The following is a 72,089-nucleotide window of genomic DNA, read 5'->3' as shown; positions in this document are numbered from 1 at the left end:
GATGCAGTCTGCAGCACATCAGCATTTATTGTCCTGTTCCGCAGGTGGCATCCTGCGTTTATGGAATATAACTGAGGTTGCTCCTGCCCTAAGTGTATTTAAGAATAATCAAGAATTGGGAATCCCTGCCTCTGTGGATCTAGTGAGCAGTGACCCGAGTCATATGGTAACATCATTCAGCAAAGGATATACTAGCATCTTTAATATGGAAACACAACAACACATTCTCACTTTTGGAGTCCAACCTAGATACGACAACCAACTCTTCCTGCCAAATAAATAGAGTCATCAGTCATCCCACTCTTCCAATCAGCATCGCTGCTCATGAAGACAGGCACATCAAATTCTATGATAACAACACAGGCAAATTGATCTACTCAATGGTAGCGCACCTAGAAGCTGTTACAACTTTAGCAGTTGATCCTAATGGCCTGTACTTGATGTCTGGCAGTCATGACTGTTGAATATGTTTATGGAATCTAGAAAGTAAGACATGTATCCAAGAGTTCACAGCTCATCAGAAAGTGTTTGAAGAATCAATTCATGATGTAGCTTTCCACCCATCCAAATATTATATAGCCAGTGCTGGAGCTGGTGCGCTGGCTAAAGTCTTTGTATGACACAATGCATCATCTTCGCCTTCTAGCTCTTTATAAATAATCAACTGCACAAAAGAAGACCAGGGCAAGAGTCAAGTCATCCTGCACTTTTGTTCTGGTGAAGGAGCACAGAGAACATTTGTTAAAGTATAGTTTTGCAATTTGTATATTGTTTTCTAAAATTAAGGTTTGTTCAGGTTGCTGCAAGCTGAGCTGAATCTGTGAGCCTGAAAATTGTTTCAAAATTTCCCCAATAGGCACTTTTATTTCAGAGGTTGTTCTAATTCCCAAGGCAGGCCCAAGCGAACACAAGATTTGGTTGGCCCTATAGAGTAAATAAGGCACTCTAGAAGGGATAGTTTAAAAGCTCAATTGCTGAAATGAGTACAGGAAGACCAGAAACTTATACCTGATTCTATCCTGAGAAATCTCATTAAGCACAGAAATCTTCACCATATCTGCTGTACTAACCCCTTTATACATAATGACCAGGCAGTGTTAAATGAATTTTTAATTTAGCACCCCTTTCAGCTTTCATGTAAAGCAACTGGCAAAGCATTTTACCTATTATAGAGAAGGGGAAAATGCAGTAATACGTTAAACATATTATTCAGAAATGATAAGCAAATATTTGGTTTGCAGGCATTTTTATATATTGTATTATTACATTTTTGAAAATAGATTTGGTGCCATTCTAAAGTTTAACTGTCAGATACTCACCATTATAAAGAATATTTGATATGCATTTGCAAAAGGATTTAACTTATTTTGGATTGAGATTGTGTTTATTTTTAAGGACAAGCAGGGCATATCTCTACAATTACATTGATTTTAAAATTCAATTCATTTTAATTATATGATGATTATAGCACCAGAATGATTATTTCATGTGGATGAAATCTTCCTTTCGATGATTGAGAAGAGAGAAATTATTTGCAGTACTCATTTATCAATATCTATGTAACCATGCTTCAGATAATCTCTGTTCTTTCTCACATTCAAATTATCTGGCACCTACTAAAAATAGTTCATAATTATTATTTTTTAACAATCCAAAGAGTAAGGCTAACCTCAGCCAGCTAGTTTTACAGAAGCAAATGTTTGAACCCCAGAAGTAATGAATACCTCCAAGAAGAACCTCCTGGCAATCTGGATGAAAGAGTTCTCTCTCTTTCCATTTCCCATTATTTAACTGGAATACAAAATATACTTTGATGGACAGTAATTATTTATGGGGAAAAAAGTATATCTTAATTGACTAGATGACCCTGAGCCCACATTATCTGTGACCTATCTGGTCACCTCTTGGGCTTACTGTGACCCTACTGTCTGGATCGAGCCCCCTGTCATGCAGACCTGATCTTAACTGTCCTTCTCATCACCTTTTTTTTATTGCCTGAAATGAGAGAGGCCAATATGCAAAACAGAAATAAATTATCAGTGACTGACTTTTCATCAAAATTTTTATATAACGGGCTCTGAGATTTAAAATATATCAATAAATATTTCAACCCATTAAAAATGACAACAGTTTTTAGCCATCACCAATCATGTGAAGAAGGGCTGGAATACAGATAAAAATGGTTATATCTATTTTCTGGGCATACAGGAAGGGTAAAGACTATTCTGGGGCCAGCATAAAGGCTAAGAGTTAGAATAGGCAGAGTTCAACCTGATATGATGAACAAGTTTCTTAGGCTGGCTTTTGCAATATATGTTGCAATATATGTTGACACAGTAAGGATTTCCTAGACATGGAGATGTCCTAGCATGGATTATAAAACTCCTTGGTAGAGACAAATCAACACTAGATTGGAGAGGTTGTCAAACCAGATGTCTTCTTAAGCCCTTCCAACCCAGGAGTTCAAATTCTCTGGCTGTTGGCAGATAAACAGTGTTCCCTGAACTTTTCACAGCACAGCAGAGAACAGTTCCTTCTGTTATGAACCTGAATAATAAGAAGGTACATCTGATGCTAGAAAGTTGGGTTCCAACAAAATGGAGTAGAAGAAACCACACTTAGGAGACTATGTGCTACTATTCCAACTTTGAACCAAAGAATTTCAAGATCTTATTTTCAAACACCTCACTTAAAAATAAGGAGTTTCTATGAGCAGGTGGAGAGGGAAGGGGGTCCAGTTGAGGGTATCAGTGTTCCAATGTCAGGAGAATCAAGGCAGGCCTGGAACATCTCTCAGTGTTCATGAGCTATTACTCTCTTCTCCTTCTTTCTCCTCAGTAACTCAGTCCCAGCTTTAAGAAACATTACAAGTCAGACATCTATCCATGAAAAATTCAGATTTTCAGGAAAGAGGATATAATTGGCTAAGCTTGGTCAGGGAATCACCAATGGTAGGGAGATAATGGTCCCCAAATGCGTTGGCATCCTCATCCCTGGAACCTGTGCATTTGTCACCTTACATGCAAAATGAATTTTTTTCCCTTAAAATGTTATCCTGAAATATCCAGGTGATCCCAGTCAAAACGTAGTGATCTCAAAATTGGAGTGTGATAGAGCCTGAGTTTAGAAAGGCAGATGTGACTTACACGGCCATGCTTGTATTATTCAATTCTATTGTTGCTGTGACAAATCACCACACATTTTCTCAGTAGATTATCAAGAAAGGGAGGTATGGTATCTAGCATTGCCTACTGTAATCAAACTCTTAGATTTAATTTATGAAGTAGATACCAACACCATACAATGTTACAGATGGAATTACTGAGGCTTATAGAGTTTGCATAAATTTTCCAGGATAACACAACTAAAAGGGGAGACAAGATTCCCAGAGGCCTAACTCCAAAATCTTTGCCACTCTCACTAATCATAAGTATCAACATCATCACAGGTAATATCATTGTCACTCTTACTATTCTTAGGTACTGATCTAATTGCTTTACATTTATCAAGTCATTTACTCTTCAGTATAGGAGTTAAATATCACTATTATTCTTTTTCACAAAAATGTTTTTCAATAGTATCTTGTCATCATTTAATTCAGCTTTGGGTCTTCTAGCAGTTTTTCCAGAATATTTCAACTTTCCTTCCATGTATGGTGCTAAAGACACAATTTGTTTTCAGTCACAAGTTGATTCAGTCACTGGAAATTTTATACCCTACCTCTTACCTTCCAGAAATTTATGACTTGCTACAGTATTCTCTGTGTGTGTACTGTTTCTGGGCACACATTCCATCCTGGGAGCTTGCCTGCCCTCTTCTTGGGGAATCTCTACTCTTCCTCCAGTGGGCAGAAACTTCCCAGATTCTGTGACTTTCTCTTTCTGAATTTATTGTTCCATTGGGGCTCACTGTCTCAGCTAGATTACTGTGAAACAAGGAACTGGGGGATACATTTTTTGTAGTCTGTTTATTTTCTATCTTCATTCCTGAAGTGATAATTTTTAACACTGAAGAGCTTTATATTGTTGTAATTCAGTTTTTTTAGAGCAACCTCTTCTGTCATGACAACAACTATCTATTTTTCTCTTTGAGAATTAAAAATAACAGCTTTTGTGTTATTTCAGTTTAGGGAATTTTGTTTTTTCCTTTTAGTGATTGTTTCCTCTGATTTCTATTTCTTTATGTTTGTTTGTTCTCTAACATTCTAAGCTTTTATTAGAAAGGTTGAATCACCTTAGTTGTCTCCTGAATTATATTTTATGCTCCTATTAAGGAATAGGAGGCAAACAAACTATCCGAAATCAATGAACACATCATTCATCACACAGTCATCTGCTGGGCTTGATTGCTGGGAATCTACATGCCAAAATTATTAGACCTGTTCTTTTGGGCTGGTCATATTTTTTAGAGGATATTCCAATATTTAATATTTAGGTTACATACTCAGCTTCAAACATTCAGGGGTACAGTGGAGTGCCTCTCTGTGGCTACAGAAAATTCTGCAACTTCCACAACTTCTGCAAGAACAGCTTCTGACTACTGTAAATAGTGGTATAACCCAATATGATTCTGGCACTAAGTACCAGATAGGCCAGACTCCACAGGTTAAAGGAAATCCTCTCCAAGTTGCCTTTCAGGTACAGTCACAATCCTGGGCTAAGGGTTCCATGCTTCTGACCAACAGCCTACAAGTTCAGGGGTTCTTAACATACCTTCAGGTTTCAAAATTAGCTATAGTGACTCTTTGCTCACTGAAAGTACTCTACTTACAAGTATAGTTTTATTATAGTAAAAGGGCATAAAAAAGAAGAAGCCAAAAGAAGATGTACAAAATGAAAGGACTATAAGTATACTAAATGCACCCATCTGTGTCCTACACACACGGAGTCAGAACACAACACCGACCTGGCACAGAGATGTACCTTATCATCCAAGAAGGTCTTGTGGGCTCCGAGTGTTGCAGGTTATATGGGGTCCGATTAAACATGCCTAAGTGATATGCCTGTGGCATGCAATCTGCAGCCCTCTGTCCTCTCAGAGCTGCAGGAGATGGGCTGCTATGATCTGATTCAAAGCCCTAAACTCTTAATCTCATGGTTAGTCTTTCTGGTGTGGTCAGTCGCAAAACAAAAGCTGAATGTTTGGCAGGCCCATCCTGTGACTATCTCATCTTCTGCTTGGCCCCTATGAAGAATAAATGACCCCCGCCCCTTCACTGGATGTTCCAAAGTTTTAGAGGTCACTTTCCAAGGAACTGGGGACAAAGAGCAGCCAAGGTTTCCATGATATTAGAGAACTGCTTGAAGATCCAAATGTAAGTCATCTGGGAGTAAAAGGCAAAATTGAGATCTATCCAGGTAGATCCAGAGAGTCTTTACTTTTCATCTCTAAAGTTGTTTTCCAAATCTAGAAGATAGTATAATAATCTCTTGTTTAATAGATTTAAATATTTTCTTTAAGATCAAGTGGGAAGTTTTGATATCATGCATCATATATCTGCCTTGTGTAAGCACAAGCTCTTAAATAATCCAGCAAGAAAATAATTGTATTGATGACTCTGTAAATAATATGCAATATTGACCAAGTGTTTTTGAAAATCTTATAGTGTTTTATAGAAAGCTGATATTTCTTCATCTCATTTTAGTAATTATTTGGTCACAGGGTATATCCTTGTATTGTTGAAAAATTGAGACAAAAATTACAGCACTTTTAATTAAATTCACAATTACCTATTATTACTGGTAACTTAAATCTTTATTTTATTTTATTCCCATTTGTAATGTAATAAAGTAGTAAAATAATATAAAGTTAAAGCTCATTTACACAATGAAACAAAGCAGGTGTAGTTTAAAAGTTAATCTATGTTCTGCAGCTCCCTTCAGTCCAGGTGATTGAGGTAAGTAACCTTTTTTATACATTTCTCTACTTTTTTCCTTTTTTTTAATGAGCATATGTATGAATAAATGGAGATCCTATTTCATTTGTTTTGTCCATACAAAAGTTGGGTCATATATTACTCATTACTCTGTATCTTGCTTTTCGTTATCAGTGACACTTCATAAACATATGTTTTTATAGAAATAAACCACTCCCTTCAATATCTACTTCACATTGCAAAATAAGAAGATTCGATTTCTCATTCTATCAGTGCAACTGTCAATCATCAAAATGTTTTACAGCTTTTTTTTTTGCCTTCCCAAAAAAGAAGGGAGCAAAATGGCTCATCTTTCTATCTTACACAGGAATACATTTATGTATATGGAATAGATTACCCAGTGAAATATTGCTGGGGAAAAGTAATTGCAGATTTTAAATTTTTAATAAATAATAATATATACATGTTAAAAGTAAGAATTTCTTAGATAATGAGTTAAATTTTTCCATGATTTTGCACAGATTTCTATGGTCTTTGGTGTCTTCCTAAGAACGGGGCAGAGAGAAGATTGAAAGTCTGAACATTTCAGTTCTGTCTAATCTGACTGATACAGTGAGTTCTTCCTGAAATAAAACTCTTATTTAACAGCTACATCTGCCCTGCCAGGTTGATCACCTGCAGCACCATCTCCTCCCAGGTTGTCTATGAGACTAGACCTTTCTATGGTTACCCTGTCCCTTAGATTCTATGATACTTGAGGGATGAGAAGTTTGTTACATCAAAGGGACGGAAATCTATTTCATCAGGAGACATATTCAGTGTCCAACAGTTATCCAAAGCCTAGGTCATGGCTGGGAATTCATGAATCTTACCACATCATGCTTAACTAAGACAAGACCTCCGGAGTCACTGTCCATCCTTCCTCTGACTCAGAGGTGGAAGTCTGATTCTTCATAATTGCCCATGTCTCTTTCTCTTAGGGTAGTAAATTTTAATATATATGGATGTTGCTATCTAGAAACTTATGATAATTCATATTTCTTCCAAGAAGGAAAGCTAGTAGGTGATTAGTGATATCTCATTGATTTTCCTTTTCTATTTCACTGACAACTCCCAATGAGGCTTAGAAACTTTTCACGTCTTGATGGTCATTTTTAGTTCCTCTGTCATGAATTTCCATTATTGGTTTGAATAGTATCACATATATATAAAGCAAAGATATAAAATAGTAATAGTTTTCAAAGCACTCTTCAACAAGTTGTTAGAGGACATATCCCAGAGTTTTCATGGGCTACTATACGATCTCCTCATATTTTTCCTTCTAGCTACTTCAGAATATAGGAGACCAGAAGGCTTAAATATTTTTTTATCATCACAATCAACATTTTTCCTTCTTTTTTGTGAAAAAAAGAGCCATATACACAAAAAAGAATTCCAAAGCACAGCACCACAATTAGTTGCAGAGCATATTTCAGAGTTTGACAGGGGTTTCAATTCCACAATTTTAGGTTTTTACTTCTAGCTACTTTAGGATACTGGAGATTAAAAGTGATATCAATTAATGATTCAGCATTAATATTCATTTGTTAAATCCAATATTCTCTCTATAAATCCACCCTCAACTTTGATCTTTCCAGCCCTCTCTTTAGGGGCTTTAGGGCTATGACCATTCTAATTTTTCATTTTTCATATTGAAAGGGTCTGCCACTAATATGGGGTAGGGAGATGAAACAGTCTGATGTTCTGGAGAGGTTGGACTAGATTTCACCAAGGAATCATCTGGAGGTTGTGTGTTTCTGGAAAGTTACTCTAGTGCATGGAACCCTTGTGGAATCTTATATACTGCCCTACAGGTTCTTTAAGATTGGAATGATACTGGTTGGGGGTTGGCAGAGTATAATAGGTAGCAAGGTGTAACTGAAGCTTGAGTAAGGGGAACCTCCAGAGTAGCCTCTTGACTCTATTTGAACTCTCTCTGCCACTGATAATTTATTAGTTACACTTCTTTTCTCCCTTTTGGTCATGATGGAATTATGATTCCACTCTGCCAAATCTTGATTCAGTCCTGGGAGTCATCTCCCACATCTCTAGGGAAGCTTTCACCCCTGGATGTCTGAGGTATGTCTATAGATTGTCTAAGCTTCTCCACTATCTACATAAGCTTCACAAGAGTAATCCTCCTGATCAAGGGCATGGCCTATTGGTTTGGCTGTCACAAAAGTTTGACACAGTTTTAGGGGATTCCCTGATGGTAAGGTTTAATAGTTCCATATTCTTTTTCCCATCCTTTAAGGGACCTTGCCAACAGTTTTTGATTTTCTAGTTAATGTACTCTAGGATGTTTCCAGAAATTACAATAATCTATATAGCATTAAATACCTCTTTTTTATTCTGTGTTCCCTGTATTTCAATTGTTCAAATGAGTTATAGAGATGGCCTGAGTTAGATTATGCACTGCAGAAAATTTCAGCTACAGACCAAAAAATCTTTCTTCCATTGCTCTCAAAAAATATGTGTATTTCTAATATAAGACACGGTCTTCCTTAGCCCTGTGTTCTGAACTGCTTTAACCTCAACCTGTTCTGCTTTGTTCTTACCTGTAAATATCACGTTATGTATATAAAGCAGCCTCTCAAATCCAGAAAAAATAATCACCACTCTGGACTTAATGCATCTGCTCTGAAAGCATACAATATAGGCCCCTGTTTACTTTTAAATATTTTTCTAAACGTGACCATATTATTGTTGGTTTGTTTCTGGCTTATTTTGTCTCATCATATGTCCCACATGTTCATTCACAACATTACATGTCTTGGGACTTTGTCCTTTTTGTAGCAGCACAACTTTCATTCATAAGTATGTAACATTGTTTGTCAATCTACTTCTGAGTCAGTGCATCCTTCAGCCACCTGCCTTCATCAGGCATCATGTATAATACCCAAAGTCCACAGTCCATCAACACTCTGAATTTTAGATAATTTCATTGTTCCCAAGAGAAAAAATACCAATAAACACACTCTTGCTAAATAGGAAATCTAAACCTCCTCTTAACTCTTGTCCCTACCCCATTATTTACGTGTGCTGTTGCTGTGGTAGTGCTGATAGTTTCCTGTTGAACATAGCTCATAGCATGGAATAGCACTTTTACCCCTGTATCCTGAACTTAAATACTCTTTGTGCACAAATCATATCTTCAATGTAATTCTTGCAAGAACTAATTCATATTTCTAGTGCTCATCAGTGTGACATGTAGATTCATACAACCCCCTTGATTCTTGTTCACCTTCAATATGTTAATATTATTTACAGACCCACTAGATAACCACCTTCACTCCTATCTATTCCCCTACATTGGAGTTCAACCTCTTTAGCTATTGGTTCACCCATCGTTAACTTTTATGTATCTCTAAGTCCCCTATATTCTGTGTTATAGGCCTCTGATTATACCACTATACTGGTGGTATAATCATAAAAGCGTAATCATACAGTAGCTGTCCTTTTGTTTCTGGCTTATTTCACTCAGCATTTTGTCCTCAAGACTCATCCATCTTGTCATGTGCTTCACAACATCATTTTTTCTTTCTGCTGCATGAAATTCCATCATATGTATATAGCACATTTTGTTGATCTACTCATCTGTTGATGGGCTTTTGGTTTGTTTCCATCTTTTTGAGATTGTGAATCATGCTGCTATGAACATCAGTGTGTAAATGTCTGCTTGTGTTATTGCTTTCAACTTTCCTGAGTATATACCAAGTAGTGCTATTGCTTGGCCATAGGATGACTTGATAATTAGTTCCCTAAGGAATGGCAAACAGTTTTCCATGGTGGCTGCACCATTACACATTACAACCAGCAGTGTCTAAGTGTTGCAGTTTTTCCCTTTCGATTTGTTAAAGTGCTGCAATATGTTAATTGATTTTTTTGCATTGAACCACCCTTGCATTCCTGGTATAAACCCCACCTGGGTGTGGTATATAATTCTTTTCATGAGTTCTTGTATTCAATTTGCTAATATTTTGTTGAGAATTTTTGCATCTATATTCATTAAGGAGTGTATTAGTCAGGGTTCTCTAGAGAAACAGAATCAACAAGGAACAATTGCAAATGTAAAATTCATAAAAGTGTCTCACGTGACTGCCAGAATGCAGAGTCCAAAATCCACAAGGCAGGCTGTGAAGCCAATGACTCTGAGGAAGTGTCTGGATGAACTCCACAGGAGAGGCTCATCAGCCGAAACAGGAATGGGGCCTGTCTCCTCTGAATCCTCCTTAAAATACTTCCTGTGATTAGATTTAGCATCACTAATTGTTAAAGACACTCTCCTTTGGCTGATTACAAATGGAATCAGCTGCGGATGCAGCTGATGTGGTCATGACCTAATCCTATGAAATGTCCTCATTGCAACAGACAGGCCAGCACTTGCCCACTCAGATAAGCAGGTACCACAACTTGGCCAAGTTGACACATGTCCCTAACCATGACAAGGAAATTGGTCTGAAGTTTTCTTTTCTTATAACACTTATTGGTTTTGGTATTAAAATGATATTAGCTTCATAAAATGAGTTAGGTAGAGTTCCTTTTTCCTCAAATTTTGGAAAAATTTGAGCAGGATTTAGTGTTAATTATTTTTGGAATGATTGATAAAGTTCCCCGGTGAAACCATCTGGCCCTGGGCTTTTCTTTGTAGGAAGATTTTTGAAGACCAGTTCAATCTCTACTTGTGACTGGTTTGTTGAACTCTTCTGTTTCTTCCTGAGTCAGTGTATCTTGTTTTGTGTTTCCAAGAATTTGTGCATTTCATGTAAGTTCTCTCGTTTGTTGGTATATAGTTGTTCATAGTATCCTCTTATGATTTCTTTCATTCTTTCTGGGTCTGAGCGAATGCACCCCTTCTCATTTTTTATTCATTTATTTGCATGTTCTCTCATTTTTCTTTGTCAGTCTTGTTAATGGCCCATCAATTTTACTGATTTTCTCAAATAACCCAATTTTTATTTTATTGATTCTTTCTATTGTTCTTTTGTTCTCCCATTCATTTACCTCTGCTTTAATCTTTGTTATTTCTCTTCTTCTATTTGCTTTGGAGTTACTTTGTTGTTCTTTCTCAAGTTCCTACAGGTGTGCTTTTAAATGCTTGCTCTTTGCTTTTTCTTGTTTTTTTTTAATATAGGCATTTAGGGAAATAAAATTTCCCTCTCAGCACACATCCCATGAATTTTGATAAGTTGTATTCTCATTTTTGTTCATCTCCAGAGAGCTACTGATTTTTCTAGCAATATCTTCTTTGACCTACTAGTTGTTTAAGAGTGTGCTATTTAATCTCCCTATATTTGTGAATGTTCTCATTTTTTGGTGGTTATTACAATCCAGGTTCATCTTATTTTGATCAGAGAAAGTGCTTTGAATAATTTCAATGTTTTTAAATTTATAAAGACCTGTTTTGTGCCTCAGCATATGACCTATCCTGGAGAATGTTCCATGAGCACTAGAGAAGAAGGTATATTCTGATGCTTTGGTGTGTAATGACCTACATATGTCTTTTAGGTCTGATTCATTTATGCAGTTATTTAACTTCTCTATCTCCTTGTTGATTTTCTGTCTGGTTGTTCTACCTATAGAAGGAAGTGGTGTACTGAAGTCTCCTACTATTACTGTTGAAACATCTATTGTTCCCTTCAGTTCTGCTAATGTCTGTCTTGTGTACTTTGGAGCTCCTTGACTGTGAGCATAAATCTTTATGATGGCTATGTGTTCTTGATGAATTGAGCCTTTAATTAGTATATAGTGTCCTTCTTTGTCTCTTATGATGCCTTTACAATTAAAGTTTATTTTGTCAGATATTAGTATAGCTACTCCTGCTTTCTTTTGGTTACAACTTGTATGGAAAATCTTTTTCCATCTTTTCACTTTCAATCTATTAATATCCGTGTATCTAAGATGAGTCTTTTGTAAATAGCATATATCTGTTTATGTTTCTTAATCCATTCTGCCAATCTGTATCTTTTAATTGGTAATTTTAGTCCATTAACATTCAAAGTTATTCCTGAAAAGGCATTTCTTCAATCCACCATCTTATTTCTTTTTGAACTTTGTTTGTGTAAACTATAAATTCTTTTCCTTCTTTCTCTTTTTATCCTTTAAATTGCCCTTATTGGCCCTCCTCCATAACTCCCTCTCCTGTCATTTTTTTCAGCTGGCAGAACTCCTTTTAGTGTTTCTTGTAGGGCCAGTCTCTTTTTGACAAATTCTTTCAGAACTTATTTGTCTGTGAGAATTTATAATCTCTCCCTCAGTTTTGAAGGACTGCTTGGCTGGGTACAGAATTCTTACCTGGAAGTTTTTCTCTTTCAGGGTCTTGCATATATCATTCCATGATCTTCTCATCTCCATGGTGCTAGTTGAGTAGTCAGAGCTCAGTCTTTTTTGGTCTCCCTTGTATGTAGTAGATTGTTTTTCTCTTGCAACTTTCAGGCTTTTCTGCTTCTCTTCAACATTTGACAAACTAATTAGTATGTGCCTTGGGGAAGGCCTATTTGGATTTATTCTGTTTGGAGTTCATTGGGTTTCTTTGGCTTGTATATTTATATCCTTTATGAGGGTTGGGAAGTTTCCCCCCATTATGTCCTCAACTGCTCTTCCTAGCACTTTTCTCCTCTATTCTCCTTCTGAACACCAGTGATTCTTATATTTGTGCACTTTGTTTTGTTTATCGTTTCTCTGAGATCCAATTCAAATTTTTCAATCTTTTTTTTTACCATTTGCTGTTTTGAGTCTTCGAAGTCTGTTATCCTGCCCTCTGTATTGCTTATTCTTTCTTCTGTCTCTTCAAATCTGGTGCTGTGTGCCTCTAATGTGTTTTTATTTCGTCCACAGAGTCATAAATCTTTATGATATCTGCTATTTTTCTATTTATTGTTATAAATTCCTCCTTATGCTCTTCTTCTAGCTTAATCTCCTTTATGCGATTTGCCATCTCACTTGTTTTATTAAGTAGATTTGTCTGGATATCTTTGATTAATTGCTCCAAAATCTGTGTCTCCTCTGGTGCTATAATTTGGTCATTAATCAGGGCAATATCTGTCTGCTTTGTGATGTGCTTAGTGATCTTCTGTTGTTTTCATCACACGTAAATATCCTGATTGACTTACATTGGGAGTTGATTTCTTTCAGTAATCTAAGGCCTTGTGTTTTGTGGGATGGTTGTGTTGCATAGAGCAGAATACTGGGTGGGCGCTCAGTGCAGTGATTTGTTTCAGAGCAAGTATAGGCCCAGGTTGAGGATGTTACACTGATGCTCGTGAACATGGGTGCCCATGGCCAGGGAGGATATAGTATGTGGGTACACTGGTCTGGGAGGTGTAACCCTGGTGTGCACTGGTCTAATGTGTGGGGCACTTTTTGTGCATATGTAGAGCTGTGGCAGCATGTCGGCATTTACCTTCATGGATTGGGGTAGATGTTATCCAGCAGCAAAGATTGACAATACTTCAGCACTTTTTCAGAGCTAGAAAATGTGGCTGAGGGCTGTACACACATGCAGTTCTAGGACTGCTATAAATGGAAATTCCCAGGAATGAATGAAATGATTAGATGCCTGAGCACATGCACGGCTCTAGGTGTGTTGTAAACTGAGGTGGCCAGAGCTTAAGGACAAGACTGGTGGTGTTGGACATGTACAGGACTAGGAGAGTCATAAACTGATAGGCAGAGCAGAGGGTGGGACAGAGTGCGGCTGTGCGACACTCCAGGGTAGCCAGGGAAGGGAGGTCAGTGCCTGCAGCCTTTAAACACTGGCAGCAGCCTGCAGAAAACAGGGAGGGGGAACTAGTGCTCAGAAAGGGTACAGGAGAGGTGAGTTGAGCTGCATTTGGGGTGGGTGTGTGGGGCAGTTACATGCACGATGGCTGGTGGGGCAGTGGTGCCTGAGCATGGGGAGTGGGAGCAGGTGATGTGGTTCAAGTGCATGGGGTGTGGGATGAGTCGCTGGTCACTGGGCTGTGCTGGTGAGGGCAGCATGCCCAAGGGACTTGGCCTGGCTCAAAACCTTGTCCCCAGCTCCCTTCCATGCATTCCCGTGGGCTCCATGCCTCTGCGCCAGGCTCTAGCTTTCTGCCTCTCAGTTCCTCGGCTTTGCTTATTGGCCATTTTAAAAAATGTTTGTTCATTGTATTCATATTAAGAAAACTTTCTTTTTTAATAATATGTCTGCCCAATATTTCAAAAAATACTTTCAACATATTGTTAAACTCTATATCTCTTTAAGACATTCAATTTAAATATCTCAAGGGAAGTAAAGAAGTAAAGCAACAGATTTTCACACGTTATGAACATTTTGACCCTTGTCACTTCACCCTGGTCTCTTGCTCCCATAATTCTTTTTTCAACATTTATGACATTTGTCCAGCTCTGCCCTTTAGCTTTGGAAATTAATGATTACCTACATAGCCAATAATTGGGTGCTGGAATATCTTTTTAAATAAAAATATATGCTCTGAGATTGACCTCTCATCAATAGTCAGCAACAGATTAGGTTTCATGTATAAAACTTCAGGGAACTCAATTCTCTGAAGAGAATCCCAAGATAAGGAGCTGTGGTAACTTTGGTTTAAGTCCCAGAAGACTGAACTTGGAACAAGTTCAGCCATACCTGGAGTTTGAACTGCAGCGACTGTGAGACAATAAATAGCTAATGTTCTAAGCTGCTAATTTTGTAGTAATTTGTATGCAGCGATAGAAAACTAATCCTATGTATACTTCATTTTCATAGTTTCTCCTGGTATGCCAGCTTGGAATGATCAAGAATCTCCTCTGACATCTCAGACCCGAAGTCCCATGGTTGCTTGATGGATATCTGTTCAATGACCACGTCTTGTTAAAAATCCATATTTCGAATACCTGATCAAATTGTTTTCTTTTTGAAAAATTTTCTTTTGATGTTGTGCCTATATCAATAGTGTTTTCTTCCTCAATTCTTCAATGACCTGCAGAACTATGGACATCTTCAACTCTTCTCATGTGACAGGCACCAATGTTGATGATTCTTACTTGATGGCTTTTTGCTTTTTATTTTGGTCTTAGGTCTGGACATCTCTTTAACTGATGTCTCATGGGAATTTTTTCCTTGTTGGACTCTACCCAGCCAGTTTATAAACCTTCACTTTTATATTAATTTTCTGAGTAGGCACATATGCTACATCCTCTATGGTCTTGTGTGGAGGAAAGAACACTATCCTGAACTGAAATTCTCCCAAGGCTGGCAACTCTCCTTTTCAATCATATCTCCTGTTTTTCAACGAACTTTACTCATGGTTCCACAGATAAGAGTGTGAACACTTCTTCCTTACGATTTTAGCAATTGCCATCTCCATCACTGAAATGCCCCTACTTTTTCTGCTTTATTTATATTCTAGATTTTTCTCAAAGTCTTATCACAGTTTTTCTCCCGCTTAGAGTCACTTGGACCAAACTATTCCTACAGTCCTCAGAATCTTCTATACTTACCACTATAGTCCTTGGTTGATTGTTATCCCAATAGATTGCAATCTCCGTGAAACCAGTTATCTTGTCATACATCTTTTTATTCCACAGGAATGAGAAATGTACTTTGTATATACATACATTACTTAAATATTTATCAATTATCATTATGTTATTAGGCAGTGAGGAAGAATGGCTGAAAATAATCTTATTTCAAACATAGTTTGCATGACATAGCATGGGTGACCATATTTTCTAGACTATTGTGGCAATCTCCGCATCATTTTAGACTATTAAATGGGAAAATACAATCATTAAGGGAAAAATAATGCTTGCAATATAATTTCATCTAGAATACAAAATGAAATTTCCAGGCATATTTTTCTCGTTAAAGTCACCATTAATATTTTGTTGCCAAACTCAGCAAATTTTGTTTTTGTTCTCAACATACTTCTGTGAAGTGTTTGTCCCTGATGAGTATACTTTCATTTTGAAAATATTTGTCCTTGAGTGTCATCACTTTTTCTTCTCCTGTTACTTTTTAGATCATTTGCATTTCCTTTTCTCTCTTTTTTTATTTTAATTTTTTTAAATATCAAAAAAACTCCAAACTCAAACATTCTTAACTTTTGATCATTCTCTTCTACATGTATAATCAGTAATTCACAATATCATCACATAGTTGCATATTCATCATCAAGATAATTTCTTGGGACATTTGCTTCTATTCAGAAAAAGAAAACAGAAAAATATTCATACATACCATATCGTTTATCCCTCCCTTTCGTTGATCACTAGCATTTCAATCAATTTATTTTATCATTTGTTCCCCGTATTATTTATTTTTATTCCATATGTTTTACTCATCTGTTGATAAGGTAGATAAAATGAGCATCAGACACAAGGTGTTCACAATCACACAGTCATATTGTAAAAGGTATATCATTATACAATCATCTTCAAGAAACATGGATACTGGAGGACAGTTGTACATTTTCAAGCAGTTCCCTCCAGCCTCTTCATTACATCTTGGCTAACAATGCCATATCTATTTAATGCATAAGAATAACCTCCAGGATAACCTCTCAACTCTATTTGGAATCTCCCAGCCATTGACACTTTATTTTGTCCCATTTCTCTCTTCCCCCTTTTGGTTGAGAAGGTTTTCTCAATCCTTGATTCTGAGTCTCAGCTCATTCTAGGATTTCTGTCCCATGTTGCCAGGAAGGTCCACACCCCTGGGAATCATGTCCCTTGTAGACAGGGGAAAGGTGGTGAGTTTGCTGGTTGTGTTGGCTGGAGAGAGAGGCCACATCTGAGCAACAAAAGATGTTCTCTTGTGGGGTGACCCTTACCCCTAATTTTAGGTAGCCTTGACCTATCCTTTGTAGGGTTAATTTTCATATGAACATACCCCAAGATTGGGGGCTCAGCCTATAGCTTTGGTTGTCTGCACTGCTTGTGAGAATATCAAGAATTCTACTTGGGGAAGTTGAATTTCCCCATCCTTTTTGATGAGATGTCCTGCAACTATTCTGATCTATCTTCTGAATTCTTCTTCCAAGCTAAAATACTCTCACCTTGGACAATTTATGAATGCCCAGGTTTTCAATGACACCTGGTAGTGTTCAAAGTTCACTATTGCAAAGAACATAGTCTTCCAAACTGATTTGCCCAAAAGTGATTTACTGAAGGATGTATGTTGTGCTGGTTTGAAATGATGTATGTACCCTAGAAAACCATATTTTAATCTTAATCCCATTTTCTTAAGGCAGCCATTTCTCCTAATCTCTATTCAGTATTGTATGTTTGAAGCTGTAATTAAATCATCTTCCTGGGGATGTGATTTAATCAATGGTGGTTGTTAAAATGGATTAGATGGAGGCATGTCTCCACCCATTTGGGTGGGTCTTGATTAGTTTCTGGAGTCCAGTAAAAGAGGAGACATTTTGGAGAATGAGAGATTCAGAGAGAGCAGAGAATGCTGCAGCATGTTGAAGGACAGAGTCCACCAACCAGCACTTTGGAGATGAAGAAGAAAAATGCATCCCCAGGAACTTCATGAAACCAGAAGCCAGGAGAGAAAGCTAGCAGTTGACACCGTTTTTCCATGTGCCCTTCCAGTTGAGAAAGAAGTCCTGAATAAGTTCACCATGTGCCTTTTCACTTGAGAGAGAAACCTTGAACTTCATCTGCCTCCTTGAACCAAGGTATCTTTCCAAGGATGCCTTTGGTTGGATGTTTCTATAGACTTGGTTTAATTGGGACATTGTTTCAGCCTTAGAACTGTAAATGAGCAACTTTTTAAATTTCCCTTTTAAAAACCATTCCATTTCTGGTATGTTGCATTCCAGCAGCTAGCAAACTAGAACATACTTGTAGCTCACAGAATCTCTGAGAGAGTTGATATAACACTCTAAAATGAACTTTGAAGAATAGAAGTCAGCACCTGGTATGCCGAATGACCTGTGCCTCAAATTGATTACTGGACAGCTCTTGATAGTATCTGTCTCAGCAGAATGGAGGCTCTATCCCCCACCTATTCCTGACAAAAATGGTTCTGCATCATGTTCTCACATGGGTGTATTTGATGAGAGGATTTAAATGACCCTTAGGTCTTGGGAACTTTTGTTTTGCATTTCACTTTTAGGAAAACAGGATTTACACTATACAGAATTATCAGTTTCAGAATGATTCAAAATCTATATATTTCATCAAAAAGTATTGCTTGGCTCTATACTCTGTATAGAAAGCTCATTTAAACAAAAAAAAGTGATTTCAAATTTGTCATTTTCTATGTTTAGATTAACATATTCATTCTCATTTAGCTTCCAAATTGGTAAATGAATCTATCATCTTGCCCCAGTGGTTTGGACAAACTTAGAAGAATAAGACTCATTTCCTCCAACTCCTCCTTGCCCATGTCACTCATGTGATCTTTATGCTAAATCAAATTTATGCATATCCAAGAATGCCTCATAGATCTACTGGTCTTCTTGCTCATCAACATTGCTCTAATTTGGACAGAATTCTCTCCTGCCTTACTGAGCTAATGCCTCATCACTCTCTGTGTTTGTTCCCTCACCTCTAGAGCACAACACCCAGTGCTGAAAGAATGTGTATGAAAGTTAACAATCTGATGATACTACTAATTTGCTCAAAAAAAAAAGTTAACAGTCCTCCCATTGCCCAGAGGATAAAATCTAAATCATGTGCATGGAATTCAGGAATCATTGTACCTAGGCCCAGAAATTTCTCATCATATGTTTTATGGGGCACCAGGACTAAATGCTGGCAATTTTCTAAACACAGTCTGTGCCTTCTTGAGGGGCCTAGGATATCCTCCCCCAATTTACTTCTGTCAGACTTATCTTCAATTTATAAAAATAGGCATACATCTCTGATTATAGGTAGCAATCAACATAATCACAGAATTCCAGGAAAAATTTACATTTTCCCCTTCGGTTATTAAATTTGGCTGTAGTTGTTAATTTTTCTTCTGCCTCTTCATTGCCATATTTTCTAAGAATATAGAAGATGAAGACTGTTATTATTAGAGATGTAGATTTATAGGAAAATCATGCATAAAATACAGTGTTTCAACATATCTTCTTATTGTTAACACATTGCCTCAATGAGATATACTTGTAAATTCATGAAAGAACATTTTAATAATTATACTATTAACTATAATCCATCTTTTATAGTGGGATTTTTTTTTATGTTGTTCAGCCCTATGTTTTCATTCTGTTTGATTTTAGAATCATAAATAGAACAAAAAATTCACTTAATATTCATATATACCATCTAGTACTGTTCATTACATTCACACAATTGTACTTTGCATATCCAAAGTCTAGCAGCAGTGTCCCAACTGCAAGCCACTTGCCCTGCCTCAGGTTGCCGCTTCCTACAGAGGGTAAAGCCTTGAGTCCTGTGCATGCAGCTCTACTTTGCCAAAATATGTGTAGGAAAATTTCCATCTATTCATTATCAAAACTTACAATCAAGTCAAGTAGAAGCTGTGTACAGTGACCATTACTCCACTTTCTGTAACCACACCTTGTCCCTTGGGAAGCTATATTCTAGATGGTGACTCTATGAGTTCACTTATTCTAATCATTTCATTGTCATGAAATCATGCAATATTTGTCCTTTTCTGTCTGGCTTATGACATTACGAATGATGTCTTCAAGATTCACCTATTTTGTTGTTTACATCAAAACTTCATTCCTTATTCAGGCTGGATAATATTTAATTGTACTTACATACAATGTTTTATTTATCCTTTCATTGCTTGATGCAGAGTTGGGCTGCCTCAGCCTTTTGGCAATTGTAAATAATGCAGCTATGAATATTGGAAGTGCAAATATCTATTGGAGTACTTAGAAGTCTTTGGGGAATATACTTAGAAGTGGGATTGCCTGGTCATATGGTAATTCTGTATATAACTTTCTGAATAACTTACAAACTGTCTTCCATAGCAGCTGCATCATTTCACATTCTCACCAACAGTAAATAATTCTTGGTATTTCTCCACATCCTCTCCAATCAGGTCTTTTTTGATGGATTCTGGATCACTGACTTCTTCCTTTGGATGGGCCATCAATTCAGGTTTCTTTGTCTTGTACTCAGTTGTTGCACAATGTACATTTACAACTTTACAGTGTCAACTCTGAAATTAAGTTCCTGGGCTATCCCTTAAGTTTGTATCCAACTAGGTATAACTGAGATATTCAAAAGAAAAAAATACAAGGTAAGAAGATTCTTTTACTCTCTGAAAATTGCCCCTGTTTTGGCTGGTGTTCCCCTCAAAGCTTAGCCCCCCTAACAAGCAGATCAGCCCAAGGTAAATGGGATGTGCAGGTTCCTCTCAAGGTCTTATCTGAACTTGCTTGGAGTGGGAGCTGTTGGGGCTGACTCTTATCCTGGACCAGTGCTTGATAGATACCCAGGAATTCCTCATGGTTAGCTCATAAGAGTACGGGTGACATTCTCTTTACATTTTAAAAAAAGTTCCTACCCTCCTGAATTCTGTTTGCAGTGACTTAATGCAGTCAGTCCTTTGACCCATGCCTTTTTCAACTTAACTGTCGCTCACACTGTGGCAGCACTTGGCACGCAGCTTCACTGCCCTCAAATCAAACTCTAGGAAGGCTATCAGAGTCAGGATTGATGGCTCAGTCTCCCAGATACCGGCAGTGTGCACACAAGGGCCATTTGGCTCCCTGTGCACAATGTCAGAGACCCACAAGGCAACCACATGTTGCACAGACCTGTGTGGTAGAGGAGGTGAGAAGGGGGCCAAAAATTGTCCCAGGAATTTCTATAGCTTTTGCAGCTCAATTTTCTTAACTGACCATGTGCCCTGTCAATGCAGACCTTTTACTTTTTTTCTGCAGTTTTAGAAAGGTTACTGTCTTTAGAATTCCTCTGTAGCTTTTGCTAAAGTGGGGTCTGAATAATGGCCCCTCTCAGAACCAGTCCCCAGTAATCTGAAGTAGCTAATGAAAGTACAGACACAACATCCCCAGTGTTTAGATGACTAGATCTTTAAGTCCCAACTTGGCAACAAGAAGATGAGCCAGGAGCCAGATGTCCTGTCAGCACTGCTGTTGGCCAAAGGGCTGGGGGAGGGAGTTGGAGGCTAAAACAGGCTGAGAATGGTTGAGTGACTTACTGATGGTCTCTCAGTATGTAGTATATCATTTTTTCTAAGTCTGAAGTCCACTCAACAACATCATATAGATAGGAGATAAGGCAACAAATAGTACATTTGGAAACAAATACATAACTATAAATAAGGTTTCGTGACATTGTAAAGGCAAAGTTCAAAATGCACATCATCACTGAAAGTGGGTAAACAATATCAAAAAATGACCACAGGTTCTATATATTAAAATCAGCCAACTAACTCCAAGGTTATAGAATGATGTAAGACGTGGTAGTCTATAGATTGAAATTGTAAAAATATGTATCTGTGTATGATTTGTATTATGTGCATCAGATGTTTTGTCATTTCTTGGTAACTCATATTTCATGATAAATTTACAGAGGTTTCAGTATTATCCCTGTACTTCAAGCCATCCCCAATCCTTAGCTACTTTTATTCAGAAAGACTACTTAATCAATGAATCCCTTAATGAGTAAAGCATATTATTATTTTGAGTCTGGTGTTAATAGCTTAGTTCTTCCTTTAATATCTGAACCTCATTTTATCACGTGTTGAAGAAAAACTGTTCTTATTTGAAGTGAAAATTCTATATTCACTACAAGTATAAAAATTAAAACCAATTCCCTTCAATCATGAAAATGGGTGGCATTTCCCCTGAGTTATTTAGAATTTCCTGCATTTATAAGATCTGGATCTTCTCTGCTTGTAAACCTAAGTGTACACTGTGTCATCTGTAGTTTTCCCCTAAAACTTTGAACATTTTATCAGAAGAAGATACAGGTAATGACAGCACAGAAGTTCATGACTGCAAGCAAAATGGCCCATCCTGTGTGAGTTGGGGACACAAATAATGAAGGATCCCTTTACCACGCTTCAATAACCAAGGGAAGCAAAGGCACAAAAAGGGTATGAAGTCATAGGAAATACCTTTGTTCAAAGGAAAAGACATAACGTATGGAATGACAAAGAATGAAAATTTACTGGCCTCAAATATTCAGCTGATGTTCACCTTTTCATCTTTCTCACACTTGGCATTTAACATTTGCTTGTGAATATATTTTGCAGGGCGTTTTAGGACAGTGAAACCATTCTGTTTGACTGTATGGTAGATACATGAAATTATGCATTAGTAAAGGCCTATCATTCTTTGACAAACACAGAGTGAAGCTACAGTAACCCATGAACTTTGATTAATGATAATGGTATAACAATAAGGTATCAATATTGAGTCATAGTTTATTGAAATGCATCATTAATGCAAGTTATTATTAATAGGTAAAATTTTCCATAGTGTTGGGGGTGAATCAGTAAATGGAAAGAAGTTTCTGTGCAATTTTCAGAAAAACTGATTGTTGTACAAAGTAAATTCTATGTAGATAGTCAGAAAACAGTATTCACAGAAATTTCTGCTTCTTATGGAATGTTTATGTATATATTTTGATGGCATCTGGTAAGGGAAAACTCAATGCTGTTGTTTTCCTGGTGTTCTGGATGAGGAGGGCACGAAACAGTCAGAAGATGGTATAAGTGAGGGTGTCACAGTGTCTCAAAATTTGAGTACAGTACGGATGCTGAAAGTGAAAATGAAACATATTAATAATCTTAACACAAGAAATTTGATATTCTTCTTTTTAGAGTCCAAGGGAATAGGATGTGCCTCAGTGGAAACTCAGTTTTGTATCCAGCCAATACAATCCTATCCCTACCTATTTAAGCACAAACAAGTGAAAAGGATGATAATTTCAGTGATTCTTTCTCATCTTCGCTTCAAACTTAAGCTCATGATTACAAAATAATATGGCTACTCCTTAGATTTCATTCTATCTTGACTTCTTCACAAAAGAATTTTTATAATTCCTAGTGCTTTTCCTAGTAATAATATGAAGCAAAATGGGCAATTATCTGTAATAAATTCTTGGTATCTGCCATTCAAGTTTTAGGTACCTTTCATGCATTATGTCATTTAGACTTCCACATAAACCAAAAAACACTGTGAGATGATGGTTAAGATTGGCTCACTATTTTGTCCCAAATTATTTACTTATCATTTATTTATATTTGCTTATATCTTTGTACATATATGCATATTTATAAGCATGTTTGTATGTTTAGGTTCTTTCAAAGTAGAACAGTATAATAGAAAATAAAAAAGCTTGCTTACAAAGATGTCTAAGTTAGAATTCTGGCTCTGCTGCTTACCAAGTGCATGTTCTCTCTGAGTTTCATGTTCTTTACCCTTCAACGGTGAAATTAAGTCAGTATTTTTATGAAAAATGGTTCCTAAGATGTGTAATTGCAACAATCACCATAGAGGTCTACCTACACCTACAACAAGAGTTTGAGGATATCCTGAATATTATCTAAATTTCCATCCATCAATGCTCAGCCTGTATTATGGTTCAGGTAGAGGCTTAGGGGCTCCATGGTTCTATGATGACATTGTGACTCTGATCACCCTTGCCTTTCAAGGGTGAGTGTCCACCTGGCAAGAGACTGAATTGCTGATGATTTCAGATTTGTGACAAAGTTGACAAATTTCTGTTCAGCAGAATAGGAAATGCAAAGTAACTGTTCTCAGCTTCTCATGATAAGATGAAAATATTCTACATGTAAATGAACTGGTAAGGGAAAACCAAGCACTCCAATATGTTTCTCATTTGTCTGTCTCCCATAAATATATCTAATTTCTTGGTAAAAAATATTTTTCTTTGCAAGCCGAAACCCCACTGTTTACAGAGACAAAAAAAATCTACCTTTTTCCAAGGCGAAGCAGGTCAAATCCTTCATTGATCTTTTCAAAAGGTAAAACATGGGTTATTAATAGATCCACTGGAATCTTGTTGGCCATAATATCAGTCACAAGTTTTGGGACCGCATCTTTACTCCTAAAGCCTAGAAAAAAGAAGACATCATTGGTAGATTCAGGAAGAGGCAAGTAACAGAATCGAAGAGAAGACTTTTCAAATAGAATTAAAATTAAAGTGCATAAAATGAGCTACATTCTACAGGCTGCCATTACTGGGGTTAATAAGAGGTAATGGGTTTAATATCCTTTAGAGCAATTTGCCTGTTTTTTTTTTCTTTGCAGTTTTGTTCACCTCACACACCCCTCCCCAATAAACTAGGGCCCTTCATTATCAGCGGTCTTCTAGAGACATTGTAGTGTCTGTACTCTGGCCAAATCATGTAGGCAATTGAAAAGTTGTCTAAATGTGGGTAATGAGGGCAGATGTGAACAATTTTGATGGATTGTCTGGCACCTACTGGGTGCTTCAATGTCTTATTCCATCACCAGTACCAAAAGAGCTTTTGCTATATGTCTTAGCTAGTCTACTGTGTCATAAAGAAATGTGTTTAAGTAGCTTCCCCTTATATTAGTTACACATCTAGTGGAATTTGACACTAAAGATCAATTAAAGTTTTAACTTATCTTTGACTGTATCGCTCAGCAACACCTGGCTTTATCAATTGTACAATGGAACAAATCCTGAGGATAATAAGAATTTGATCTTTCAGTACATACCACCAAAAAGTGCCCCTTTCCATGTGCGACCAGTCAATAGCAGCATAGGATTCACCGAGAGGTTTTCAGAACTTGGAGGCACCCCTACCATGACACTTACACCAAATGCCTCATGACAGCATGACAGTGCCTGAAGCTGGAATGAAATGAATATTTTGCGTTTAAAAATAAGCTCTCTCATAGATGCCCCTCATGATAAACTCTCAGAATTCATATACTATAAGTTTAGATTGTGAGCATTTATAGGGTAGAAATTTGGTTTTGCTTCTTTGTTCTCCTTTGTGTATACATGAGGGCTATGGCATTAAGGAAGGTTCAGAAAACATTTTAGGATGTTTGAGAGAATGGATATATGTAGTTGCATGTACATATTTTTTAATAAAATATTAAAGAGGGAAACATCATTAAAAATAGATAATGGCTCCTCAATAGATGAAAATGTTTCATATCACATGAATTTTAACAATCTGTGCATGGGTGAATTGTTTCTCTTTTATTTATTTAGCAAGTACCTGAATATCATATTAGACCAGGTATTTGTTGGCAAAAATGCTGTAATGGAGATTACATCATCAAGAATTGCATCTTGTCCTCTTGAGGCTCTTTCATTTAATAGATCTGAACTTATTATTCACCTTTAAATTGTACATGACATAGATGTTACTTTTATCTCCCCAAAAAAGAACATCAGTTTACCTATACTTCTTTTCTGGAATCTGAAAAGACACTCCACAAGCTTTGTCTTCCTGTCAGGTTTTGAAAGATAGGAAAATGAAGTAGGAATCGAAATGATTGTATAATTATTAATCATTTGTGTTCAGAGTCTGATTGGACAAACCAATATCCATAGAACTTGTGTTTTTAAGTCAATAAATAAAGTAACAACCCAGTCTATGTGAACAAACAGGAGAAAATTAACACAAAAGAATTTAAGCAATAACTGGCCTTGTAAAAAGTTAAAAATCTCTTGGATTGTCAGTGTCTTTTGGATATGGTCCCAGAGCAAGGCTGGAAAGCTCATTACTCTGAGGGTGCTGCTTCATACTACCAATGAAGCTTGGACTTCCTGGGGAATCTCCACAATGGGGATTTATTGTTCTGGGGACTTTTTCAGTATTGTTTTACAGAATTCTAGTTAAAGGGAAAGGATCTGGAGATTTGTTTGTTAGTCATGCCAATTGATGATATTTGTGTTTATTTGAAAGTAATATCATGGATATCCCAAAGGTAATGTAGGCACTTCAGGATTGGAAATGTGTTTTATTATAACATAATAACCAGCCAAAGTTCATGTGTTTCTTACTACCAGGTGGCACAATGCTAAATATTTTGCACACATGTAATAGTGTATAATACACTTTTATGCTTCAAATGCTATATGATATGGATATACTTTAATACATTTTATATTCATGGAATGCTTCAAGATGCCTTGCCTTAAATTCGTGACAATAAAATCAATCAATCCTTCACAGGCTGTTAATTACCAGGCACTAGGCTGCATGCTGTGAGGAAATCTAGTAAAATATTCAAACAGTACTTTCTTTAGGAAAAGTTTTTGATAAAAAGATTTTTGGACTAATAATGATGATATTTCTTTTGATCAAAGAATTACATGTGAAAAGAAATCTGAACTCATTAAACGTAATAAAAATTGTTAAAATATTTGCTAAAAATGTTGGAAAAATAAAATTTTCCCAGTTTGAGAATAGAAATTGCAGTATTTATATGTCCTTCAGCTTGAATTTTGTACTAAAAGAGATCAAAATAAATTTGCAAGTGCCTAATATTAAGCAGCCTTTAATGGGGATCTGTATCTTGAGATATGTTTGCTGAACTAATGGAATGAAAATTTCTTTACAATGAAGTATAAAATAATCCCAAGTAAGAAAAAAGATATAGAATATTGTAACTCATTAGAAATAGTCCTTATATATGACATTTATATCCTACTATTTAAAACATACCCTCGTTAAAGAAGCATGAATCAGGGCATGTCTTGGTACATACCACGGTGTCGATCCGACCAATGACTTCAAACGAAAAGTCCACCCCACCTCCAGTCATTTCCTTCAGCACCTCATGAATGGGTTTCTGGAAGTCCTGAGGGTTGATGCACTCAGTGGCTCCCAGCTTTTTGGCCTTTGCAAATTTGTCCTTGTTGATATCCACCGCAATGATCCTGGCTGCTCCAGCTGCCTTACAGCCAATGATGACAGACAATCCGACTCCTCCAAGGCCAAACACAGCACAGGTGGAGCCTGGGGTGACCTGCATTTCAGAAAAGACAAGATGGATTAATTAATGATTGTTAGGAGCAGTCCAAATTGCACAAAGTGGTAGCTGTTGATCGTCATAAAGAATTATTTGGATTCCTTTCCCCAAACTGCTTAAGTATCAACAGTTTGTTCACTCTGATAAACTGATGAATTTCTATAGCGCATGCTTTCAATTATTTCTGTGGCCATATTCTACCCATACTCACTCCACATTCGAAGATATCAGGGCTATTATGGTAGCAGGGGAAGTTATCACTTAATTTAGATAAATGATCCATAATCCCTGGGGACAAATTTTTCTTACAGTCCAAGCGTATCTGGAGTTTTGCCTATGGTCATTCCTACCTTGGCAACTTTGACTGCTGACCCATAACCAGTTGACAATGCACAGCCAACAAGGCAGACTTTCTCCAGTGGTGCTGCTGCATCGATCTTAACCACTGAGATCTCATCCACCACTGTGTACTCAGAGAAGGTGCTGGTGTGGATGAAGTGGTAGATGGGCTTCCCTTTGCAGGTGAACCTGGTGGTGCCATCCTGCATGGTCCACTGAGGGTTGTTCAGACTGGTCAGTGAACAGACAGAAACAGAAGGGCATGAGGCAGGAGCTCACCTGTTGTGCGAACTCATTCGCTACATCTGTAAAGTATCAGAAACCTACCCCATTTTCACACAGTTGTTGGCTTCTGGGTGTTTACAAACAATGCATTCCCCACACTGGGGAAGACCCAGTGGGATGACTTTATCACCTGGAAGAGGACAATGCAAATTCTTTTTAAATTTCTATCCAAAAATTAATAGAGCAAGAACTAAGATATTAGGTGTATATATAAGAGGCATAGGTCTTGGAAAGTTCTCCCAAGAAATAGATTTCAGTCACCACTATGTCACTGGTGACAGCCTATCCACATTGTTTATCAGTTTCATTTTTTACAGGCCTGAAGACTTCCAAAGAAGAAATGCAAGTATGGAAACAACATAAATTTGTGTTATTTCAACTGTATTAATAATTACCTTTTATCATGTTTACATTTTTACTGGTACTGTGGACACTTTGTCTTATTTAATCCTTAGTCCATTAAATATAAGATTTCTCACTACAGCCATCAATATACACTTTAGTTGAAGCAGACCTTCATAATGGACATGTCATAATTGATAATAGTTAGGGTTACAATAATGAGAAATTTGATTATCATGATTTACAGAATTGCTTTCTTGTCTTTACTATGAAATTAACGCTTATATTTATGTAGCTCTGTTCAAGAAAAACTAAATAGAATGGGAGAAAAAAGAGAAATTTAAAAAATTTTTCTGAATACTCAAATATTCTGAAGGTAGGCACTTCGTTTAGTAAAAGAAATCCTCACTTAAATAAAATTAGGCGGTTAATTTGTGAGTATGTATTTTTCCCCTATCGTGGAGGAAACAGATGTGTAAAGTATGTGTTATTATAGTGTAATTTTATCAGTTGTAAAGAGAAATATTAAAATTTCAATTTCAAAACAGAAGACATTTTTATTTTGATGACATCTCACTAAACATATGGTAAATTGTACTCACCAGCTAAGGAGAAGTTTTAGAATTAGAAAAAAAACCTAATTTTATTTTTTTATTTATTAAAGAAGTTACGGGTATACCGAATACTCATGCATAAAATACAGGGTTCTTAATACACTTAGTAAAAAGGTGGAACATTTGTTACAATTGATGATAGCACATATTTATAATTTTACTATTGGCTGAAATCCCTGGTTTAAACTAGGTTCCTTTTTTGCATAGTGTATGTCATGGTTAGGGACAGGTGTCAACTTGGCCAAGTTGTGGTACCTGTTCATCTGACTGGGCAAGCGCTGGCCTGTCTGTTGCAATGAGGACATTTCATAGGATTAGGTCATGATCACGTCAGCTACATCCACAGCTGATTCCATTTGTAATCAGCCAAAGGGGAGTGTCTTCTGCAATTAGTGATGCTAAATCCAATCATGGGAAGCCTTTTAAGGAGGACTCAGAGGAGACAGGTTGCATTCCTGCTTTGGCTGGTGAGCCTCTCCTGTGAAGTTCATCCAGGCCATCCATTGGAGTCATCGGCTTCACAGCCTGCCCTGTGGACTTTGGACTCTGCGTTCCTACGGTCACGTGAGACACTTTCATAAATTTTATATTTGCAAGTGTTCCCTGTTGGTTCTGTTTCTCTAGAGAACCCTAACTAATACAGTGTAGTTCCATGGAGTTTGAAAATTACAATGTTGTGCTATTAGCATAATGATCCATCACCAAAGCATTTCCATCTTTCCAAAGGGTAAGATCTGTACATTTTATTTTCAGGCTGCATTGTGTGCATGTGAGGGGAATGACATGGGCCAAAAAACGAACGTAGGTCTCCCACATGGCAGATAAGAAATGCCCTGTATAATATAAATCTTAACTTTCCATTCTCTATCCCATCTTGTTTCCTGGTAACCTATATTCTAGATTCTGACTCCTTAAATTTGCTTGTTCTAGTTATTTCAAATCAGTGAGATAATACAATATTTTACTTTTTGTGTCTGACTTATTAAGCAAAATGTCTTCAAGGTTCACCCACATTATCGCATATATGATGAATTCATTCCATTTTACAGCTGAATAATATTCCATTGTATGTGTATACTATGTTTTTTATCCATTCATCAGTTAATGGACACTTGGGTTGCTTCCATCTTTTGGCAACTGTGCATAATGCCACTATGAACATTAGTGTGAAAATATCTGTTCAAGCCCCTGCTTTCAATTATTTTGGGTATAAATCTATTAGTGGGACTGCCTGGTCATTTGGTATTTCTATAATTTACTTTCTGAAGGAAATGCCAAATGATTCTCCATAGAGCTATAGCATTTTGCATTGCCACTAGCAGGAATGAGTGTTCCTGTTTCTACATATCCTTTCCAACACTTACTTCCTTTTTTCTAAATATCAGCCATTCTAATGTGTGTGAAGAGGGGTCTCATGGTACTTTTGATTTGCATTTTCCTGACTATTAATGATGTTTCATTTCTTTTCATATGTTCCCCGGCCATCTCTATATCTTCTTTGGAGAGATGTCTTTCTAAATCTTTGCTCATATTTTAATTCTGTTGTTTGTCTTTCGTTTATAAGTCGAAGGATTTCTTTATATTTTCTGGATATTACTTTTATCAGAAATGTGATAAGTATTTCTTCCATTATATAGGTTGTTGTTTTGCATTCATAATAAATTCCTTTTAGGCACAATATTTTAAAATTTTGATGGAGTCTCATTGCTCTATTTTTTCTTTTATTGCTTGTTCTTTGGGTGTAAAGTCTAAGAAACTGTTGTCTAGCATAAGGTTCTGAAGATGCTTTCCTATGTTTTCTACTAGGACTGTGATAGTTATAGCTCCCATATTTAGGTTGGGTCCATGTTGAGATGGTTTTTGTATAAAGTGTGAGTTAGGGGTTCCTCCATCTTTTTATTTTTGCAAGTGGGGATACCATTTCCCATCCCCTTTTGCAGAAGAGACTATCCATTCCCACTGAGTGGTTTTTGCTTGCTTGTCAAAAATCAACACACCAGGCTGAGCCAAGGTGACTCATTGGCAGAGTTCTAGACTGCCATGCTAGAGACCTAGGTTTGATTCCCAGTGCCTGCCCTTTGTTAAAAGAAAAAAATTTAAAAACCCAACAGGCCATAAATGAGGGTTGATTTCTGAGTTCTCAATTCAATTCCATTGGTCTAACATATCTGTCTTGTTTTCTTAATGCAAGCATTTAGAGCTATAAATTTTATCTCAGTCTTGTATTTTCTGTATGCCAGAAGTTTTGGTATATTTTATTTTTATTTTCATTCACCTTTCACCTCAAGATATTTCCTAATTTGTTTGTGATTTCTACTATAACTCAATGACTGTTTTAGAGTACATTGTTTAATTTCCTCATATTTGTGAGTTTTCCATTTCTGCCTTTGTAATTGATTTCTAGTATGTTTCTGACGTGTTCAGAGTACATATATTTTATGACTTCAATATTTTTGTTTTGTGTCTTAATACATGTCTTTCCTGGAGTGACCCATGTGCATTCAAGAAGAATTTGCATGTTCAATGATCCATGCTCAAGAAGGGAGACCATATAGGAAGAGGAATCCACTGGTGGATAAAAAGGTTTTGGGTGATTTAACCCAAACCTCAAGCCCCATGCTGAGAACTCAGCAAACCATAGCCTCAAGCCCCATGCTGAGAACTCAGCAAACCACAATTACCATATTACCCAGAGTCTCAGGATATAGACATCTTTTTGTTCCTCAACTCATTTAGTTCTTCCTTTGTATCATTTATAGTTCTGATTTAGGTCCCAAAGGAAGACAATGCTCAGAAGTTCTAAAATGGCATTATTCAAGTGTGAACCCCAGGATGGCAGTCACTCTGTCTCCTTAGTTTTCTAGTGTCCCAGGATCTAAAGTAGCCTGACATCCAGGAGGGGCTCCAGGAGTCATTGTTGAAGGGCAGGATCTTGAGGTCTGTCCTGGAGACCTGCCTGGACACGTGAGGGAAATCAGGCAGGGAGGGACAAAACAAGGATATCCCCTGTCTAGTTCAGTTCCGCAATTGGCTATTGCTGGAAACTGTGCAGGTATTTCACGTCTCACTGCCTCAGTTTCCTTCTTTAGGCTGCTTGACCTTGGGAGGGCTGAATGTAGACACATTCCCTGAGTGAATCCTGTACCTGGTTTGACTGCAGTCACTCCCTCGCCAATGCTCTCCACAATGCCGGCTCCCTCATGGCCCAAGATCACAGGAAGTGTTGCAAGAAATTCCCCTTTAACCGTATGGTCATCTGAGCGACATATTCCTGCGACCACCATCTATGAGGGGAAGGGGTAACAATCACATTCCAAAAAATTATGGCCCCAGATAGACTTAATACATTCAATTCCTGAAAGTCAGGCTTCTAAAGAGTTGTAAAAAATTTCTCTAATTCCTGCTCTTCCTGAATAAAAAATTTGTTTACTCCAGGGAGTATTTAGTTTAAAATCTTCCTGCGCTTTCCTTTCCAGAATTATACAATCTGGAATAATTTGCAAAACAATTGTTTCTGTAACATGTAAATCTTGCATAAAATGTGATAATGCATGCTATCTGTAGAAAAAAAAATGGTTCATTAGCAACCATAAGGTTAAATATTCTAACATCAACTGGTAATAGCATTTGGAGTCTTGATAAATTTCCTTTCACATTGTACTTCTGTACAAACACATACATATTTTATTTCTTGGGATTTTGCACTATAATTTTACTGGGATTACTTTGATCACTTTATAAAATTTAACAATGAATGCCATTCATACCTTTTCTTCACAAACAATGTAATTAAATTGTACTTATTACCATACTCTATGTTAAAAGCTTCTCTTAGTGGATTTTTGGTGATTCCCACTTTTTAATATTTGATTTGTAAAACCAAAATTAAATAAAGGTAGAAACAATTTTCACCTTAATGCGAACTTCATAGGCCTTGGGGGGTGCGACCTCCACCTCCTCAATGGAAAAGGGTTTCTTTAGGTCCCAAAGCACAGCTGCTTTGCATTTTATTACCTGGACAATCAAACCGAGATAATACATGTTTTCATAATCTTGAAGTCAGGGTATTTTTTTTCCATCTTTGCATGGAAACAATTAGTCCTTAGCTAGCACAGACAACTGCTACATTGAATTGAAAAAACTCTGGTTTGGAAAACAGTAAAATATTTTTTAAAAGCCTGGAAAGCAATAACATAGAGAAATTGAAGCAGAATTAGACAATATGAGAACTTGAGATAAAGCTGAATACATTTTTCCAAGTCATTTTTACGTATCTTTTTTTCCCTCTAAGGATATTTATTATTGATACATTCTAATGCTCTCCTGCAATAAATTGTGGTTTTTTAAATGTAATTTTATTGAAGTATATGCTTAATATATCTCAATATGATCTCACATACCATATAATCCTTCAAAGCATAAAATCAGTGGTTCACGATATCATCATATAGTTGTACATTCATCACCACAATCAGTTTGTGAACATTTTCATTACTACAAAAATCTAAAAATAATAAAAATAAAAAACACAGAAGAACACCGACACCATCTCATTCCTCTTATTCACCCCTCACCTATTTTAAATTTATTTTTAGTATTTATTTCTTACTCATCTGTCCACACACAGGATAAAGGGAGTGTTAGTCACAGGGTTTTCACAATTACATGATCACACCATCAAAGTGCTTTAGTAATGTTATCATCTTCAAGAATCAAGGCTACTGGACTACAGATCAATAGTTTCAGGTATTTCCTTCTACCTCTTCTAATATACTAAAAAATAAAAAAAGAATATCTATATAATTTTTAGGAATAAACTCCAGAATACCTCTCAACTTTATTTGAAATCTCTCAGTCACTGAATCTTATTCTGTTTCATTTCTCTTCCCTCTTTCATCAAGAGGGATTTCTCAATCCTGTGATGCCAGGTCCAGGCTTGTCCCTGGAGTTATGTGCCACATTGCCAGGGAGATTTACACTCCTGGGAGTCATGACTCTCATAGAGAGGAGAGCAGGGAGTTTACCTGAAGAGCTGACTTAGAGAGAGAGTTCATATCTGAGCAAAAAAGAGAGGGTCTCTGGGTGACTCTGGCATAATTGTACATATGCTTAGCTTCTCCTTTGCAGAAGTAAGTTTCATAGTGGCAAGTCCCAAGATTGAGGCCTTGGCCTATTAAATTGCTTGTGAGGATATTAGGGTTTCCCCAAGTGGGAAAAGTTTAATATTTCCACCTTTTGTCCCCAGTGCCTCAGGGAACTTTGCAAATAGTTTCTTATTTTCTACTCAGATTACTCTGGGATGTAACAGAGTGCAAACCAACAATGTTCCCTTTCCTATTCAAGTTTCCATGTAATTATGATGTTCAAATAAACTGGACATGCAAGTTAAACTTGATAGTGTGCTACAGAAAATAATAATTTTTCACCAAATAAACATCTCTTCCTTTAGTCTTACATCGAAGTTGAAGTTTAAAATGCAGTGAATATAATCCTTTATATTGTACTCTATTTTACTTAGAGAGAGAGAGTCCACATTTGAGCAAAAAGAGAGGGTCTCTGGGTGACTCTGGCATAATTATACGTATGTTTACCTTCTCCTTTGTAGAAGTAAGTAGGACTAGTAAGATCTAGCAATAACCAGATCAGCTCTATTCATATCTCTAATTGAAATCTGATCTTTTTTCAGCTTTTAAACAGTTGCTGTATGGGGTAATGCTGACTTACATAGCTGCAGTACTCTAGCTCTTCATCTCAAGTGTCACACAGATAACTGAGGTTCCGGGGAATGACCGGGTTTTACACAAAGAGCTCAACATCTCAGAATTTAGAAGTAACCATTACAACTTGGGAATAAACATAATTGCTGTAAGAGCCTACGACTAGTAACATTTATAATAAGCCTACAGCTGATAACCTATGCTCTCAAATTCAATTCTCAAAGTTTGCACCCTATAGTTAGCCCATTTTAGTGAGGTGATATAGTGTTCGTCTCTTCATTTCTGGCTCATTTCATGCAACATACTGTCCTCAAACTTCATTCAATTAGTTGCTTACCTCAGCTTCATTCATTCCTATAAGTGCTTAATATCCCATTTTATGTATACACCACATTTTGCCCTTCCATTCATGAGTTAGTATTCCCTTAGGTCACCTCCATCCATTACAAATTCTGAATACTATTGCCATAAACGCCAGTGTGCACATGTCTGCAATGTATTGTTGACCCACAACTGTTGGCTGGTAGATGAAAACCCCTGTTATGGTAATTTCATTAATTTTGACAATAAGATTGGCAATTTTAGCAAAACCTAGTGCACTCTTGCTCAAATTTTTCCTTAAGTGAAAGAATCTGAATTTGTGATATCAGATACTATTGTTTCCTTCCTAAGAAAGCTTTTCTTCATCTCTTTGATTCCCCGTGTATTAGTTAGGGTTCTCTAGAGAAACAGAATCAACAGGCAACACCTGCAAATACAAAATTTATAAAAGTGTGTCACGTGACCATGAGCCCAAAATCTGCAGGGCAGGCTGTGACATGACAATTCTGATGGAGGTTCTGGGCATACTACACAGGAGGGGCCTGTCTCTTCTGAATCCTCCTTAACAGGCTTGCAGCGATCAGATTAAGCATTACTCATTGCAGAAGACACTCCCCTTTGGCTGATTACAAATGGAATTAGCTGTGCATGTAGCTGACATGATCAGGATTCAATTCTGTGAAATGTCCTCATTGCAACAGACAGGCCAGCAATTGCCCAACCAGGCAAACAGGTATCATCACTTGGCCAAGTTGACACATGAACCTAGCCATGACAGTCCAACCCTTGTCGACTTGGCAGCTATATATACCACCTTAAACAATACCAAATTTCTAAATTAATGAACAGTAAAACACACAATTTTTCTTTCACCTAACAATACTCAACTGTCCTCCATATAACTGGAAACACATTAAATCTCTCCAGAATAGAGTGCAAATCCTTGGGTAATATTCATTCTTAAACTTGATATCTTACAACGTAAATAGTATAACATGAACAAAACAGCATTATAGTCCTCATTTCTGTAACTGATTCCGTTGTCAAAGTTCACATTTATTACTACCTCCTTCCACTATTCATTCTGTGTTCCCTTTACCCTCAGTAAGTGCATCAGGTGGCCAGAGTTCTTTGCCTGGTGGGATGACCCGGACCTTCATTTCTGAAGTTTCAGAGCCATTGGTAGTTCTGCCTGAATTGGGTTGTTACAGTTTTCCATTGATTTTACTCGCAGGGCATCGTAGTTCTAAGAGATCCCCTAGGGGATCTCCTATATTCCAAGAAAACTCTTCTTTACCCCCACTATGTAGTTGCAGTGCTAGTTTTCCCTGATAGTCAGGGTCAATCACCCCAGACAATAATGTAATCCCCTTCTTGGCTTGTTGATCCAGTGGCATAAGTAGCCCAAAGTGACCAGTTGGCATTCTTAAGTTCCAGTTCAGTGGAATCATTGTTGTTTCTCCTGGAGGAAGCACGCCCTGTTGTGGAAATAAAACCTGTAGACCAGCAGAGCTCAGAGCCATAGGGACTGGAAGGAAAAATTTTCCTAGTGGATCACTAGTGGTAATACTGAGTGGTACCACTCCCATTTCCACCCCTTGGTTCCTGGACCCATGGGAAAAATAGCACCATAAAATGGACACTGATTCAGTGCACATAGAGCTTCCTGAAGAATAATACCCCAGTCTTTCAAGGTATTGCCATCTAATTGGCATCGTAATTGAGTTTTCAAAAGGCCTTTGACCGTTCTATCAATCCAGCTGCGTCTGGATGATGGGGAACATGGTAAGACCAGAGAATTCCATGAGCATGTGCCCATTCCTGTACTTCATTTTCTGTAATGTGTGTTCCTTCATCAGAAGCAATGCTGCATAGAATACCATGACGATGGGTAAGGCATTCTGTAAGCCCATGGATGGTAGTTGTGGTAGAAGCATTGTGTGCAGGGAAAGCAAACTCATATCCAGAGTATGCGTCTATTCCAGTTAGAAGAAATTGCTGCCCTTTCCATGAAGGGAGTGGTCCAATGTAATCAACATGCCACCATGTAGCTGACTGATAGCCTTGGGGAATGGTGCCAAGCAGGCTTTGTGTGGGTCTCTGCTGCTGGCAGATTGGGCACTCAGCAGCGGCTATAGCCAAGTCAACCTTGGTGAGTGGAAGTCCATGTGGCTGAGCCCATGCATAACCTCCATCCCTACCACCATGACCACTTTGTTCATGAGCCCATTGGGCAATAACAGGAGTTGCTGGGGAAAGAGACTGACAGGTATCCACAGAATGGTTCATCTTATCCACTTGGTTATTGAAACCTTCTTCTGCTGAAGTCACCCTCTGGTGTGCATTCACATGGGACACAAATGTCTTCACTCTTTTGGCCAACTCAGAAAGGTCTATCCACATACTTCTTTCCCAGACCTCTTTGTCACCAATTTTCCCATTATGGTCTTTCCAAGTCCCTGACCATCCAGCCAAACCATTAGCAACAGTCCATGAGTCAGGATACAAATGCACCTCTGGCCAGTTTTCCTTCCAAGCAAAATGAACAACCAGGTGCACTGCTCAAAATTCTGCCCACTGGGAGGATTTCCCCTCACCACTGTCCTTCAAGGACACCCCAGAAAGGGGTTGTAATGCTGCTGCTGTCCACTTTCAGGTGGTACCTGCATATCATGCTGAACCATCTGTAAACCAGGACCAAGTTTTCTCTTTCTCAGTCAATTCACTGTTAAGAACTCCTCAGAGGCCATACCTCTGGTCTGGTTAAGAGAAGACGATGTGACAGGAGTGGAGACCATGGCCATTTGGGCCACTTCCTCATGTAACTTACTTGTGCCTTCAGGACCTGCTCTGGCCCTATCTCGTATATACCATTTCCATTTTACAATAAAGTGCTGCTATGCACACCTAACTTTATGGCTTGGTGGGTCAGACAACACCCAGCTCATGGTAACTTGGTGGCCCATGGTTAAACATATAGTTTCTACTAAGGCTCAATAGCAGGCCAAAAGCTCTTTCACAAAAGGAGAGTAGTTATCTGCAGCAGATGGTAAGGCTTTGCTCCAAAATCCTAAGGGTCTGTATTGTGATTCTCCTATAGGGACCTGCCAAAGGCTCCAGACAGCATCTCTATTTGTCACTGACACTTCCAGCACCATTGGATCTGCTGGATCATATAGCCCAAGTGGCAGAGCAGCTTCTACAGCAACCTGGACCTGTCGCAGAGCCTCCTATTGTTCAGGTCCCCACTCAAAATTAGCAGCTTTTCTGGTCACTTGATAACTGGGCCAGAGTAGCACACCAAATGAGGAATATGTTGTCGCCAAATCCAAAAAGACTAATTAGGCATTGTGCCTCTTTTCGGTTGTAGGAGGGGCCAGATGCAGAAACTTATCCTTCACCTTAGAAGGGATATCTCAACATGCCCCATGCCACTGGACACCTAAAAATTTCACTGAGGTGGAAGGTCCCTGTATTTTTGTTGGATTTATCTCCCATCTTCTGGCACACAAATGCCTTACTTGCAAGTGTAGAGTAGTAGACTTCTTGCTCACTAGGTCCAATCAACATGATGTCCATCAATATAATGGGCCAGTGTGATGTCTTGTGGGAGGGATAAATGATCAAGGTCCCTGTGGACAAGATTATAACATAGGCCTGGAGAGTTGATATACCCCTGAGGTAGGACAGTGAAAGTCTATTACTGACCTTGCCAGCTGAAAGCAAACTGTTTCTGGTGGTCCTTACTAATAGCTATTGAGAGAAAAGCATTTGCCAGATCAATAGGTGCATACCAGGTACCAGGGGATGTGCTGATTTCCTCAAGCAATGACACCACATCTGGAATAGCAGCTGCAATTGGAGTTACCACCTGGTTGAGCTTACAATATAATTCACTGACATCTTCCAAGACCCATCTGTTTTCTGCACAGGCCAAATAGGAGAGTTGAATGGGGATGTGTTGGGAATCAACACCCCTTCATCCTTCAAGTCCTTAAGGGTGGCAGTAATCTCTACAATCCCTCAAGGAATCTGGTATTTCTTCTGATATACTATTTTGCTAGGTAGGGGCAGTTCTAGTGGCTTCCACTTGGACTTTCCCACCATAATAGCGCTCACTGCAGGAGTTAGAGAGCCAATGTGGGGATTCTGCAAGTTGCTCAATACGTCCATACCAATTAAAAATTCTGGAATTGGGGAAATAACTACAGAATGTGTCCGGGGGCCCACTGGACCCACTGTGAGATGGACCTGAGCTAAAACTCCATTGATCACCTGGCCTCCATAAGCCCTGACTCTGAATCTTGGACAAGAGTGATGTTTTGGGTCCCCTGGAATTAATGTCATTCTGAACCAGTGTCTAATAATCCCTGAAATATCTGATCATTTACTTTTCCCCAATGCACAGTTACCCTGGTAAAAGGCCATTGGTCTCCTTGGGGGAAAGCTTGGAGGATGATTAACAGCATAAATTTGTGGCAGTGTAACAGGGTTCTCTCTCAAGGGGCTCTGGTTCTGTAAACTGTCTCAATTCCAGAAATTGATTAAGAGGCTGTAACTCTGTGTTTTTCTAATTCAGGTTAGACTTAAGTTCACTTGACCTAGAAATCTTCTGTTTATGCAGCTGGAACAGTAATTTATAGGTTGCCCTTCTATTGTATTTCTAGGTACCCCATGATTTACTAGCCAATGCCACAAATCTCTGTGAGATATATAATTTTGATTCCTGCTTTGAGTTTGCTGTCTATTATACTAGCCACATCTACCCTGTCTTTGGCGATTAAGTGCTGCCATCTGGCTTCTGCCAACTCCAGATCCAGTCATCCCCATTGTGTTTAAGGATTCCAGCTCAGTGACAACAGTTCCTACAGAGAAGTGCAACCACAGAGCTCTTCAGAGATGATGGTGCTAGTCTCAAATTTATTTCTCACTGTTCTGGTAAAAGGTGCATCCTCTGGACATTCCTGGGGTAGAAGAACAGGCTTTACATGATAAATCCACTCTAACATTCTAATCTCTCTAAGCCTCTGGATCCCCTCATCTACATTATACCAGGGCAGTTCTGGCATTTTAACCTCAGGTAATGTTGGCCAACTTTTGATCCATGTTTCAACCAACCATCCAAAAAAACTCTTAATACTTTTTCTAACCCCTCAAGCTATAACATTGAATGCAGAATCTCTGCTTAGTGGGCTCATATCAGTAAATTCAGCCTTATCCAGCCTTATATTCCTCCCACCATTATCCTACACTCTTAAAATCCATTGCCACACATATTCCCCTGATTTCTGTCTATATAAATTGAAAAACTCACACAGTTCCTTTGGAGTATAATGTACCTCTTCATGTGTGATACTTTGTACCTCATCTCTAGGGGCCTGTTGGGACTTTAGTCTAGTTATAGGTCTGGAAGAAATGAGGGGTGTTGGGGGTGGTACATGAAAAGAATTAGAAATATCTTCCAAGCCATTTGCTTCAGGGCCTTCATTTGCAGTTTCCTCTGGTGAAACAGGATTAATCAGTCTAGCGCTAATCCCTTCAGGAGGAGGTTGGGTGGACAACTCCTCAAGGCAGCCTGGAGGTGGGGTTGTTATGTTCTCAGTGCACACTATTACAGGATTATCTAGAGAAGACTCAGCATGACCTAAGGTTTCACCTCATCCCTGACATCATTATCAATCCATATGTCATCATCCCATTTTCAGGGTCCCACTCCTTTCCAATCAATGCCCTCAGTTTAACAGCAGACACCATGCAACATTGAGATTTCAGTTTACATTGCAAAGTTGCTACTCTAACAATAAGATTCTGGGTCTGATTTTCAGAGATCTGAAGTCTACAGCTACAGAATATGAGATTTTCCTTCAGGATGCTCATAGAAACGTCTACATCTGTCAGACAGCACTTGAGCTTCTAGTTTGAAGCCTTAAGCCCATCCCTTTCACTCTTTAATGTAGCCAGAGTATCTAAGAACAACCAACCAACATCTCTATACCTCTTATTTCTACAAAACTCTGTAAAGGTGTCAAAAAATTTATCCCCTAAAGCCTGGCTTCATACAAGCGAAGTATTAGGAGAATCGAATGGTGATATTCTCACTATCTCTTTTGCCAACTCACTCCATGGACTGCGAGTGTCATTCTGATTATGGAATCAGAGTCCTTAGTGTCTTTGAGTCCAGTCAGAGTACAAAACCATTCATAAAGAAACATTTTTTAAGATTCTGTTTCTTAAGAGCCACTCCTGTTACCAAGATGTATTAGTTAGGGTTCTCTAGAGAAACAGAATCAACAGGGAACACTCACAAATCCAAAATTTATAAAAGTGTCTCACATGACCGTGAGTCCAAAATCCACAGCACAGGCTGTGGAGCAGACAATTTCGATGCGGGTCTGGAAAAACTTCACAGGAGAGGCTCACCAGCTGAGACATGAAGGGCCTATCTCTTCTGAATCATCTTGAAAAGGCTTCCAGTGATCAGATTAAGCATTACTCATGTCAGAAGACACTCCCCTTTGGCTGATTACAAATGGAATCAGCTGTGGATGTAGCTGACATGATCATGATTCAATTCTATGACATGTCCTCATTGAAACAGACAGGCCAGCTCTTGCCCAACCAGACAAACAGGTATCACCACTTGGCCAAGTTAGCACATGAACCTGATCATGACACCCTGCTTCCTTCTTTCTTTTATTCCCTTCCCCCATTTCTGTTTGCATTACTAATTTGGAACACTGATTTTGTGTATCTCTTTCATTGTCTAATTTATGTGTAACATCTCCTTACAGAATGCATTTAAAGCTAGACAGTGAAAAATACAAAGACATACTTGCACAAGAATACATGCATATTTTCAAATCAGAAGGCCTGTGCTCATGTATAAATTCTAGCTCAGGTAGCTTAACCATAAGTGTTTTTCTAAATAAGAGTTAAACACATGTTTTCAATATTTGAGAAGTTCCATACACACTGTTTTCAAGGGGGCAAAGTTTGTGCAGGAAAGAGTGCTTTTATAAATAGTGAGAATGCATCGCTGCAAGTATGATAAAATGAAATCAATTGAGGATTTTTTCTTCTTTTTTGGCATCCACAGGTTCCCAGAATCAAACATGGGTCTCTGAAATAGCAAGTGAGAATTCAGCTGCTGAGTCACCATTGCACTTCCCCAATTGAGTTTCATCCATTTGAAATTTTTTTCCATTATTCATTTTTCAAATCTTTTAAATTTTTAGGCTTTTTGCTACAGCCAATATCCTGATAAATACTAACATACTTGGGAAATGTACACTGATGACAGTGGTTTCTGAGTGTTGGTGCCTGTGACTGACAGGAACACCGGTGCCTGTCCCAGGGATTTTCCATCTTGATCTTTTACTCTTACAGGAATGCTACTTTGTGACTTTCCCAGTCACAAATCTGGTTGTTCCAAGAATTCAAATATATTCATCATTATCTTTTCATTACCACATAACACATCTAAATTATAGCTTCTGAATATGAAGATAATTTCTTGATGAAAATATCTCTAATTTAGGTTTACAAATTAGTCATGATAGGCTTGGATAAATGATTATACTAACTTGGTTGCATTTATTTCAAGGAAGGAGAAAAATATTAACAGATAGAGATGATATATATTCTGGTAAAGATAAGTGGGATTAACATATTTCTGCACAGTTCAAGAGGCATTTCTATTTTATAGCATAATTGTATATTGTATTTCACTATTTGTTGTTTCTAATTTAGAAACAAAACCATTATTATTCATTAAAACTGTACCCATATATTATACAATAAACTTAAATTTCTGTATTTATTTATTGTATAATGTGTAAATATATAAAAGGTAAACTTTTTTTTCCTTTGCTTACTTTTCCTGCTGTGCTCATGTTGTTTCCGTCTTCTCTGCAGGCCAAGAGACTTGTGAATTCTTCTGGACTTCCTTCCTATCTGACGACAGAGAATATACAGTGTCAAATATTTTGCTTGCATGAATAACACCTATTTCTACCCCTGTGATCTGGGGTTTTGAAGCCCCACCCACCAGTTTGTTATCAGACCAAGTTGAATCACTTATCAAAGAACCCTGTACAAGGTTACAAAAGTGAACTCTGATTGCAACATGCCAAATTCAGATACAGTATCATGATTTCATTGGGTAAAATATTTCTACACACTTAAATGATAATTATATTCTCTATTTATTCTACTTTGTATTTCTACTTCCTCAATCCCACAAAGGCAGTTCAGAGTTCTGGAGTCTCTATGTCTGCATTAAACTACAACAGCCACTCCATTTGCTCCAGTTAGATATGAGGAGAGAAGAAGCAGGACATATGAGGCAGAGCTCAAAGAGCACTACCAAGTAGAGGAAGGTCTTGACTCAGCACTATTGTCTTCAGAGCAGGTCAGACACCCCAAAGGTCATAGCAGAATGGTAACTGCCCCTGGCATTTCTGGCCCACTCAATACCAGTCAGTCATGACTGCGAACCTCCCCATGCCAGGCAGTCATCTAGGTAGCATGGGGACGGCCAACGTGAGTAAGAGACGGGCTGTCCCTAGACCAAGAGGCAGTGCTGGGCAGTGGCTGTGTTCACCTTTGGGTCTATGCAAACCCGGTTTCTTAGTGGCTGTGTGAACCAGGACACATGGTTTGTTATGGTTTGTGTCTTAGTTTCCTCAAGTCTAGATGAGCTTGAATAACAGTACGTATTGTGCAGGACTGGGGACTAAATGAGAAAATCTGTGAGGTATCTTCTGAAGATGGAAAAGGCTCAATAAATGGGGTCCATACTTATTACTCAAAAAAATAATTTCTTTATCTGTAGACAATAGAGACAAAAAGGCAAGCAAGTCATTTTCATGTCAGCCTATTGAGGAAAAACTGTACTTTAGGGACAAGATAGTATTGGGAGCAGGGCTCAGGGAGGGGGCTGTAGTGCTGAGGATGGTAGAATCTGACTCTAAAAAGGAGGATTTGGGGTGGACCAAGCATTTGAAATAAAATTTAAATTATCTTGGCAAGTAGAAAGAAATACTCACATTTGAATTACTGTTATCTAAGACTGATTGTAGCTGGTATGTGAAGGGTTCCCAGGTAATAAGAGTTTGATTTTTCTCTTATCTGCACTTGGAAGTCCTATAAGCCATAGTGCATATTGTTATTTGATTAGATGTAATCTTTCTCATGGATATTACAATATAAAGGGCATATCTCTGTAGGATTTCTTAGGTTGCAATCTTACTCACACTGGTTCATGCAGTGTGAATAATATTTTATGATGTAGTTGTGAGACACACCAGGGCTGGAAAGCTTTTCTGAAGCAAAGAAGCAAGGGAGGTTCTTTGATTTCAGGGTGCTAATAGTTAGGAAAGCTTTGAGGAGAGAAGAAAGTCCCAAATCTTTTCTCTTTCACTCCAGACCCTTTTCCAACTTATGTCAAACTCTAAGGGCCTCATCTACCTCCTTCATCCCTAATATCCATGTTCTTTCAAAATTTGCATCTCTGTCATCCTCCAAATCCAGCCCCTTCCTCATTCAAGCCCTCTCTCACCAGGGTCCTTCTTTTCCAGTTCTTGTCTTTGTCAACTCTGACCCAAAGTGAGACCCAGGTCAAGTCCCTACTTGTGGTAATATGATCACTCCGTCTCAAAGTCATCCTTAGCTCCCTGTATCCTGTTTAGTTCTCACATCCCTTCTCTGGCATTGGGCCTCATACCCTTTCTTGTTCCCAGTTTTCAGTATGGAGATCAACCTCACAAACTGTACTGGAAATTTATGGTCATAGACTTTTTTTTAATTTCATTTATAGTCTCAGTTGTAATTAGTATAATGCCATTATACAACAAGTATTTTTTATTGTTCATTTGTACTCATTTACCTGAGGACAGGAATATATAGTAATATGTTAATGAGTAAGATCCAGGGTCTTCTTGTTAGTATTTGAAGATTAGCCATGGATCAGGAGAGTTCAGGTAAACAGCACAGAAAACTCTGCTATGACGAATGAACTGGTCAGTGCCAAGAGATTTCAAAGTGGAATTCAACGGAGGTTCCCACCAGCTTATCTGTCTATTTGAGATTTCCCAGAACTTGACTCAATGGCTGGCAAACTATGCATGCTCAGATGTTGATTGACACAATTGATGGAGTGACTTCTACTTTTTTCCAGAAGACTTGGAAGAAAGTAGGAAATTTATTAAGAATTGTTTCAAACTGTGTGTTGGAAAGGAGAAGTACAGATAGATTCAATAGTGGGGATAAGGAAACTTGAACAAATCACTTTCTTTCGATTCTCTCTTTTACATGATCCAAAGGTCTCAGGCTCTGTGGGCTTTGTTTGTTTTGATGGCTCTGTCTGTTCCTATGTGTTTTCAAAATGGTTTCCTCTTAAAGGGCTCCAGTAAGCAACGCACCTTGAATGGGTGGAGACGCATCTCCATGGAAACCATCTAATCAAAAATTACACCCACATTTGGGTGGGTTCCATCTCCATGAAAACAATAAAAAAGATCCCTCCCAGCAATACTGAATGGGAATTAAAGAACACCACTTTTCTGGGGTAGATAGTAGCTTCAAACTGGCACACAGAGCAAAAGTGATTTTGTAGTTGTGATTCTGTTAAAGATTTTAAAATAAGGAGAGTATCTTGAATTACCATGATGAACCCAATCTAATTACATGCATCTTAAAATTGGAGAACCATCTCTGGTTTTCTTTAGCGAGGCAGATGTGATTTAGAGAGCCATGTTTACTCCAGTTTTCTATTATTGCTGTGACAAATAATCACACACTCTCTCTACAGATTAGCAGGAAAACAGGAAATGGCATGCATGGTTTTCACATCTAATTCATTTCATAGAATTAATTATGAGATAGATATTACCACAACCACTTTGTCAATGTAAACACTAAGGATTCAACAACTGTTCCTAAATTTCTCATGTAACACAGCCAATGGTAGAATCAGAATTCTAGGAGAATCTCTTGCATCTCCAGAATCTATGCATCTTCCATTAATCAACACAGCAGCAGTATCATAATAACTAATATTCTTGTCACTTTTACTATTGCTAGGTGGATTTCTAATTGCTTAACATATCAGCTAGTTTATTCCTCACCATAACTTTTTGAGGTAGTGATTACTGTTATCCCTACTTTTCAGAAATATTTTTCATCTGACTTGATCTTTTTTGTATGCAGTATGGCAGGGTCACATTTGATTATTTTTCCATGTGAGTATTCAATTATTTCAGAACCATTTGCTGAATTTTTGTTTGTTTGTTTTGCTTATTTATTTAGTTTTTTTTTGGGGGGGGAGTGCATGGACTCAAACATGGCAGGCGAGAATTCTACCACTGAAATACCCTTGCACACTCCATCTTGATCATTATTAAAGCTACTTTTTGGGTCTTCTAGGACAGTTCTCCAGAACAAATCAACATTTCTTCCCTCTAAGTTGCTTGTAACACAGCCAATTCTATTGAGAGTTGATGAACTTACTGGATATTGTATGCTCAGCCAAATATTCTACTTTATTTGACTTTTCCAATACCCAGCTCTATAAGTTCTGCTTCCAATTACCTGCCATCTTGGGAACTTCTCAATCTTGTCCTGAGCAATCACTTCATTTTTTCTAGGTTGAGAACCAACATTTTCCCTGTCCCAGGTCTTTTTTTTTAATGAACATATTTACTACATCATGTGGGAGGCATTTCAGTAGCTAGATTCTGAAGAAAAGGTTCACTAAGAGGTAAATCTCTTGAGGTATTTTGTGCTATTAGGTTTCCTTCCTATATGATAATTTTCACATGTATTTCAGCTTTGTTAATTACATTCACAATGTTGTGTTTTGATCACTCCATGCATTACCAAAGCATTTCCATCATTACAAATAGGAACCCTATACAATTTTGTTTTCAGCATGGGCGGGTTCCAGTAATTGAACATGGGTCTCACATGGCAGGCAAGAATTCTGCCATGAACCACTACTGCATTGGCCACAGATAGGAACTCTATACATTTTAAGCCTTAACTTCCTATGTTCCCTGGTAGCCTATATTCTAGATTGTGAATCTATGAGTTTTCTCATTGTAATTGTTTCAAATTCATGAGATCACGCAAAATTAATCCTTTGTGTCTGGGTATTTCACTCAACATGATGTCTTGAAGCTTTATCCATGTTGTCATGTATCAAGACTTCATTCATTTTTATGACTGAACAATATTTCATTGTATATATATGCTACATTTTGTTTAACCATTCATCAGTTGATAAACAATTGGGTTGTTTCCATCTTGAAGAAATTGTGGATAATGATGCTTTGAACATTGGTGCACAAATTGTATGTTTGAGTGGCTGTTTCAATTATTTGGAGTATATATTGAGGAGTGAGGAGCATATATTGAGGAGGGTCTTATAGTATTATCACAATTAACTTTCAGAGGAGCAGCCAATGTGTCTTCCACAGCAACTGCAATATTTTACATTGCCTCCTGCAATGTAAGTGTTCCCGTTCCTGAAGATGCTTCCCTATGTTTTCAGCTAGAAGTTTGATACCTCTAGCCATTATATTTAGGTCTTTAAAAGAGCTTTGGTTGATTTTAGTATAAGGTGCGGTAGGCATCCTCCTTCCTTTTTGTGGAATGGAGATCTTGTTTTCACAGAACCATTTGCTAAAGAGTCTATTCTTCCCCAATTTTGTTGAAAGTTTGAATAAGATTGTGTTGTAACTGTATACCCATTTGGTAGTATTGATATCATAGAAATATTTTGTCTTTTAAACCATGAATATGGCGTGGACTTCCATTTATTTAGGGTTTCTTTAATTTCTTTTAGCAACGATTTGTAGTTTTCTTTATACAAGCCCTTGTGCAACCTTGGTTAGATTTATTCCTATATATTTGTTTCTTTTAGTTGCTATTGTGAATGAAATTATTCTCTTGATTTCTTCTTCCAGTAGTTCATTGCATGTGCATAAAAACACTACTGATGTTTGGATGTTGATCTCTGTACAGTGCCACTTTGTTGAATTCGTTTGTTAGCTCTAAGAGCTTTGTTACAGATTCCTCAAGAGTTCCCATATATATGATCACGGATTCCTCAAGATTTTCCATATATATGATCATGTCATCTGAAAATAGAGAAAAATTTCCTTTTTCTTTTCAAATGTGGAGGCCATTTATTTATTTTTCTTGCCTAATTACTCTGGCAAGAATGTCAGTAAAATGTTGAATAGCATTTACTTGGCAACCTTGTCTTCATTTAGATCTTACAGAGAACGTTTTCAGTCTTTCACCCTTAAGTACTATTTTAGGTGTGTACTCTTGCAGTATACCCTTTATAGTGTTGCAGTATACCCTTTATAGATAATTCCTTCTATTCCTAGTGTTCTAAGTATTTTTATCAAGAAGGTATGCTGGATTTTGTCATTGGTTTTCATCACTTGTTGTGATTGTGCTTTCTTCTCTTCACTGTGTTAATATGGGATATTACAGAGTTCTGGAGTAAAGTAGCAGGCTCCTTTTTTAACACCCACCTCCTGTCTGCTGCTGGAACACATCAATTTTATCTTCATCCTCCATTTCCAACTGTGCAGGTGTGCCGGTTTCATTGATTGGCTGCCCATCAAATCAGAATCTGATCTGCCTCATTGACAAACCCTGTCGGTCACAATAGGCTTTCCTTAGTTTACTAAGTGGTGTATGCCTCTTCATCTTAAACTGCACCACAGAACCATCTTGCCCCAACATCTTCAAATTAATATGATCATGGTTCTCAGTCTTTACTCTTTCCTTGGACTTTTCGTCTACCACGGGGAGAGCGGGAGTCTCCTCGGCTACTGCTTCACAAAAGAGGTACCGGGTCCACACCCTACAAGCACACAAGCAGCACCAGGAGCGGCAGAAGAAGGAGGCGGCAGTCCTTCAATGCCTTCTCATTATCCTTTATGTCATTATGAACAACCTTAATTCGTTGTTCCACTTCTGTGTCTCTCCATGTCATTTAATTTTGTCATTTAACTGAATCATATCTGCTTGGCTCTTCTGTTTTAGATAGGGCATTTTAATGTCCTAATGAGGTTATTTTGCAGCTTTGTTTCAGTTTCTCATGTAAGATTTTGAGTGTACTTGAAGATCGCCTTTGCATTTGTTTTGTCAGTCCTTCCCTTTGAAACCAAGCCCCTAATCTCAGTGTGGAATTGCAATATTTCTTAGGGCTTTATTTGAAAACTAGGCAGATATGCAATTTGTCAGACTGCATTTTTCGCTTGCCCCCGGCAAAAGGCTCTCTTGAGGTCCTCTTGTCCCCATAGGACCACCTGTCCCTGACTGCAGGTGTGATATCTAGGGGCCAGTCAGTGCGTTCAGCTGGCCCTGCTCTCTCAGCCTCACCCCTCCATGTGGACACACCTGTGTTCTCCGGGCCTCCGTGACAGACGATGAGTAACATCAGGACCCAAATAAGTCTCTTTTGCTGGTTGGATGTCCGACCGACACAATCCTACATCTCCCCCGCCTCCTTGGAGGCTCCCGGTCTTTGCCGAAAAAAAACAGCACCCACTGCAGTGTGCCACAGGGGGTTGGAGTAGGCGCAACATCTCGACTAAATCGAGTCCGTGCACAGGAAAAGCACATCTGTCGTCTTCTAACTTTGCCACAGGAACTCCCAGCTACAGAGCCGAAGGGAAAATCTTCCTAAACCAGCTACAGCAGTAGGCAGACTTGTGACTGAGTACAGTCACCCTATTCTCTCCATCCCAATTTTTCCAGGTTTTCTCTGAGGGCCTCCCTATATAGGGTAGAATGCCCTCCCTGGAACCACTGTCCCCAGCATTTTTCTATAAGCTGGGTGAACTCAGCCATCTTGCCTAAAGTCCTGATTTTCTGATATCTTGTGTGCAGCATAAATATTCAGCTGCCATTAAACACACTAGAAGATATAAATATAAGCTGATGAAAGAAAATGCCAGAAACTAGAATTACTCATATAAACTCAAAATATCTCCTTTGAAGTCTCAAGAGTATAAATTGAAAACCTAATGAAGCTTATGATAGTCTCATGGTAATATCTCAAAATATGTTAAGTCCTGAGAAAATTTTCATATATCAAGCCTTATATGGTTGTCTTAGATAACCTCAGGTTCTTCTATTGTCAACTAATAAAATTAGCATACCTAGAACTCTAAGTGCAACATAGGAAAAGAGGTAATTTGGCCTTTCTTTGGTATTTGACCACTGAAGTTTTTTTTCCAAATAATGAAGTTTCTCATTAGCTTTAAGTTATTTCACAATTGCACATGAATTTTGGCAATGTAAATTTTTACTTTATTTCTTTGAAGTTTCTTTATAGTTTAAGAATGTAATAAAATAAATGCTAATTATAAAGATCATTGAAAGTGATTCAAAAATGTTGTAGTTATATATTTCACATTGATCATTCAATCCCAGTAGTCCCAAGAGCCTAATGCAAACAGCCTGTTTGGTGCATTTCTACACTTTACTTCATGCTCAGACAAACTTCTTTACAAATAAATGGGAATTTCGATTTTTTTTTTGGAGTTATCAAATACTGGGTCACATAATTCATATTACTCTCAACCTTGATATTCATGCTGGATACATCATATTCATTCCTCTTTAAAGATATAATCTGCTCTTCAAAATGTCCACTGACAATACCAAAATAGTGATGCATTATTTTTTACGCAAAAGATGTGAAAATCATTTTGATTTTAAAGCTTTTTTTTTCTTCTCCAAACATGACAGCAGTGAATGACCTTGTCTCTGTATCTTACACAGAAAAACTAGTATTTCTTATGAGCAGGTTGCCAAGGGTGGTTCTATTGGGGAACAGGTTATGTTTGTCTCAAAGTTTTAATACATCTGTCCAATCAATTACAGAAACATGTAATTCATATTTCTAGTAACAGTGTAAGCTAGTAGATGAGTGGTGTTATCTGATGTTTAAAATGTTCTTTCACTGACCATAACAGTGAAACTGAGCACTTTTGCATATACTTGTTGACTATTTTTTCTCTGGATTTCCATTATTTTCCAGTTTCCTATTCACTTTTATTTTTCTTATCAAGATATTAATTCTTGGCCAACCAGGTGACCAATATTTGTAAAAATTATTCCTTGAAAATGTTTAAATCAATATTTTTTTATTTGAATTTATATGTCCTATGAGAAGTTACAGAATGAAAACAATATATTTTCATATATCGTGAATATTTTCTCTTCTGTATGCATTAGTTCCATTTAGTTGATTTAGAGTCTAGAGGTAAAATAAGAATTTTAATTCATTTTCAGCCATGTTGCTTTTCAAACACTGGTTTTGTCACTTGTAAAAGGGAAGAAATCCTCAGGTAATAAGAAGTTGACCCAAAAGCCTAGTGCAAAACTCCAGAAATTTCTCCTTTACAGATACATCCAGTCAATAGTAAAATAGGGTCCATGGAGAGGTTTGGGCAACCAGGAAGTACACCTGTAATGATGCTGAAGTCATTTGCCTCCTGACAGCATGCTTGACTTCCACCTGAAAAGAAATTATTTACCATTTTTAAAGACAGTGTATAGTTTGAAGCTTTTATGTACCTCAGAAAAGGCCATGTTTTTCAAACCCATTCCTGTGAATGTAAACCTATTGTAGTGGGATGTTTTTATTATGTTATTTCAATTGAGATGTGGCCCAGCTCATTCAAAGTGGGTCTTAATCCTGACAGTGGAGTCCTTCATAAGACGATAAAGGACACACAGAAAGAGCCCTGAGAACCTAAGGAGAAACTGTGGAGAAGCTGAGATACAAGGGCACACTTTCAGATGCTGATTGAAAAAAGCCACAGACAGAGAAGCCAGAAGCTAAAGCATTGAAACCCAGGAGAGAAAAACCAGCAGACTGCACAGTGGCCCTGATGTCTAACAGAGGAACCCAAGCTTGCTGGTAATTGGTCTTCAGAAAAGGCGTCATCCTGTCGATTCCTTAACTGAGACACATTCATGTCCTTAGAATTGTAAATTTGTAAGTCAGTAAATTGCAATTGTTAGAAGCCAGTCCATTTCTGGTTCATTGCAGTTCATCAGTTTTAACAAATGAAAAAGGGATTGTTTTCTTCCATTCATGATACTCAGTTTGTGTTCATTTAAAATTGGCTTACCTAGCTGTGAATATGTGGAGTTTAGAGGTATGTCTTTTACTTTTTGTTCCCTTTGTGCCTTGTTTAGTGAGTGAGGGTGAAGAATGGAGCTAATTCCTGGTTCCAGTACATGTTTAATTTCAAAGCTGAAAACTCGGCAGCGTAGCCCTTGGTCCTGCACTCCCCATGGTCAATCTAAATGCAAAAATTGGCCTGGTTACCATCTCATCACTTCAAATCTGTTTTTTTCCATCTCATTCATTTTCTGATGAAGGGAGCCTGTAAAACTTCCTACTCTGCAATTATGCATCTTCAGTAACAAATTGTTTCTGAATATAAAGATAACTTCTTGATTCAAGACTTTTCTAACATTAGATTTCCAAATTAATCATAGTAAGCACGGAATTAATTATCATCCAAATACAGTGCATTTATTTAATATAGGATAGAATTATTTTAATAACATCAGTGTTGTGCATTCTTATAAAAGGTACATGAAAATAATTTGTTTCCATGTGTACATTGTACAACGTATATGCTATGATTGTCTACATTTTATATCAGTACATATTGTACACTGCAGCATATACTTTGTATGTTTTTTACTGTATATTGTTTATAATTTAGGTTTCCATTTCAAATTATTCACTATTGTTGTATTCACTTATTGCATTAAAGTAAACATATTTCATAAAATAAATTACTTTTGCTTATTTTTCCTGATGTACTTTTTTTATATCTGACATCTTTTCAGTCCAGAGGACTGAGGAATTCTCTAGGAAGCCTCCTTTGCCAGAGTACACAAAGCAGATATAGTACATGATTTTTGGTTTTTGGCTTGAACAACACCCAACACTACACTTGTGATATGGGCTCTTTAAGCCATATCCACCAGAGTAACATTAGAAGAAGTCAAATAAATAAGAAAAAGACCCTGAATCAATACACAAACTAGTCGAGTATTCAAAGGCTGTCATTGGAATATGCCAATTTCCTGTTTTCACTAGGTTAAGTATTTCCTAATATTTAACATATACATTTTAATCTCTGTATTTTTCCTAATTTCATGTAGGAGCCAAAGGGTTAACAGAAAACCTGCGGAATTTATTGGGAGTGACTGGCCTCAGAGTGGCCCTGAGGAGGTCTGCTGCAAACAGAGAGCTCCCGGCCATGAGCCTTATCTGGGGACGAAGGGGAAGAACATGGTCTGCAAACAGACTTGTTTTGTTCCTACTTTTGCACAGGAAGTATGGAATGTTCCCTTTTTGCTACCCAGATATCCAGGAGGCTAGATTGAAAGTAACAAGAGAACAAGGGAGTAATATACTGAAAAAACAGGCTTGGTCAGCAAAAGAGCTGTGAGAAATGATATAAAATAAAGCCGCTGGAGCTCTTCGGGGCTGCAGTCATCTTGTCTGTCTTCTGTGTGTGTCTGTGTGACTCATTCTGCAGGAAGTGTCCGCGTCGGTGTTTTCTATTTCGCAGGGGTTGCTGAAAGACTGCAACAAGTGGTCCCCGCCCGAACAGGGACCACTCATCACTTCACAGGGCCCGCTGGCCCGGCTCCTTGTGAACATTCAGCCCTGCTCAGGGATCTGGCCGGGCTCCCTGGAACAGTCAGTGAAGGTTACTGGAGGCCTTCACCACTGCGGAACCAAAAGGGTAAGGCACCTCCAGGAATTGGGGAGGGACTTGGCGTCTCCGGAATTTGAGAGGGACTTTCAGATTAATGTTTTATGTCGCAGGATAGGAATATTCATTTACTGAGAAACCGAAAGGGCACACGCCTCCTGGAATTTGGGAGGGCTTTCAGATTTGTGTTTTATAATGGGCAACTCACCGTCGATACAACGGGAATATTTATATTTACTCAAGGGATTGTTGCACTCCACAGGAGTGGAGGTTTCTGATGCTTTGCTTTCAAAACTTTTTAAGCATGTCTCTCAGAAATGTTATTGGTTTCCCTGCCAGCATAAAGTTCAGCTTAATCTTAGGGACTGGAAAGAAGTAGTTAAGACTTTGCGTGAACATCATCAGAGAGGGGACACTATGGGACTTAAGTTATGGACATTGTGTAGTGCAATTACTCAGTCTCTTCAGTTACTGGAACCTGCGACTCCTAAACTGGAGGGTTCCAATGCTCCTTCTTATAGTGGCAATGACAATTGTGAGGAAGTGCCTTTAGATTCTCATGGAGTCTCTTTATCTGTAGCATGTCAGGTTGACTCTTTTTCCCTTGAAAATTTTGATTCTGATAATGAGGATCCTATTCCTCTAATAGCTAATCGATTTTCTAAGGGTTTAAAACTAGCTGAGGAGGATGATGCTTTTCCTCCTCCTCCTCCTCCTCCTGTGACTTCTTGTTATCCTACACTCAATGCTTTTCCAGCCACAGCGCAGGCATCGGCGCCGGCGTCTTCCCCTGTTTTTCAGGCTTTTGTTTTCGATGGTTCAGGGCCAGGACCTCCACATTATTCTGAAACCGCCGCTGCTTTTCCAGATCCTCATTTTGTTTTCCCTATTACCCGCCAGCCTCTTGCTGGAGGGGGTCAACAAGTTAACTATACTCCTATTCAATACTCTGTGTTACAGGAATTCAAAAAGGCCATAACAGAATATGGGCCTCAATCTCCTTTTGTTCTTGGTTTGCTGGATGCCTTTTCTAGTAATAATTTAATGATTCCTATGAGTTGGGAACATTTGGGTAAAGCGGTTTCGGGTTATTCACAATATATACAATGGAAGAGTTGGTGGTTGGACGAGGCTAAAATGCAGGTTACTTTAAATGCTGCTCAGAATCCTCCGGGTCCTACTCTTGATCAATTAACTGGACAAGGTCTATTTGCTACTATGCAGAATTAGGCTGGACTGGACAATCAGGTTTTAGATCAAGTGAAAGGAGTTGTTTTAAGGGCTTGGAAGAAAATTGGAAATACTGGAGAAACTACCTTATCTTTTGTGAAAATTATACAAGGACCCAATGAGCCTTTTGCAGACTTTCTTGCTCGATTGTGCTTGGCTATAGATTGTACTATTGGCTCCACGGAAGCTGCTAATATTTTATCACAACACCTTGCTTATGAGAATGCCAATCCTTCTTGTAAAAAAATTTTAGGTCCTTTAAAGGCAAAGAATGCTGGCATTGATGAATATGTCAGGGCTTGTAGTGGCATAGGTAGCTCTGAACATCATGCAGATGTTTTTGTTGCAAAATTGGTGGAATCTCTTTCCAAGCAACCAATTTGTTATAAATGTAATCAGTCAGGCCATTTTAGGAAAGATTGTAAAAACAGAAGGGCTAGTGGACAAGGGTTACATCCTCGTCCTCCCCCAGGCCCTTGTCCTAAGTGTAGAAAAGGTTATCACTGGGCAAAAGACTGTAAAACAAAGGTGCCTTTTCTAAACCACCATGAATGTCTTTTCAATCATCTTCCCAGAACCAGGAAAACTACCTACAGGGCCCAAAACCTTGGGGTCTCCATCCAAATACAAGGTTACAATTTCCAGTCAGCGATGGGATGCAACATCTCCTTATGCACCCCAATCCATAAATCTTATTCCAGTTTCTCAGCTGTATGCTGCTACTAAGGACAGTGCTGCAGCTGACCTTTCTGCTTCTCGTACTGTTTATTTGGAACCTAACCAGGGTATTGTACACATTCCTACAGGGGTTTGTGGTCCTTTACCCTCCAATTCAGTAGGACTTTTATTTGGCTGAAGTAGTTCTACCTTGCAAGGCCTTATTGTATTTCCTGGCATTATTGATCCAGATTTTACTGGAGAAATTCAAATCATGTGTCGGGCACAGTCTCCATTAACTGTACAAACTAGACAATGGATTGCTCAATTACTATTAATTCCATATTTTCCTTTCAAATCTCAAAATATGGAATGAACAGGAGGATTTGGTAGTACCAGGTCTCAGGTTTTCTGGGAAACAATGATAAAAGACGAATGATCTGCTTTTACCATTATCATACAAGGTATAGCCTTTGAAGGCCTGGTAGATACTGGTGTTGATGTTTCCATAATTGCTCAAAAACATTGGCCTCCTTCTTGATCTTGTTGCTGTTTCTATCAAACTTACTGGTGTTGGTTCTCTTGGTAATACTTTTTTAAATAATGACTGTTTATCCTGCCGAGGGCCAGATGGTCAATTAGCTGAGTTATCCTTCTATATTGCTGACATCCCTATTAATATTTGGGGAAGAAATTTGCTGCAACAATTTGGAGCTTTCTTAACTATTCCACATTTATCTAATTCTGTTAAAAACATGATGTTGAATATGAATTTTAATCCCTTGGCCTCGGAAAACTAGCAGCCACTGTTTCATCTCCTCAAGCATTGCCCCTTATTTGACTTACTAAAGAACCTAAATGGGTGGAACAGTGGCCATTGCCTTTACCAAAGCTTGAGGCTTTACATATTCTTGTTCAAGAACAATTAAAATTGCAGCATATTGAGCCTTCCACATCTCCTTGGAATTCTCCTGTTTGTTATCTGTAAAAAATCTGGAGCATAGAGATTTTTAACTGACTTAAGGGAGGTTAATAAATCCAACCTATGGGACCTCTTCAACCTGGATTACCAATGCCTTTCATGATACCTGAACATTATACCATCATGGTTATTAACTTGAAAGATGCCTTTTTTAGTATTCCTTTACAACCCCAGGATGAAGAAAAATTTGTCTTTTCCGTCCCATTTCTCAATAATGCTCAGCCAGTGCAGAAATTCCAATGGAAGGTGCTCCCTCAAGGCATGATTAATAGTCCTACCTTTTGTCAGGAATATGTGCACAGAGCACTATCTTCTATAAGATGGCAGAATCCTGATATTCTTTTGTTACATTATATGGATGACATTTTATTGGCTGCTCCCACTATGGAACTTAGAGATTCATATTTTTTAAAGCTGAAAGATGCGCTGTCTCAATATAACCTTATTATATCAGAGGAAAAATTACCAAAAAATCCACCTTTTTCTTATTTGGAATTTCAATTACAATCTGGAATTATCATTCCCCAAAAAATTCAACTTTGAACTGATCAGTTAATCACTTTAAATGATTTTCAAAAGCTTCTTGGGGACATTAATTGGATTCGGCCTATTCTTGGAATTCCTACTCACAAACTGCAACATTTATTTGCCATCTTAAAAGGTGATAAAAATTTAGCAAGTCCTCGGAAATTAACTCCTGAGGCATTACAGGAATTACAATTTGTTGAACAGCGCATTTCAGAAGCTCAATTATGCCAACTTAATCCAGATATGCCCATTCAATTATATATATTCCATACACCTCATACCCCTTCTTCCTGTATAAAACAATATGATAGGATATTGGAATGGATTTTCTTATCTAATAAGTTCTCTAAACTTTTAACTACTTATTTAGATAAAATTGCCTTCTTGATCTACAAAGGCCGACGTCAACTCCGACATTTGATTGATAAAAATTTTGTGCTGATCATTACTAAATTATCTCATCTTCAAATTTCCAGAGCCATAGAGATGAATGAAAATTGACAAATTGCTATTTCAAGTTTTTCTGGTCAATTTAATAATCATTATCCTTCTTCGAAATTATTTTCATTTTTACAAGATCATCCTATTATTATCTCTAATGTTATCAGTTCTTCACCTGTTGCTAGTCCCACAGATTTTACAAATGCCAATAAACAACGTGCTGGATATTGATCTGACACTAAATTTAAGGTGTGCCCTCCCTAGGAAAATCTGTCCAGCAGGCAGAATTGTGGGCTGTTTTCATGGCATTATCTGATTTCCTTAATTCTCCATTGAATATTGTTTCAGATTCCTCCTATGCGGTGCTTAGTGTTACCTTATTACCAGAAGTTTCACTTCCAATTATTCTTTCAACTCTTTTATTAAAATTATTTGCAGTGGTGCAATCTGTATTGCTTTCCCATGCATATCTTGTTTTCATTACTCATGTCTGCTCTCACAATGGATTGCCAGGCCCTGTACATGAGGGCAATGCAGCTATTGATTCTCTTCTTATCGGTTCAGTTCAAGCTGCACAACAAGAACATACTTTACAGCATACCAATATTCTAAGCCTACAACAACGCTTTAAACTTACTAAACGCCAGGCTCGATCTATTGTCTGTGCTTGCGATATTTGTGCCCAGCATAATCTTCCTACTCTTTCTCCCGGGGTTAATCCCCGGGGCTTGCAAACTAATCAAATCTGGCAAATGGATGTCACATATTATCCCCCATTTGGGAAATTCAAAGTTATTCATCGCACTATTGATAAGTTTAGTCATTTTCACTGGGCCTCTGCACTGACAAATGAGAAAAGCGACTCTATAATTTCTCATCTCTTAAGCTGTTTTGCCGCGATGGGTTTACCTTCCCTTATTAAAACTGATAATGGACCTGCATATTGATCCTCCAAATTTCAAACCTTCTGTGCTCAATATGTTATCACTCATCTCACTGGAATTCCTTGAAATAATCAAGGTCAAAGCATCATTAAACGGGCCAATTGCACTCTTAAACTGTATTTATCTAAACTGAAATAGGGGAATAGAATGGAAAGACCTAAGGATTTGTTGCACAGGATGTTATTTACGTTAAATTTTTTAAATCACTGATCACAATCTAAAAATACCGCTGCAGAACAACATTTTGCATCAAAACCTCAGGTTGTGAAACTGGAAAAGAGGATTTGGGTGAAGAATCATGATGGCAATTGGGAAGAAGGATTGTTATTACAATTGGGGAGAGGTTATGCTTATGTCTCAGTAGGTTCACAAAACCTTTGGATACCAACTCGATTGATCAAATGGCAGTCATGAATGGAAAGGAAAATCCTCTCCATCTGTTGACGCAAGGAGTCTCTCCTCCCACATGGGGTCAGCTGAAGAAACTTACTCGAGAAGGAAGAAGCCTTGTGGTGTCATCTGGACAAGTTCTTAATCCTTCTACTTTACTTCTGGTCATGCTTGCTGTTGTACTCTCAGGTAAGTGGAGAAAATCACACTTATTGGGCCTATATTCCTAACCCTCCACTACTACAAGGTGTTCCTTGGGGAGATACTGATATCCCAGTTTGCACTAATGACACTAATGTACTTCCTTTACCTTCTTGTAATCATTTGGATATTCATCCCACTTGGCTAAATACTAGTTCTGTCTTTAACTATAGTGCTTATGCACTTACCGTTCCAATTTGTTTTGGGAATGAAACTTTCTGTCTTAACTATTCTCATACTGCTTTTGCTATGTGCTTAAATCACTCTCACCTTGCAGCCCATACTATTCTTATGTCTATCATCGCCTTTCATGTTAAAGCTGAAAATATTTCTGATAATAAAACAGACTACTATACTTCTTTGCCTCCCTGTATACTCCCAAGTATTGATCGATCTCCTGATCGTCACCCACGATTAGTATGGCAAAAAAGTCGGGGGCATCATCCTTCTATATTATTAAAATATAGCAATTTAACTGTTCTTGATTGGCACCCTTATGGACATTTTGATTTGGTTATATTCCCCTTAAATGGCATCATCAGGGAAACAATTCAAGTGCAGAAGCTAATGAAACTATAAGTTGGAATGAAGGAATACTGTCTCTGTCCCTTCCTCGGCCCTTACATAACCAGCATTATCAAAGCCATGTTTGGAAATTAGTTGCTCCTAAAGACCATTTTTTAATTTGGACAGGAAATATGTTTTTAATCATACCAACCCCCAGAACCCCATTTCTATAGTGCTTCACAAAAATAGCACTTATTATATTCAGTCTTGTGTCAGATAATCTTATTTATTTCTGGCTGGAAATTGGAATTGGAATGGAGCCCTGCATAGGGTCTTCTGTAGTGAATGTACCTTATTACAATGTGTAAATCATACTTGGTGTACTGTGCAATGTAATTTAACTGAGAAATGTAAAGTCATGGTCATGAAGTTGAGACCTGAACTATGGATGCCTGTTAATTTGGCCCAACCATGGAATGAATCTGCAGGACTATTTATAAGGACTTCCATTTATAAGGCTGTTGAAACGTTATTGCATCGTTCCAAATGATTTCTTGGAACTCTCATTACTGTTCTGCTTGGACTTGCTGCTGTGTCCGCTACTGCTGCCATATCCAGAATTGCACTGCAAAATGGAATACAAACTGCTACTTTTATAAAAGACTGGCATAAAGACTCTCAAGTGTTATGGCAGCAGCAACAAGAAATAGACAATCAACTTTCTAATGCTATCGAAGAATTGCAATATGCTGTAAAATGGTTAGGTGATCAATTACAACTTGTAACTACTCAATTAAGATTGAAACATGATTGGAATACTACTCAATTTTGTATTACACCTTTTAAATATAATCAGAGTACTTGGAGTTGGGAAGAGGTGAAACAAATGTTTCTAGGTCATGTAAATATGTCTAATCAAGAGCATATATTAAAAATAGAAATTTCTGATACTTTTTCTAAGGAGTTACCCGATCTTACAAATGCTAATATTATCCAAGTTTTCGCTAAAGGACTGTGACTTTCTCTTTCTTGAATTTATTGTTCCATTGGGGCTCCTTGTCTCAGCTAGATTACTGAGAAACTAGGCACTGGGAGATAAATTTTTTGTAGTCTTTTTATTTTCTATTGGATCTTCATTCCTGAGATGATAATTTTTAATACAGAAGAGCTTTATATTGTTGTAATTCAGTTTTTTTAGAGCAACCTCTTCTGTCATGACAACAACTATCTGTTTGCCTCTTTGAGAATTAAAAATAACAGCTTTTGTGTTATTTCATTTTAGGGAATTTTGTTTTTTCCTTTTAGGGATTGTTTCCTCTGATTACTTTTTCTTTATGTTTGTTTGTTCTCTAAATTCTAAGTTTTTATTAGAAAGCTTGAATCACCTTAGTTGTCTCCTGAATTATATTTTATTCTCCTGTTAAGGAATGGGAGGCAAACAAACTATCTGAAATCAATGCACACATCATTCGTCACACAGTCATCTGCTGGGCTTTATTGTTGGGAATCAACATGCCAAAACTGTTACATCTGTTCTTTGGGGCTGGTCATATTTTTTAGAGGATGTTCCATATTGAATTTGAATATTTAGGTTACATGCTCAGCTTCAAGCATTCAGGGTTCCAGTGGGGTGCATCTCTGTGGTTACAAGAAATTCTGCAACTTCCACAACTTCTGCAAGACAGCTTCTGACTACTTAAATAGTGGTATAACCCAATATGATTCTGGCACTAAATACCAGAGGTAGGCCAGACTCCACAGGTTAAAGGAAATCCTCTACAAGTTGCCTTTCAGGTACAGTCACAATCGTGGGCAGAGGATCTCATGCTTCTGACCAACAGCCTACGAATTCAGGGGTTCTTAACATACCTTCAGGTTTCAAAATTAGCTATAGTGACTCTTGGTGCTCACTGAAAGTACTCTACTTACAATTATAGTTTTATTATAGTAAAAGGGCATAAATAAGAACAAGCCAAAAGAAGATGTGCAAAAAGAAAGAAATAGGAGTATCCTAAATGCACACGTCTGTGTCCTACACACATGGAGTCTGAACACAACACTGACCTAGCATGGAGAAGTACCTTATCATCCAAGAAGCTCTTGTGGGCTCCTAGTGTCCAGGTTATATGGGGTCTTATTACACATGCCTGAGTGATATGCATGTTGCACTCAATCTGCAGCCCTCTGTCCTCCCAGAGCTGCAGGAGATGGGCTGTTATGATCTGATTCAAAGCCCTAAACCCTTAATCTCATGGTTGGTCTTTCTGGTGTGGTCAGTCCCAAACCAAAGACTGCATGTTTGGCAGGCCCCATCCTGAGACTACCTCATCTTCCCCTTGGCCCCTTAAGAAGAACAAATGATCCCCCTCCTCCACTGGATGTTCCAAAGTTTTAGAGGTCACTTTCCAAGGAACTTGGGACAAAGAGCAGGCAAGGTTTCCATGATATTACAGAACTCCTGAAGATCCAAATATAAGTCATCTGGGAGTAAAAGGCAAAATTGAGATCTATCCAGGTAGATCCAGAGAGTCTTTTCTTTTCTAACATCTCTAAAGACTGTTAGCCAAATCTAGAAGATAGTTTCATAATCTCTTGTTTAATAGATTTAAATATTTTCTTTAAGATCGAGTGCAAAATTTTGATATCATGCATCATATATTTGCCTTATGTAAACACAACCTTTTAAATAATCCAGCAAGAAAATAAATGTATTGATGACTCTATAAATAATATGCAATACTGACCAAGTGTTTTTGAAAATCTTATGTTTTATAGAAACCTGATATTTCTTCATCTCATTTTAGTAATTATTTGGTCGCAGGGTGTATTCTTGTATTGTTATAAAATTGAGACAAAAATCACAGCACCTCTAATTAAATTCACAGTTGCCTATTATTACTGGTAACTTAAATCTTTATTTCATTTAATTCCTATTTGTAATGTAAGAAAGTAGTAAAATAATATAACGTTAAAGCTCATTTACACAAGTGAAACAAAGCAGTTGTAGTTTAAAAGTTAACCTTCGTTCTGCATCTCCCTTCAGTTCCAGGTGATTGAGGTAAGTAGCCTATTTTATACATTTCTCTACTTTTTTCCTTTTTTTAATGCACATATATACGAATAAATGGAGATCCTATTTCATTTGTTTTGTCCATACAAAAGTTGGTTCATATATTACTCATTATTCTGTATCTTGTTTTTTATAATCAGTGACACCTCATAAACATCTGTTTTGTTTTGTTTTTTACATGGGCAGGCACTGGGAATCGAACCTGGGTCCTCTGGCATGGCAGGCAAGCATTCTTGCCTGCTGAGCCACCGTGGCCCGCCCATGAACATCTGTTTTTATAGAAATAATCTACTCCCTTAAATATCTGCTTCACATTCGAAAATAAGAAGATTCAATTTCTTATTCAATCAGTGCAACTGCCAATCAACAAAATGTTTTAAAGCTTTTTATTTTAACCTCTCAATAAAAGAAGGGAGCAAAACGGCTCACCTTTCTATCTTACACAGAAATACTTTTACGTATATGGAATAGATGACCAAGTGAAATATTGCTGGGAAAAAGGAATTGTAGATTTAAAAATTTTTTTAAATAATTATATATATATTTTAAAAGTAAGAATTTCTTAGATACTGAGTTAAATCCTTCCACAGGCAGGGCAGAGAGAAGATTGAAAGTCTGAACACTTCAGTTCTGTCTAATCCGACTGATGCAGTTAGTTCTTCCTGAAATAAAACTCTTATTTAACAGCTGCATCTGCCCTGCCAGGTTGGTCACCTGCTGTGCCATCTCCTCCCAGGTTGTCTTGTGAGACTAGATCTTTCTATGGTTACCCTGTCCCTGAGATTCTATGATACTTGAGGGAGGAGAAGTTTGTTACATCAAAGGGACGGAAATCTATTTAATCAGGAGACATATTCAGTGTCCAACAGTTATCCAAAGCCTAGGGAATTCATGAATCTTGCCACATCATGCTTAACGAAGACCTCCGGAGTCACTGTCCATCTTTCCTAAGGTGGAAGTCTGATTCTTCCTAATTGCCCATATCTCTTTCTCTTAGGGTAGTAAATTTTAATAAGTGTGGATGATGCTATCCAGAAACTTATGATAATTCATATTTCTACCAAGAGGGAAAGCTGGAAGGTGATTAGTGATATCTCATTTTTTTTCCTTTCTATTGCACTGACCACTACCAGTGAGGCTTAGAAACTCATTTTCATGTCTTGATGGTCATTTTTAGTTCCTCTGCTATGAATTTCCATTACTGGTCATTTCTAAAAAAACTTTTTTCTTGAATAGTATCACATATATACAAAGCAAAGATATAAAAAAGTAATAGTTTTCAAAGCACTCTTCAACAAGTTGTTACAGGACAGATCCCAGAGTTTGTCATGGGCTACTGTATGAACTCCTCATATTTTTCCTTCTAGCTGCTTCAGAATATAGGAGGCTAGAAGGCTTAAATATTTTTTTATCATCACAACTAACTTTTTTCCTTCTTTTTTTTGTGAAAAAAAGCCATATATACAAAAAAGAATTTCAAAGCACTGCACCACAATTAGTTGCAGAGCATATTTCAGAGTTTGACATGGGTTATAACTCCATGGTTTTTACTTCTAGCTACTTTATGGTACTGGAGATTTAAAGTGATAGCAATTTAATGATTCAGCATTGAATCATTCACCATCAGCTTTGATCTTTCCAACCCTCTCTTTAGGGGTTTTTGGGCTATGACCATTCTAACTTTTTTATGTTGGAAGGGTCTGTCACTAATTTGGGGTAGGGAGATGAAACAGTCTGATGTTCCGGAGAGGCTGGGCTAGGTTTCACCAAGGAAACTTCTGGAGGTTGTATGTTTCTGGAAAGTTACTCTAGTGCATGGAACCCTTGTGGAATCTTGTATACTGCCCTATGTGTTTTTTAGGATTGGAATGGTCCTGGTTGGGGGTTGGCAGATTATAATAGGTAGCAAAGTCTAACTGAAGCTTGAATAAGAGCAACCTCCAGAGTAACATCTTGACTCTATTTGAACGCTCTCTGCCACTGATACTTTATTAGTTACACTTCTTTTCCCCCTTTTGGTCATGATAGAATTGTGATCCCACTATTCCAGATCTTGATTCATTCTTGGAGCCATCTTCCACATAACCAGCGAGAATTTCACCACTGAATGTCATGTCCCACATAGGGGGGGAGGGCAATGATTTCACTTGCCGAGTTAGCATTAGAGAGAGTGAGGCTAAATCTGAGCAACAAAGAAGTCTTCCAGAAGTAACTCTGAGGTATGCCTATAGGAAGTCTAAGCTTCTCCACTACATATATAAGTTTCACAAGAGTAAGCCTCCTGATCAAGGGCATGGCCTATTGATTTGGCTGTCACTAAAGTTTGATGCAGTTTTAGGGGATTCCCTGATGGTAAGGTTTAATAGTTCCATATTCTTTTTCCCATCCTTTAAGGGACCTTGCCCATAGTTTTTGATTATCTGGTTAATGTACTCTAGGATGTTTCCAGGGATTACAATAATCTATATAGCATTAAAGACCTCTTTCTTATTCTGTGTTCCTTGTATTTCAATTGTTCAAATGAGTTATAGAGATAGATTGATCTAGGTTATGCACTACAGAAAATTTCAGTTACAGGACAAAAAAACTTTCTTCCATTGCTCTCAAAGAATAGGTGTATTTCTAAAATATAGACACTGTCTTCCTTAGCCCCGTATTCTGAATTGCCTTAACCCCAGGCTGTTCTGCTTTTTCTTAGCTCTAAATATGATGTTATATATATAAAGCAACCTCTCAAGTCCAGAAAAAATTATCACCACTCTGGACTCAATGCATCTGCTCTTATAGCTTACCATCTAGGCCCCTGTTTTCTTTTAAATATTTTTGTAAAGGTGACCATACCATTGTTTTGTTTCTGGCTTATTTTGTCCCACCACATGTTCATTCACAGCATGATATGCCTTACAACTTTGTTCTTTTTTGTAGCAGCACAACTTTCATTCATAAGTATGTACCATCATTTCATCAATCTACTTCTGAGTCAATGCAACCTTCAGCCACCTGCCTTCATTGGGTATCATGTATAATACCCAAAGTCCACAGTCCATCAACACTCTCAATTTTAGATAATTTCATTGTTTCCAAGAGAAAAAATACCAACAAACACACCCTTGCCAAACAGGAAATCTAAACCTCCTCTTAACTCTTGTCCCTCCCCCCATTATTTACCTCTGCTGTTGCTGTGGTAGTGCTGATGGTTTCCTTTTGAACATAGCTCATAACATGGAATAGCACTTTTACCCCTGTATCCTGGACCTAAACATTCTTTGTACACAAATCATACCTTCAAAGTAATTCTTGCAAGAACTAATTTATATTTCCAGTGTTAATCAGTGTGACATGTAGATTCATACACCCTCCTTGATTCTTGTTCATCTTCAATATGTTAATGGTATTTACAGACCCACTAGAGAACAACCTTCACTCCTATCTATTCCCTTACATTGGAGTTCAACCTCTCTGGCTAATGACTCACCCATCGTTAACTTTTATGTATCTCTAAATCCCCTATATTCTGTGTTATAAGCCTCTGATCATACCACTATACTGGTCATAAAAGTGCAATCATACAGTAGCTATCCTTTTGTGTCTGGCTTATTTCACTCAACATTTTGTCCTCAAGACTCGTCCATCTTGCCATGTGCTTCAGGACATCATTTTTTCTTACTGCTTCATGATATTCCATCGTACATATATGACACATTTTATTAATCCACTTGTCTTTTGATGGGCTTTTGGTTTGTTTCCATCTTTTAGCGATTGTGAATAATGCTGCTATGAACATCGGTGTGCAAATGTCTGTTTGTGTCATTGCTTTCAACTCTTCTGGGTATATACCAAGTAGTGCTATGGCTTGGCCATAAGGGAACTTGATAATTAGTTTCCTAAGGAATGACAAGCAGTTTTCCATGGTGGCTGCACCGTTACACATTCCAACCAACAGTGCATAAGTGTCACAGTTTCTCCACATCCTCTCCAACATTTATAGTTTCCTGTTTGTTTAATAGCAGGCATTTTTATAGGTGTGAGGTGGTATCTCATTGCAGTCTTGATCTGCATTTCCCTTATCACAAATTGAAAATGAGCATCTCTTCATGTGTTTTTGAGCCATCTGTATTTGCTCTTCAGAAAAATGCCTTTTCATATTTTTAGCCCATTTTATAATTGGGCTGTTTATTCTATTGTTGAGTTGTATGCCTTCTTTGTATATGTCTGATTTGTGATTTCCAAATATTTTCTCTCATTGAGTTAGATGCCTCTTCACGTTTTTGACAAGGTCTTTTGAAGTGCAGAAGCATTTGATTTTGAGGAGTTTACATTTATCTATTTTTTGTTGTTGTTGTTGTTGCTTAAGCTTTGGATATAAAGTTTCAGAAGCTACCTCCTATTACTAGGTCTTGAAGATGTTTTCCTACATTTTATTCTGGAAGCTTTGTGGTGTTAGTTCTTATATTTAGGTGTTTGATTCACTTTGAGTTAATTTTTGTATAGGGTGTAAGATAGGGGTCCTCTTTCATTCTTTTGGCTATTGATATCCAGTTCTTACACGTCCAATTATTGAAAAGACTATTTTGTTCCAGTTCAGAAGATTTTGGGTTCTTGTCAAAAATCCATTGACCATAGAGTTGGTGGTCTATTTCTGCATTCTTGATTTGATTCTATTCATCAATGCTTCTGTCTTTGTGCTACTACCATGCTCTTTTGACTACTGTGCTTTCTAATAGACTTTAAGTCAGAGAGGGTTAATCCTCCCACTTTGTTCTTCTCTTTTTTAAGATGTTTTTAGCTATGTGGAATCTCTTTCCACTCCAGATGAATTTAGTAATTAGCTTTTCCAAATCTTCAAAGTAGGTTGCTGGAATTTTGTTTGGTACTCTTTTGAATCTGTAGATCAATATGGAGAGAATTGACATGTTAACTATATTTAGCCTTCCTATCCATGAGCAGGGAATGTCTTTCCACCTATTTAGATCTCCTTTGATTTCTTTTAGCAATGTTGTGTAGTTTTTCTGTGTACAAACCCTTTACAACCCTAGTTAATTTCATTCCTAAGTACTTGATTCTTTTAGTTGCTATTTTTTATGGAAGTTTTTCCTCAACTGAATCCTCAGCTAGGTCATGGCTTGTGCAAAGAATTGTTACTGATTTTGGCACATTAGTATTATATCTCATCACCTTGCTGAATTTATTAGGTCAAGTAATGCTGTTGCAGATTTCTCAGTATCTTCCAAGTTTAGTATCAATTCATCTGCAGACAATGGGAGTTTTACTTCTTCCTTTCCCATTTGGTTGCCTTTTATTTCTTTGTCCTTCCTGATTGTCGTAGCTAGAACTTCTAGCACAATGTTGAATAATAGTGGTGACAGTGGGCATCCTTGTCTCATTCCTAATCTTAGGGGGAAAGCTTTCAGTCTCTTTTCATGAGTATGATGCTGGCTATTGGTGTTTCATGTATTCCCTTTATCATATTGATGTAGTTTCTTTTGATTTCTATCTTTTGGAGTGTTCTTATCAGAAAAAGGTGTTGAATTTTGTCAAATGCTTCTTCAGCTTCAATGGAGATGATAATGTGATTTTTCCCTTTTGATTTTTTAATGTGCTACATTACGTTAATTGATTTTCTTGCATTGAACCACCCTTGCATTCCTGGTATAAACCCCACTTGGGTATGGTATATAATTCCTTTAATGAGTTCTTGGATTCAGTTTACTAATATTTTGTTGAGAATTTTTGCATCTATGTTCCTTAAGGAGATTGGTCTGCAGTTTCCCTTTCTTATAGGATCTTATTGGTTATGGTATTATAATGATATTAGTTTCATAATATGAGTTAAGTAGAGTTCCTTTTTCCTCAATTTTTGGAAAAATTTGAGTGGGATTAGTGTTAATTCTTTTTGGAATGTTTGATAAAGTTCCCCTGTGAAGCCATCTGGCCCTGGGCTTTTCTTTGTAGAAGATTTTTGATGACTGATTCAATCTCTTTACTTGTGATTGGTTTGTTGAGCTCTTCTGTTTCTTCCTGAGTCAGTGTATCTTGCTTGTGTGCTTCCAAGAATTTGTCCATTTCATGTAAGTTGTCTTGTTTGTTGGTATATAGTTGTTCATAGTATCCTCTTATGATTTCTTTTATTTCTTCCAGGTTTGTGGCAATGCACCCCTTCTAATTTTTTATTCATTGATTTGCATCTTCTCTCTTTTTTTCTTTGTCAGTCTTGCTAATGGCCCATCAATTTTAATGATTTTCTCAAAGAACCCACTTTTGGTTTTGTTGATTCTTTCTATTGTTCTTTTGTCCTCCCATTCATTTATCTCTGCTTTAATCTTTGTTATTTCTCTTCTATTTGCTTTGGGGTTAGTTTGCTGTTCTTTCTCAAGTACCTACAGGTCTGCTTTTAAGTCCTTTCTTGTTTTTTTAAACTCTTTCTTGTTTTTTTTAATATAGGCATTTAGGGCAATAAATTTCCCTCTCAGTACACATCCATAAGTTCTGATAAGTTGTATTCTCATTTTCATTCATCTCTAGATAACTACTGATTACTCTGGCAATTTCTTCTTTGACCCACTGGTTATTTAAGAGTGTGCTATTTAATCTCCCTATATTTGTGAATGTTCTCATTTTTTGGTGGTTATTGAAATCCAGGTTCATCTTATTGTGATCAGAGAAAGTGCTTTGAATAATTTCAATGTTTTTAAATTTGTAAAGACCTGTTTTGTGCCTCAGCATATGACCTATCCTGGAGAATGTTCCATGAGCACTAGAGAAGAAGGTATATCCTGATGCTTTGGGGTGTAATGACCTACATATGTCTGTTAGGTCTGGTTCATTTATGCAATTATTTAACTTCTCTATTTCCTTGTTGATTTTCTGTCTGGTTGTTCTACCTATAGAAGGAAGTGGTGCATTGAAGTCTTCTACTATTATTGTTGAAACATCTGTCATTCCCTTCAGTTTTGCCAATGTCTGTCTTGTGTACTTTGGAGCTCCTTGCTTGTGAGCATTAACCTTTATGATGGCTATGTGTTCTTGATGAATTGAGCCTTTAATCAGTATATAGTGTCTTTCTTTGTCTCTTATGATGCCTTTACATTTAAAGTCTATTTTGTCAGATATTAATATTGCTACTCCTGCTTTCTTTTGGTTACAGCTTGTATGGAAAATCTTTTTCCTTCTTTTCACTTTCAGTCTCTTAATGTCCGTGTCCCTTGTAAACAGTATATAGCTGTTTATGTTTCTTAATCCATTCTGCCAATCTGTATCTTTTAATTGGTAAGTTTAGTCCATTAACATTCAAAGTTATTACTGAAAAGGCATTTCTTGAATCCACCATCTTATTTTTTTTTAATTTTATTTGTCAAACCTATATATTCTTTTCCCTCTTTCCCTTTTTATCCTTTAAATTGCCCTTATTGGCCCTCCTCAAAAACTCCTCTCTAGTTATTTTTTTCAGCTGGCAGAACTCCTTTTAGTGGTTCTTGTAGGACTGGTCTCTTTGACAAATTCTTTCAGAACTTGTTTGTCTGTGAAAACGTTAATCTCTCCCTCAGTTTTGAAGGACTATTTGGCTGGGTACAGAATTCTGTCCTGGAAGTCTTTCTCTTTCAGGGTCTTAAATATGTCATACCACTGTCTTCTCATCTCCATGGTGCTAGCTAAGTAATCTGAGCTCAGTCTTTTTTGGTCTCCCTTGTATGTTTTTCTCTTGTCACTTTCAGGCTTTTCTGTTTCTCTTCAACATTTGACAGACTAATTAGTAAGTGCCTTCAGGAAAGCCTATTTGGATTTATTCTGTTTGGAGTTCATTTGGTTTCTTTGACTTGTATATTCATATCCTTTAGGAGGTTTGGAAAGTTTCCCCCCATATGTCCTCAACTACTCTTCCTAGCACTTTACTCCTCTCTTCTCCTTCTGGAACACCAGTGATTCTTATATTTGCGCACTTTGTTTTGTTTATCATTTCTCTGAGATCCAATTCAAATTTTTCCATCTTTTTTACCATTTGCTGTTTTGAGTCTTCGAAGTCTATTATCCTGTCCTCTATATTCCTTATTTTTTCTTCTGTCTCTTCAAATCTCATGTTGTGTGCCTCTAATGTGTTTTTATTTGGCCAACAGAGTCATTAGTGTGTAAGATATCTGTTATTTTTCTATTTATTGTTTCAAATTCCTCTTTATGCTCTTCTACTGTCTTCTTAATCTCCTTATGTCATTTGCCATCCCACTATTTTATTAAATACATTTGTATGAACATCTTTGATTAATTGCTCCAAAATCTGTGTCTCCTCTCATGTTGTAATTTAGTCATTAATCAGAACTATATCTGTCTGTATTGTGATATGCTTAGTGATCTTCTGTTGTTTTCATCACATGTAAATATCCTGATTGGTTTACTTTGGGAGTTGATTTCTTTCAGTAGCCTAAGGCCTTGTGTTTGTGGGATGGGTGGGCACTCAGTGCAATGATTTGTTTCAGGGCATGTATAGGCCCAGGTTGGGGATATTACACTGATGCTTTTGAAGGTGGGCGCCCATGGCCAGAGAGGATATAGCTATGTGGGTACACTGGTCTGGGTGGTGTAACCCTGGTGTGCACTGATCTAAAGTGTGGGGCACTTTGTGTGCATGTGTAGAGCTGTGGCACCAGGTCGGCATTTACCTCCATGGGATGGGGGCAGATGTTATCCAGAAGCACAGGTCAGCAGTTTTTCAGAGCTAGAAAATGTGGCTGAGGGCTGTACACGCACACAGTTCTAGGACTGCTATAAATGAAAGTTTCCAGAGCTAAATGAAATGATTGAGGCCTGAGTGCATGCATGTGTCTAGGTGTGTTGTAAACTGAAGTTACCAGAGCTGAAGGACAAGACCGGGGGTAGTGGGCATGTGCAGGACTAGGAGAGTCATAAACTGATAGGCAGAGCAGAGGGTGGGACAGAGTGAGGCTGTGTGACAGTTAAGGGTAGCCTGGGAGTGGAGGTCAGTGCCTACAGACTTTATACACTGGCAGCAGCCTGAAGGAAACAGGGAGGGGGAACTAGTGATCAGAAAGAGTGCAGGAGAGGTGGGTTGGGCTGCACTTGGGGTGGGTGTGGGGGGCAGTTACATGTGCTGCGGTTGGTGCGGCTGGTGTGCCTGAGCATGGGGAGTGAGAGCAGGTGATGAGGTTCAGGTGCGTGGGGTGAGGGATGAGTCGCTGGTCACTGGGCTGTGCTGGTGAGGGCAGCACGCCCAAGGGTCTTGGCCTGGCTCACTTCCTTGTCCCCAGCTCCCTTCCGTGCATTCTGTCATCTCTATGCCTCTGTGTAGGCTCCAGCTTTCTGCCTCTCAGTTCCTCGGCTCTGCTTATTGGTCATTTTAAAAAATGTTTGTTTATTATATTCACATTAAGAAATATGTGTGCCCAATATATCAAAAAAATACTTTCATTATATTGTTAAAATCTATATCCCTCTTTAAGACATTCAATTTAAATATCTAATGAGAAGTAAGGAAGTAAAGCAACAGATTTTCACACATGACAAATATTTTGACCCTTCTCACTTCACCCTGGTCTCTTGCTCCTGTAATTCTTTTTTCAACATTTATGACATGTCCAGCTCTGCCCTTTAGCTTTGGAAATTATTGATTACAGACATAGCCAATAATTTGGGTGCTGGAATATCTTTTTATATAAAAATATATGCTCTGAGATTGACCTCTCATCAATAGTCAGCAACAGATTAAGCTTCAGGTCTAAAACTCAAGGAACCCAATTCTCCCAACTACCACTGTGCTTGAAAGAGAATCCCAAGATAAGGAGCAGTGGTAACTTTGGTTTCAGTCTTGGAAGACTGAACTTGGAACAAATTCAGCCATACCTAGTCTTTGACCTGCAGAGACTGTAAGACAATTAGTGACTAATGTTCTAAGCTGCTAATGTGGTAGTAA

General features: G+C 37.8%; 1 protein-coding gene, 1 long non-coding RNA gene and 2 pseudogenes across 2 annotated transcripts; 2 read left to right on the top strand and 2 right to left on the bottom strand.

Moving 5' to 3' along the window:
- Positions 1-745, top strand: part of LOC143668157 (striatin pseudogene) — a 2,920-nt pseudogene extending 2,175 nt beyond the window's left edge.
- A 14,279-nt stretch (positions 746-15,024) lies between these two features.
- On the bottom strand, positions 15,025-42,465 carry LOC143668123 (alcohol dehydrogenase S chain-like). Its single transcript, XM_077142730.1, has 9 exons — positions 42,319-42,465; positions 32,319-32,420; positions 31,552-31,690; positions 27,493-27,580; positions 27,177-27,396; positions 26,563-26,823; positions 24,553-24,688; positions 23,783-23,921; positions 15,025-22,600 (listed from the first exon to the last, which is right to left on the bottom strand). The coding sequence occupies exons 1-9, from the start codon at positions 42,334-42,336 to the stop codon at positions 22,576-22,578; spliced, it is 1,128 nt and encodes a 375-aa protein (XP_076998845.1). The 5' UTR covers positions 42,337-42,465; the 3' UTR covers positions 15,025-22,575.
- Positions 42,466-47,977: 5,512 nt separating this feature from the next.
- LOC143668512 (small ubiquitin-related modifier 2 pseudogene) lies at positions 47,978-49,050 on the bottom strand (annotated as a pseudogene).
- Positions 49,051-52,764: 3,714 nt separating this feature from the next.
- LOC143668122 (uncharacterized) lies at positions 52,765-60,371 on the top strand. The gene is made up of 2 exons (XR_013168313.1): positions 52,765-53,250; positions 58,364-60,371. It is a non-coding gene; the product is annotated as an uncharacterized LOC143668122 (long non-coding RNA).
- Positions 60,372-72,089: the final 11,718 nt, after the last annotated feature.

The sequence above is a fragment of the Tamandua tetradactyla genome, chromosome 24 (genome assembly GCF_023851605.1).
Source record: "Tamandua tetradactyla isolate mTamTet1 chromosome 24, mTamTet1.pri, whole genome shotgun sequence".
Taxonomy (NCBI): domain Eukaryota; kingdom Metazoa; phylum Chordata; class Mammalia; order Pilosa; family Myrmecophagidae; genus Tamandua; species Tamandua tetradactyla.
This window is presented reverse-complemented; position numbering and strand designations above follow the sequence as displayed.

What these genes read in the sequence shown, in the direction of transcription:
- LOC143668123 (XM_077142730.1), bottom strand. An exon ending in AACAACTGTGTGAAAATGGG is followed by an intron (nt 27,397 to 27,492) that starts GTAGGTTTCTGA and finishes TTCACTGACCAG; the next exon opens with TCTGAACAACCCTCAGTGGA. An exon ending in GAAAGGGGCACTTTTTGGTG is followed by an intron (nt 23,922 to 24,552) that starts GTATGTACTGAA and finishes TCTTTTTTCTAG; the next exon opens with GCTTTAGGAGTAAAGATGCG.